Source organism: Azolla caroliniana, unplaced genomic scaffold (genome assembly GCF_043228905.1).
Source record: "Azolla caroliniana isolate FFs.n. ecotype wild unplaced genomic scaffold, voAzoCaro1.0.p SCAF_2, whole genome shotgun sequence".
Lineage (NCBI taxonomy): Eukaryota > Viridiplantae > Streptophyta > Polypodiopsida > Salviniales > Salviniaceae > Azolla > Azolla caroliniana.
In genome coordinates this window covers 5,205,857-5,277,945 of record NW_028230437.1, presented here as the reverse complement: position 1 = coordinate 5,277,945, position 72,089 = coordinate 5,205,857, and the positions used below count along the sequence as shown (strand labels likewise).

At 38.0% G+C, this 72,089-nt stretch overlaps 2 protein-coding genes and 1 non-coding gene across 5 annotated transcripts; 2 read left to right on the top strand and 1 right to left on the bottom strand.

Annotated features, from left to right (window-relative positions):
- The first annotated feature begins 16,533 nt into the window (after nucleotides 1-16,533).
- Nucleotides 16,534-26,642, top strand: LOC147867197 (protein ANTHESIS PROMOTING FACTOR 1-like). Its single transcript, XM_087314985.1, has 11 exons — nucleotides 16,534-16,641; nucleotides 16,678-16,770; nucleotides 19,184-19,287; nucleotides 19,379-19,479; nucleotides 19,553-19,619; nucleotides 19,699-19,798; nucleotides 20,108-20,224; nucleotides 20,293-20,430; nucleotides 21,761-21,845; nucleotides 21,939-21,988; nucleotides 25,954-26,642. Exons 1-11 carry the CDS (start codon nucleotides 16,609-16,611, stop codon nucleotides 26,119-26,121), a joined length of 1,056 nt encoding a protein of 351 aa, XP_087171111.1. The 5' UTR covers nucleotides 16,534-16,608; the 3' UTR covers nucleotides 26,122-26,642.
- Nucleotides 26,643-56,577: 29,935 nt separating this feature from the next.
- LOC147867196 (U6 spliceosomal RNA) lies at nucleotides 56,578-56,678 on the bottom strand. The gene has a single exon (XR_015529418.1). It is a non-coding gene; the product is annotated as a U6 spliceosomal RNA (small nuclear RNA).
- A 4,035-nt stretch (nucleotides 56,679-60,713) lies between these two features.
- LOC147867195 (putative arabinosyltransferase ARAD1) lies at nucleotides 60,714-65,964 on the top strand. Of its 3 annotated transcripts, none has more exons than XM_087314981.1 (6): nucleotides 60,714-60,846; nucleotides 62,347-62,512; nucleotides 62,606-63,232; nucleotides 63,353-63,727; nucleotides 64,211-64,306; nucleotides 65,033-65,964. In XM_087314981.1, exons 3-6 carry the CDS (start codon nucleotides 62,672-62,674, stop codon nucleotides 65,450-65,452), a joined length of 1,452 nt encoding a protein of 483 aa, XP_087171107.1. In that variant the 5' UTR covers nucleotides 60,714-60,846; nucleotides 62,347-62,512; nucleotides 62,606-62,671; the 3' UTR covers nucleotides 65,453-65,964. The 3 variants fall into 3 exon arrangements, with proteins under 3 accessions (XP_087171107.1, XP_087171110.1, XP_087171109.1); XM_087314984.1 differs by having other exon boundaries at nucleotides 63,353-63,649; nucleotides 65,033-65,961; XM_087314983.1 differs by lacking the exon at nucleotides 60,714-60,846 and adding an exon at nucleotides 61,810-62,040.
- The last annotated feature ends 6,125 nt before the right edge of the window (nucleotides 65,965-72,089 follow it).

Genomic DNA, 72,089 nt, shown 5'->3' with positions numbered 1-72,089 from the left:
GAGACAATAACTGCCTAATAGTCTAAACTAATATACTAGGCCTCTAGTTACCGTATGGATCCGGCTAACCGGCTCCCTAGCTCACCAGCTATGTTGCTCACGGGCTTACCGATCCGTCTCGCTTGCCGGCTCAGGCTTACCCAGTCGATCCGGCTCCAGTTGAGCTTGCCGCTCAACATTTATCGAAAGAGGCGATCGAGTGGTAGCTCACGACCGTCGTGAAGGCCATATGTTTGTTCTTGAATCGAATGAGGTAAAATTGGCCATGTTTGCAAAGGGCCTCAAAGTCGAAACTAACCTAAACTTGTGGCACAAGAGAGTTGGTCACATCAATCTCCAGAAGGTTCAGAACATGCAATCGAAAGGAGTCGTAATCGGACTCCCGAACTTTACAGCAAAGTAGATTACGGGCGTATGCGAAGCGTGCCAGTTCGGAAAGCAACGCCGACATCCATTCCCAAAAGATCGGAATGTGAGCAAAGGGATCCTGGATGTCGTACATTCAGATGTATGGGGACCAACCCAGAAAACCACACTCGGCGGATGCCGATATTACGTCACATTCATTGACGACTTCTCCAAGCACATCTGGATCTACCTGATGAGACAGAAGAGCGAAGTGTTCGGACACTTCTAGAGGTTCAAAGCCAAAGTCGAAAAAACTACGGGTCGGCACATACGCTGCCTTCGATCAGATGGAGGTAAAGAATATTTCTTGGATGAGTTTACGGTGTATCTCCGAAAGGAAAGAATCCTACGAGAATTTCCATGCGGTCACACACCTCAGCAAAACGACGTAATCGAGCGGAAGAACCGGCACATAGTAGAGGTTTCACGGGCAATGATGAACGAGAAGAACCTGTCGAAATCATATTGGGCAGAAGCGGCGAACAAGGCCGTATACCTCATGAACAGGTGCACAACCTCAAGAGTACACGACGCAACCCCCCATGAGAAATTTCTTGGTAAGAAGTCGGACTTATCACATGTTCATATTTTCGGCTGAATCGCTTATGTGCATATTCCCGATGATACGCAACAAAAGCTCGACCCGAAGTCAGAGAAATGTATCCTCGTGGGGTACTCACTCGACTAGAAGGGGTACAAATGCTACAATCCATCTACCCTTAAAGTTCGAACAAGTCGAGATGTCGTTTTCAACGAGTCCGCATCTTGGTACGCACCAGAGACAACTTCGACTCCGACTCCGCTCGACCCGCAATACACCGAAATAGAGTTAGAAGCCGAAGATCGAGTTACGCGTATGTTCGACGAAAGTCCAATCACGATCCGAATAAGTCCCTCAATAGTGAGTTTGAAGGCCTTGGCATCCAGACAAATGGAACGAAGAAAGCCTTAGTATTCGCAAACGAGAAGCTCCGTTGATCCACCCGTGAAAAGAACCCCATAAGCTGATTCGGCTACAACGATTACATGGCATATCATTACGCCTTTATGATGAAGGTAGCGTCAGTACATGAGCTGGAAACCCTTTCTAAAGCCATAAAGGATCCGCGATGGGTCGACGCGATGAATGAAGAAATGCAAGCCCTATGCAAAAACGAGACATGGGATCTCATTCCTCACATTCCGCACAAGAAAGCGATTGGCTACCGATTGGCTACCGATGAATCCACGAAACTTTTATCTTGATTGGGCTAAGAGGGTACTTCGGTACGCCAATGGTACGATGGATTACAACATCAAATATGATAATTCGACTCAAAGGGTGCACAAATGCGGATTGGGCAGGTTATAAAGTGGATAGACGGTCAACATCAGGATTCTTCTTCTCCCTTGGCAGCGGAGCAATCTCATGGAGTAGCAAGAAGCAACCGACAGTCGCACTGTCAAGCACGGAGGCCAAATACAGGGGCGCGACGGACGCCACGTGCGAAGCCGTATGGCTCAAGCGTATACTGAAGGATCTATACTACGACAACATGGGCAGTATCTACCTGGCGCGGAACCCCATATTCCACGTGCGGACTAAGCATGTCGAAGTGCACTACCATTTCATCCGTGAACGCGTGCAGGCCGGAGATATAGACTTACACCACATCAGCACGAATCTATAGGTAGCTGACATTTTCACGAAAGCCCTGGGTATCGACAAGTTGCAGCAGTTCGTGTCGAACCTTGGCCTATCTATTCTCGACTAACCGAGCTTGAGGAGGAGTATAGAATAGTGAACCGATCGATTGATCGAAGCCGAACAAGGAGTACACAACCAAAAAGCCGAACAACCGAAGCGTTCCGAAGACCGATCCGAAACAATTTTTCGATCTCCGGAAGTTGTGTTCGAAGGGACGTGTTGAGAATCGAACTCAACTTCCCATAGAAATATGTTTCACACTAGCTCATGGACATACCAAACTAGTTTTGTAAATAGTAGAAAGGGCCCTTGCCCTAGTTTAGTTGGTATTTAAACCAACGTTTTGTAACTTTGTTACTGTTGGAAGTAATACATAGTTTTCTCATATTAAGACTCTCTCTCTCTCTCTCTCTCTCTCTCTCTCTCTGTTTCTCATAAGTGCGCGCGCACACACACACACAATCCTACCGTTGCATACAATCACTCTCCTTTCTTAACACTCACACTACATGAATAGTGGTTACAATGTGTATATAAGAGAGAGAGAGAGAGAGAGAGAGAGTAGTTACAAAACGTTTTTATAAAAAAAGTGATATTTTAGGAATTATTATTTATTACTTTATTTATCATAATATGTTTTATTTGTACTCCTAATATTATACTTTATTTTATAATCTAATATCATCCGGCTAGAATTTCTCTGTATACCAGAATCAATCATCTTGTCGATATCAATGGTCATGCCGAATTTTGTCCTCTGGCCGAAATCGGTCTTCTTCTGACTGCTTGTGTCCTATGGCTCAATTTACCAAACCGGCGTCGTTACTTTATTCAATAGGTTATACTCGCATTGATCAATTGTGTGAGCCTTGTAGTGACATAGTGCATAATGTGTCTGCATCGTGCATTCCAACATTGAATGTCCAAGATTTAAACATGTTGTACACCGGACCGCTTGCCAGAATCTAACTTCCTTCACTTTTGGTAGTGCTCTCTACAATCCTCCCATAGACATTGTAGCAAGTTGTTTTGCGCTTGGTCCATATCCAGTGCCTTGTCGACGACTTGCGCAATGGTGTCGGCTTTGAAGTCAAGCACCGCCAGGGTCATCCGCAACGACTCCCTAAGGGTTGTGAGGAAGATTTCTTTTAAATCCTCCTTTGGTGGCGGTCGTGTCAGCTGCTTCCACATATTTTGAAATAGGATGACAAATTGGGGAACCGTTTCATATGGCTCTTGATACTCAATGTAGAATTGTTGCATCAATTCTCTTTGTGCACCCGCCGGTGAAATAGCTTGACGAATTTTTCGTTCAATCGCGGAAAGGAGTCAAACTCTCCTTGATCATGTTAGGAATATGAGTTAGTGGCCTGACCCTCCAGCGACAAACCGAATTCAGCAAACTTTGACACATTGGCATCAGCACTAGCTAGTCTTTGCAAGACATGGTTTTCTTACCATGTCGTGTGGAACACGCAAATGTGTGCCTCGACATCTGACCCATCATTATACTTAGGGATATAGGTACCACACTATCTCCTCTTCATCGGTTTGTGAACTGCCATACTCACTCTTTGGGCTAATCGGCTCGCTCTATGGACCGTCTAGCAATGGTAGTGCCAGGGCCTCTATTTTGCTGGCGGTGTTTGTATGGGGGTCTCCAGTATGGTTAGTGGCGTCTAGATTGGGGTCACTGTTGAGGCCGGCAGTGTTCGTATCAGGGTCTCTACTACTCATTCCTCCGAAGTGTCGATAATAGGACAGTGGCTTGAGTAGACACTTCGATCATCGGACGTGTCTTCGTATGAACAGGAATTGCTAGTGTTGTCCTCCAAGCCGGAGAACGCGGTCGAATCCTTTTCTCGCGCCGCTAATGTTTGCAAGCTTGATTCGGTGTCTGCGAAGTCAATCATGTTGCTCTCACCTTCGTTGTTGCTGCATGAGTGAAATGCTTGTTCGGCTAGTCGTTGAATACTTGGGGAAAATGATTGATCCCTCTGGATCTCCTCTATCAGGCTTCGGTACTACTCCTATTTTCGCGCCCTTTTCTCCCATTCAATTAGTGTGTCGTCGATCTGTCTAGACGACATCCATCCTCCTTCATTCGTTGCCTCTCACAAACTAATCGTGGTCACCAAAATGTGTTCCTACTCGAATACCCAATCACCAGATACCCTTCATCAAAGATCGTGATTGGAGGGATGGATCTAACAGACCGCAATAAATAACTAGCCAGATCGGCTATGATAAAATCAGGCATTAATAATAATGGTTCGGCTACAACTGAATTGTTTAATACACACAGACATACCAAATTGGTTACACCACCGAATCGGCAACTACACTTAACACAACAATTAAGAACTTAATCACAATTCAATACAGATATAACAATAGAACACAATGACATTGTATACTCAAAATCTCTTTATATTAAACTTATGCACGCTATACAACTGCCTTGTAGTACAATGTACATGCTCCTTTTATAAGTAAGCATGCAAGGTTACATTACCGAATCGGATCGACACATCCTTTCAGATCACATCTCTAAATATCATATGCCATAACTATTTGGATCTAAAATCTATTAGATCGTTTCATCTCTAATTATATTTTGCGTAATCATAATATTCCGCACTTAATAATAATTTGTCTTTAGACTTCAACTCTAATCATGTATTCGATTCGGCTTCGACTTTCAGACTTTAGCCAGCTTCACTCTTTCGGCCTTTAGCTGTTTCGGCTAAACTTTGTCATCTTTCTTCTCCTAAAGGTAACAATTATGAAATGATTTAAAAGATGTGGAGTAAAATATCTATTGGAGTTCTTGTGTGATGATATGAAGTATGTGATCGTTTAGAGTATATTACTAAAGACACTAAGGATGATGTAGCAAGATACTAAAATGAAAATATTGGAATATTACATTGCAAACATTAACCCTCAATGTTGTCCCTAGCCATAACATATCTAACCACATTTTCCTACCCCCACAAGTCTTGGCTCACGAAGAGCCTTGACACTTATTCAAACTAACTCACACAAGTTAGGTGTTGAGGTAGTATCATGGCATCATCAACCAAATATGAAGATATGTTAGGTATGCAATGAAAACCTAGTGAAGGATGAACCTACATCACATGCTCAACGTATAAAGTGAATCACAATAAAATATGATGACTTGTTAGGCGGACATGATAATGTGTGTGATAAGCTCAAATCTCCACCAAGAAGGAGCATATACATGCCTGCATTATTTTCACGTCGAGAGTTTTTATTATAGAGTAGTAACGGGTCTCCTTGTTAGGAAGGAATCACATACAAGATGACATGTTGGTTTGGTCCCATAGGGCAAATTTGGTGTCATTATGGATGATAAAATATCTATTCTATTCTATTCTCTCTCTTTTTAAGGGGGGGTGTAAAAGCACATAATTATATTAATTGTATGTAAAACCCCATTGTTACAATTTCTTAGCCTTCCACTACCTAGTTATCTACGTATAGGGACATCTTACATAGCCATTAGAAAACTTGAATACACATTTAAGGAAATGATCCCCACATGCGCCAACATCCAAAAATTCTAATGAGAATGCTTTTCAACTTCTTAACATGGGCTTTCGCCCAATGTCTACCATTGAACATGAAAGCATTACGCATATATACAATTGTATTGCATTCCCTAGTATCGTAAATTTTGGAACATGAACTCTAGCTTGTCATTTGCACCATTTTGAACATACTAACCAAAAATGGGAAATTGTTAAATAACAATGGGATAAAATTGTGAAAACTTTGATTAGTACTTCTAGGCGATATGAGTATAGGGCATTTAAGGAACTTATGTGCAATGTCCTCCGATGGAATGGTGCAAAAGACGCATATAGTTGACCTTCGGCCTTGTCTCCTTAATGTTGAACCTAATGGAAGCCCGCCAATCATGACTCTCCACATGATTACCTTTGCACGAAATCACAAATGAGAATGCCAACCACATTGCAATATTTGCCACAACCTTGATTTGACTTACATACATTCCACACTTTGTAACAAGTGTGTACCATACTTTAACCGCAAATCCATTCAAGGAGCACCATTTTCTTTCATTGGCAATGATTCATGCAACAATAGTATATATATTGTTATTTGTCCTAAATAAATCCATAACTCGGGGTAATACATAACCATCGTTTATCATCTTCAAATTTTGGCAAGCTTTGAGATTCATTATCAACCACATCCTCCAATTCTACAACCCCCAATGAAATTAAGTGATTGAACTAAGATCTCATCTTCTCTTTTCCATGCCAATGCAACAATAGAGAACAACGAACAATTTGTTTTGTAATGATTACAAAGCTCTTGATTACTCGATGGTGCCCACTCAAAAAAATATTGGGCATCTTGACAATAGCTTACCAATTGTGAGCACATTCAAAATGTTAAATCTTTAGAGGAATACATACATGAAGCAATGTCCACCACGGTGCTTGAATCTTAGTTTTCCCAATCACCAATTGATCATGCTCAATAAAATATTGCATCATAGATATCTGCAGTTTATATTGTTGACACATATCTCGTAATAATGGAAATCTATGGGCCATCAAATGCATTTCCAAATTTAATATTGCAGCACCACCTAATTGTTTGGGAGTAGCCAAATGATCCTATGAAATCCGTGTAACTCCCATATTTTCTCTCTTAGGCCACAACATGAACACAAGAGGTTTCAATAATGTTTGTAATGCCTTCTTAGTCCAAAGGAGCAATGGTAAAAATATAATAATATGAGTATCATGATACATTGCACCACTTTGAGTTGCAAATGAAATGGCCACAATTGATACTTCCAATACATAAAATTGTGCTTCAATTGACTACCAATATAGTCAACAATTGAACATTTGCAACATAAACACCCAACGGATGCCCCAAATGCCGATTAATTTATCCCCATGTAGCCATTGACCCTTGCCATCCCAAACATTCCAAATCACTCTCCATACAAGTAATGAGGTTATACTTCCTCTCTCTCTCTCCATTGCGATTAATGCTAAGTTCTTTACCTCATGTTAAACACTTGTGCTAGCATGTGTAATTAATTAAACGAGAGGTGGTTGTTCTCTCCAATGTTTTCCTTTTTTCTGAAGTACTTTTAAATGTTTTGATTAAGTTCTTAGATAGATTACATTGTTTCTTAATTAGTTAATTATCGTAGTAGAGGACACAATGTGATCGTCGATAGCTTATAAATGATTTATAGTCATTCCTACCAAGTTGCTAACAATAGGATAGACAATGGCCCAGTAATGTACACAACCTTCATGAGCAAACATGACTCTTGTCAAGATTAACATGGGTACTCAATGTTATTTACCTTAAGACAACACACCTTATTGTTTTGTCTATACATTGCATCGGATTTTGGTGGAAGATAGCCCTCTTTTCAACCAAAATCCGTTGCACTGCATTGGATTTTGGTGGAAGGTAGTGCCCCTTTTGGTTTGGTGGAAGGTAGTGCCCCTCAACCAAAATCCGATGCATTGCACCGGAAGGCCTTCAACCACAATCCCATGCACTGCTAAGGATTGTGACATGACTTCTCCCTCCTTGATTAAACCACAATCCCTCCTTTCAACGAAAATCCGATGTAGTGCAACGGATTTTGGTTGAAAGGCCCTCCTTTCAACCAAAATCTGATGCACTGCATCGGATTTTCGTTGAAAAAATAGGGTTTTGTAGATAGAAAATTTATGTCCCTCATCACAGTTTTCTCATCATTTCGATACTATTTTTAGTGTTTTGCATTTAATTTTTCTTTATTTTACTGCATTCTCCATCGTTTTTGTTCAAATAGTATGGTCTTGTTCGTAATTTAATAACAGCTAAGTCAGACGGTAAAGGCAAATTGGAGCTTGGAAAAACATTTAACTATGGACATGTAACCAAGCTAGAATATGAAGATATTGATTCTTCGTGTATTATAATCGATGTCTCGAGCTCTGTTGGCTCTAGACGATTGCGTCTTGACGAGGGAAACCTAGTAGCAGAATGTTGCAACCCCAAGTCATTACGTAAAGACATTCAAACGAAGAACAACTTATTAGTTGCACTGCGGCCATATGTGACAGGAGAAATGATGAGCGGTGAAGCACAAACTCCACCAAAAAAGTCTAGAAAGACAAATCCGGTTCATAAGAAATACAACAAACGACCACGACCCGACGAAGATGATGAAGAGGTTTTAGAATTTGTGGAGGAAGAAGAAGAGCACCAAGTCGACGTCGTGGCTCCAGGAGGTCAACTATCTTCCGGTGTATTGACATCTGAACAAAATAAAATAAGAGAAAATATTGTTAAGACAAAACTTGTGCGTAAGGGGCAGTTGTTTCATTTGCCAATTACTTCAATCCAGAGGCCTCCAATTGATCCCTTGACTGGAAGACGTCCCCTAGAAATTAGAGAGTCACACGTTGTCCATGTGCAAAACTTGAAGAGCAAAATGAAAATTAATCCTCATGCTATTGTCATGCCATTTTTAGTAATGGTCGATCAAGATCAATGTCCAACAGTAGCAGACTTCAAGTATAGCTCTGTCGATGATTATACATATTATGTAATTGGAGGATCACATTCGGCCAAAGCTCATAGACAGCTTGTGAAAGAATACCCTCTCACCCCCTTCTTTAAGTACGCCGAATGTAAAGTATATGCAGGACTCACTCACGAGGAGGCGAAGCTACTGGCATGGGACCATAACAATGATAATGATTATAGGCAAAAGATGACATGCATTGAAAGGATCAAATTTTTTCATCATGAGTACCTAGATGCATTAAATCGTTTTGGCCCAAGGTTGTGGCTTGGTTTGCGTCGCCAGTGTTTACTAGAAGTGGGGATTGCAGTGGATGAGAGCACAAAATCAGAAGGGCTATGAAAATATGATTCCTGGTTTCAACTAGCCTTTCGGACCGGAGAGGTGTGGGATCTCCAGGAAAAAATATTTAGCATGTGGGAGCGGAAAGAGGTCAAAGGGCAAAGGTCAAAGAAGGGAAGGATTGATCCACAAGTTGAGATCAAATCGAAGTCAAAGGGCAAAAGTGACTTGGTAATTGAGGAGTTAGCAGAAGACATGAAACTTTTACCTTGGAGGTCATTACAGGGTATTAAAGATGATAGGCTATTAATATCGGTGCTATCTCGAGTTGTTGCCAAGGAATTTAGTTTGGATGAGATGGTTATTGAATTGCAAAAGTAAGGGTTTATAGTATACAATGTTTCAGGATATTCTTCTATTATTATTGATTTTTAATTTCATATTTATTGTATAGTCACAAGGTATACATGAAGATTCAGGAGTTGATGATGCAAAAATTGAGTTTACCGACATGGGAAGAAGTGGAGCAAGCCTGCCCGATAACTTCTTCCTACAAGGCATTGGAGGAATATTTTATTGTTTTTAGAGAATGGGTATGTGTCATTTGAATGTTAATACATTGAAAGCTAATGTTCTCTCCTAACAACATTGACGCTTGCAGAAACCATCGAAATAAAAAAAGACCAACAACAATAATGATGGTATTCCAACTGCCTTTATCACACACTTAGAACGTGCAAAGTATGAGAAGAGAATGACCAAAGGGAAAGAGATGGAACTGCCTGACGATTCGGAGACTGTGAAGAGTTTTTTGCATAGGCCTCATTCTTATAAACAGTTACATTATAGTGTATTTAATGGGGAAGTATCACAAATGCTCGATCTGTTATCGAGAAGGCACTACACTTTGCTAATAGCCGACATACCATATGGATTCCGAATTGCGGGATCAACATATGATGATGTGCCTTTCAAGTACCCCCAAATCGAGAAGATGGTAAAGGATTTCGCCGAACTGACATTGGCCCCCTTGTGGAGGATAATCATATTCCATAGCATGGGGCAATCACTGTCAGTCACAACAGCTCTGAAGTCACGTTGACATGCCACTGAACACATGCATTGGTGTGTTACAGTTTGTTTTTAATCATTTATGATACTTGTTATTATATGTTGACATTCATACCTCTAAAACATGATTTTATTTCTCTGTAGGATTAAAACAAATATTACACGTAGCCCTGGCGATCAAATGGTTAGTGCGGTCGAACATTTTTGTGTGGGTTACTATGATTCAATAACAAAGAAGAAGGCTAGAGCACATGTCAACGAGCGTAACGTGGTAAATTATATCATGTGCCCAGCTATCACAAAAAAATTAAGGCATGTTTCAGGTGATAAGAGTATGGTGAATCCTTATCAAAAACCTCAAAGATTGATCAACCGCCTCCTAAAGCTCTTCTCGAATCCAGATGATTGGGTCCTAGACTTGTTCTCTGGCACAGGTATATAAAATATACTTACTTTGATTTCTGTCGATCAAGTTTAAGACTTTAATTCTTATATATACTTGTGTGTGTTCATGCGGCCATTAGGTACTACAACAGCTTGTGCATTGAAGATGTTTCGAAACTGTGTTGCGTTGGAGAAGGACCTTGCACAAGTTAACTTCATCAAAATGAGGATCACAGGAATCTGGGACTGTCCAGATCAGGATCAAGAAGTCGGAGCTAAGCACATCAATGAGACAGAGATGTTCCAAATGACTTCACGAGAACCAATGGAACCTATTGATGAAGAAGCAGGGGAGCTTGTGGACCAAGAAGATGTAACACAATTTGAACATACATCAGATTCAGGAGAGCGTTGTCGTGAAGATCCGTCACTACGCGCGGATCGTGAGGCGGAACCGCCGGGGTTCTGGACCGGAAGGATTCAAAGTCGATACAAGCTTTGGCGAGAAAGTACTTAAGATAGATTGGGAAAGAGAGAAGTTGAGATTAATCGATTGAGAAAGATTGATTGAAGTTTTATCTTTGGATTTAAGAAACAAGTTACACCATCAATTTGATAACGAATTTCTTCCTCTTAATTTTTCATAAAAAAAAACCATGTTTTTTCTCCTCCCCCTTCCCTTCTTTTATAGATGCTCTCATGCATATGATGCATGTGAGGGTACAAGACATGCATAAGTTGCATGTTTGCCATTTGGCGCTTAAGTATTACATGTGGTGCATGATAACCATGTCACTCATTTTAGCTCTCATGTATGAGAATTTACATGTAAAAGTACAATGATAGAAATATAATTTCAACTAAATAGCATGACTTAATGGTAAGCCAATTGACTTCTAACTTGGAGGTGCAAGGTTCGAATCCTTACTTGCCCTCCTTGTATATGTAAATATGTATATATATTTATATATCTAGTCGCCGGATACCGGTTGTCGTCGCTGGATCACCGGCTCCATCGCCGGTCCAGTTTTGGTTGGCCAAAACCTTTTACGAGTAGCTAAGCCCACCTCCACTCTTAGTTCAAGTTACCTTGAACTCTCTATGCTCCACACATAGACACAAAGATAATATCTTTTGCTCCACCTTATATATGATGAGAGCTGTATTTGTCGTGCCTATGTGGGATATCTCACAATTTTCTCTTTTCCTTTCACAAACTTTATACCCTCATATCTTGACATTTAGTTGTTCGTTTCTCGTGTAATAAAGTGCATTCGAAACCTCCATCATTTGTACTTAGATATTAAATCTATTTAAAATGTTATCTTCACAATTATTGTACTATGTGATTCATACTCGATTTCGTACGTTTTATGGGATTTTCACACTATTGCCGAAAATCTTCACGACAACGTGGAGATGACACAAACGAGAATAGTCTAGAACAATCAGCGCCTAAAGAGCCTAGTGTGCCAGATTGGCTTATAGATTGATTTAGATGGCATAATGTATACTTTGAGGATTTTTGAGGCATAATGTATACCTTGAGTTGATATTGTTTTTGTATATGAGAACAAAAGTAATCGTTTACCATTTAATTTTATTCACCCGTTCATAATTTCACTTTTTAATCATTTTTTGAACTGTAATTTGTATATACATATGATTGGTCACCATGCTCTTCTCCAATTTGGGGTATTAACGTGATATTATACTTTCTCATTTCTCCTAGCATGATTATATACATGAACTTGTGAATGTTCTTGATAATAAAAGGTTTTCAGTTACCTACGTTCCAAGTCTGTTGGTTTCAAATAGTATAAATGAACGTGGTACATAATTGTTACTCTTACCAATTACATTGTGATGGATTATATGACATTATACAACGAAACTATCAATATACCCGTCCAACAAGTGGGGGACTACTTTTTTCCTCAACCCCAAACCACATATTAACATTTTTAGGGTTTATGTAGTTTTACTCTACAATTTGAATATGGATACCAAATAAAGATGTTTAATATTCAACCTAGTATTCAATTGTACTCCACGATATACAAATTAACACGAAAACAAGACGTATACAATTCACCAAATGCTTGGATTTTATTTGGTTCTATATTTCACCATCCATTCGCAAAATAGGTATGCATGCATTGTACATTTTCGAAATCATGCTAAATTAGGGTACTTTTCTGCATCTCACCAACTATGGCAAAAGAGAATATGACATATTACCTGTTTCAAATGACCCGGTGTTTATGGCCTTTGAGCTCAAAAGGGTAGGAGAAAGAAGAAGAGATTGACACGGTAGAGAAATAGATGGAGACAAGGTTCATCAAGCTAATTCCATTTTAGGGCACGAAAGCCACAATTTGATTAGAACCGCGACCATATAGGCCAGACTCAAGCACTACTAGAAAACCTAACCAGAAAAAGAAGAACTAAAACTTAATCAAGAGAAAGGGAAACGATATGAATGGGGAACCTAAACCGAAAACCCTAAAACGAAGTAGGGATGAGAATAACTAAAATGCTAACGGTCTACCTCCAAATGACGAAATGGCAACCCTCTCAATGGTGACCCCTCACCCCCTTTTATAGTAGAAATGGGTGAGGCTCATTACAAAAGGGGGGGGCAAATATTCCACTCTTTTCAAAGGGGAATATTTGCCTTGATCTTAGGAGGAGAGATTGATGGGGCCTTAACTCCCTCTCCTCTTATTTTCACACACACCACCATGCCCTCTACTTATTACACCCTTACTCCCACGCACTCCCCCTAGTCTACATGTGCATGTGCACCTAAATGCACATCACATTTACACATCATGAACTTTGTGGTGTACTTTAGCACCTTTACACTTTACATTTGTTTTCTTATTCTTATTTTACGAATCCCCTAAGTGTATGTGCAATGTTGTGCATCCCCATTTTATTCGTCCCACTCGGTTTTCTCACCATAGCCGAAAATCCTCATGACATCGGGTCCTCAGCAATGAAGTCAAACTTCGGTATGTTTGGACGAATCAACAAGTTGCCGACATTTTCACCAAGATGCTCGGAACTGACAAGTTGCAACACTTCTCTGAGATGCTTGGTATTCGACATCTCGACGTGCCACACTTGAGGGGGAGAAAGGAGGAGGAAACGAAAATGAAAACGAAAACCGGGAAGACAGGTAATGGCACCGGACAAGGAGCCGGAGAGAAGGAAACAACCAAAACAACAGGAGACAAGAAGAAAAAGGAAGCTAAGTCGATTGAAGAAGTAGGCACATCCAAACAAGTCGAAACAAACAACGACGGCGACAAAGTCAAGAAGGATAGAGCTGACCTGAAGAAGAAGGCCAAGACCTGGACATGGTCTGATGTGGTAAAGGGCATGAAGATTGAGGATGAATTGGAGACAACCAATTCAGACAAGAGCTGGAACGAATTGGAGGCAACCAATTCGGAAGAGGTGTTTGATTCAGAGGAGCCAGATCAACAAAAGACCAAACGGACTGGAAGGCAGCGGAAATCGACACCGACGAATCGAGAAGCATTAAAGTCAAAGCAACAAAGGAGTTGAGATGAACCTTTTGAGTAGACAAGCCGACCGAGAAGGTCGAGGTGCGCCGAACTAGACGGGTCGTGGAAACTAGGACTGGATAGGTCGAGGAGCGCGAGCAATGTGGGAAGATGCCATGAGGAGCCGGAGAAAAGGACTGGCAAACACTAACACCACAATCTGACCTCAAGTTGAACATGAGGGGGAGTGTTGAGTGGACAAGCTCAACCAGATCCGGATCGGTATCTGGAACCAAGAGCTAGATAAGAGAGCTGGATCGTAATCCGGATCAGTATTAACCGGTAGGCCTTTAGAGGCCTATGAAATCTAGCCTAGTATGTGGGCATATGGAAGTCTATGTTAGTCGCTCGTATGATCACTGAAGTACATGTCAATACATCTATTAGTCCTTTTATGGACTTGTATAAAAGTGCTCACTAAGCACATTGTATGTACAAAGTGTTATTATTTTGAATTGAGTTTATATTATTTTGCTCTCTCTATCTCTCCCGTGTACTCTCTCTGTGTGTCTAAGCTTTCCATTAAACCTATGCATATTCTCTGTTGCTATCCAATGAAGCCGTTTTCATCTACAAGCTTCCGCACATAATTCTTTTCATGTTACAATTGAGAGTGCACATTGTCACTACAAGAGAAATTTGTGCAAGGATTGGGACTAGTTAAAGATGTGGGGAAAACATAATTGAATGTGATTATAGGAAGAGCATTGTATCAAAGTGTGATACTCAAACTTCGGAACTTGTTTCGGAAAAAGTGTGCATAGTCAACTACTCTCATCACTTGTGCCCCAATGCCCCTTCTCACATCACAATGCATGTGAGGTAAGTCACGTGGAAATAATGGTTTAGATGGCAATTAATAGGATAGGCTCTAACATGTATCAATGTGTATGGTTTCCCCGTTCAATAAAGAAAATGATTTTGTAGTTAGGTGCAACATATGAAGTATAATGTGTGATGCATGAGCCTATACCACATTTTTCACCATGTCATGATACATTGGCATTGCAAAAATGTCTCATTTATAGAGGAATCTAGTGATACATCATGAAGCAAGTGTGTTGCATCCCATCCACCAAACGGTTCTTCCATATCTTGCATCTAACCAGACCAGAAAAAAAATCTTTAATGCATATGTTGGATATTTTTGCTCACTTCCTATGTGATTATAGGAAGTCAATGAGAGGGAACTTTTTTGAACTTCAAGCATGTGTTTGACAACCCTTTCCATGGGCATGATCTCAATGGGAAGTGGTCCATCTCAAGAAGTAGACTTTGTTTCTTGACTCAGAGAGACTTTGTGAGAAAATGGTCTCGTACATTTTCAAACTCTTTCCAAGCATATGTAGGGATGCAACCCTCACCCCCATAGATAGTTGTAAAGAATCAAGAGTGGTTTTGTGCAGCAGAAGGTGTGAGAGAGAGAGAGAGAGAGAGAGAGAGAGAGAGAGAGAGAGAGATACAAAAAAGCTGAAAATTTGTATTAACATGAACATTAACATTACAAAGAGGAGGAGAAAGGTGCTTATGTAGTAACCTTCTCTCTCTACAACCACCACTTACTAAAGAGAGATGGAGGCTTAACTACACTAAAAATGTGTCATAGAACTTTAAGGTTCTATGACACACTAGTTACTATATTAGGCGGTGAGGTGTTCATACACTTGAGTATACTAAGGTGTGTTCCCACACTAGGGAAGTTGAGTTTGATTCTCAACAAGAGCTATGGGTCCGATTCGGTTCAATTTCTTTGCCTCGAGACCACAACAAACAGAATCGAACCATTTATAGAAAACAAAAACCAAACCATTCGGGAAAAGGTAAACCAAACCGTTTAGGGGAAAGTTGAAACCAAACCGAACCATTTACTCACAAATTAAAACCTAGCCATTTAAGTCAAATTAATTAAAAATTTAAATAAAATAAAGTAAACATTTAAGTTAAATTAATTAAATCAATAGACAAAAAACTAATACATAGTTAAACCATTAATGAAAAAATTAAATAAAAAAGCATTTAAGTTAAATGAATTAAATCAATAGACAAAACTAATGATTAAACCATTACCATTAACCATTAAGGAAAGAGAAAAAAAGTTAATAAAAAACCAATAAACTACCATTTAAACCGAATTGCTTAAACCTACAAATCGGATAAACTTGAGTTTTAGAATCAAACCGAACTAAAGCCAAACCATTTAAATATATTTGAACCAACCAAATCAAAGTGTTTAATGATGTTGGAGCCGATAAACCGTGAAGCCGAGGCTTGATGGTTCGGTTCGGTTCGAGCCGAAACTAGGATTTGTCATGTTGGAGCCGATAAACCGTGAAACTGAGGCTTGATGGTTCGGTTCGGTTCGAGCCGAAACTAGGATTAATCGAGGATGAGAGTTTGATTAAGTTCTCCATTTGATCGCATGCGGTTCATTTCCATGATAATGAGATTTGAAGGGAACTTGGAGTGGACATGGAGGTCTCGAGTTCGAGCACTGCCTCCGCCTCTTGAAACCCCTTTCTTTCTGCTTCTTTCTTTCTCTCTGCCTTGCCTGCAAACGTGAGGAGCAGTCCTGGAGAGCTCAGCAGCTAACTACGCACATGATGGAAGGCGCGATGATCGACGAAGCTTCTGTGCAGGCTCAAGCTCAAGGTCAAGGCCTTGGCCAGGTTCAAGGTCAAGGTCACCAAGTTCAAGGCCTGAGATCCATCAGCGAGCCTCTGGTCAACAGCATGTCTGTTGGTGCAGTTTTTAATGATTACGTATGTCTCCTTTTCCCTTCCTTCTCAGCTTGCTGTTGATTTTTTCTTTTTACTTATCAATTCATTTTTGATTATTTTTTTTGATTTAAATTTTGTCACGAATGGAATATATGTAACGTAATGATTAACAATGGTAGCTCTTTGTTAAAACCTTCCCATGTTTAGAAAAAACCCGTATGGTCTGCTAATCCTTTTCTTTTTGAGAAACTATGATTTCCTTCGGTGGCACACACATATATGCATCTATGTATGTATTCTCGAGAAAGAAAAGTTATTTGGGTAAATATTAGGATTGTTGTCGGTCGTTTTTCAATCTCTATATATTGCTGTTTCTTATGCAGTATGTGAAACTTTATCTGTTGACATTATGCATTTCTTACAAACTTTTTTGCAAAAGACAAAGTTGATGCATGTAGCGGTTTTTCATGGGACTAGCAATATTTTTTCATGTTCTTAAATAAGGCATCGCACAATGGAAATTTGAATGATAGGAAACTGTTCCAAGAGTCAGGAGATGGTTGATGTTATGGTTTATGGTTTAAGATTTACGGTTTAGGGTTATGGAGCACATTTTTACTCATTGCAAGATTTTATAGTAGTCTGTACATTTCTAGCACAGAGAATAAGCACCATTCGAAAAATAAATGACTTCTTTGCATGTCTACTTATGGCTTTTCATGGGGAGATAAAGCATCTCATACGTTTCAAGGATGGTCAAAGATTTTATTACTATCAAGCCATTGCTCATAAAAGTTATTCACACTTCTGTTGAAAGGCGTCATATTGTGATGGAGCCTACTTTTTTTGGCATTTGGTGTGTTGATGGTGGAATGTAGCTATGTAATGGAACATCGAATGAGGAAATGCTTTAGAGAGGACATCAGGTTTCTCCCATTTATTGGGGAAAAGCAACTGTAAGTACTTTTGGAAGTATAGGTCTAGGATGTCTAAACATAATTATGATTTAGTATCAAGTGAATATAAAAAATATTTACTCAAGTAGAACAGCAAAGTCCTCCTATGGCAGAATAATAATGGAACTGATTGCATTCTTTCTAGGGAAAAATTAAAGTCTAGATTTAAATGACAAGAAAAACAACCTACCACTATCTGCTATCTCATGTCATTATTATCTTAAGATAAATTGACTTGAGTACATGCTTTTCAATATGTTTTTCTTGACTATTGTCTCACATATGAGCCAAGAAATTGTTTTGGGCATTCTTACTTCAGTGAAACAATGTTGAAACATCCATGCTGCATATATCACCTTCTGGTGTGAAGCTTGATGGTTCCAACTTGACCATTTAAAAGATGGAGATGAATTTTCATTGAATCTTTGGTTAGTTTTTTTAATGAGAACAACTCCAGGCTTTCCACATTCTTAAGCATGTTTTTAATCAGTTTTCCATTAGGCCCGCCCTTCCAATATTTCTTTGATCAATAGTCAATGAAGACACGATTGATCTTTGGGACAGAACAGACACAAGGTTTTTTGTGTTGCTCTATGTATGCAAGAATTTTATCTTCATTGAGGTTGATGGATATTTTCCACATCTTTATTGAGGTGATACTTCGAGGAGATTCACTTTGTAGAAGGCCTTGTTTAATCTTTACTTTCCTATCTCTAGCCACTTGATTGACACTGTCAAGATCTCAATGAAGAGCTTGCAATGGAAGTCTTGACTGTGAAGAAGACTTGAGGTTTAAACTTTATGCTAGAAGTGCATGCCATGTATCTAGATCAATAACCCTGGTTCTTATGTCCAAGTTACTGCTTGAAACCTACACAATCTTGATATATCTGTATTCCAAGACATGGAATCCTTAGTTCACACATTTTTGTAAAATGTGTTATTTCTTACCGATTTCAATATACAATCTCAGAAATTGAATATTTGACATTCCAACTTGGTTTCAATGTTGCACACAATTTGTATTGAGTTAGTGGTCAATACCTTCATGAATTCCAGAAAACAACAAAATAAGAGAGTGGCTTTGTGCCTTTGAGAGCATGAGTCATTCATCCAAGCACGAGCCTGCAATCAGCCTATCCATCTATTCTTTTGGTGACATTTTATTAGGTCATATATTGATTTTCCCTCACCATATACATGATAATTAGCTAGCTGATTTTCTGGTTCCTCACTTTATAGAGTAATTCTCTTGCCAATCTTTGACAATTGTTCAGTTGAGAATCAATCCGTTTTCTTGCAATGAGTCCATCCGTTTTAGCATTTTTGAGCAATATTATGACATTCTGAAGATAAACTTTAAGTTGTAAAACTTGACCTACAGATGTAAGTTCATCTTAGTTTGTTTTCTGCTTGTTTTATGCAAATGCATATCAGTAATGTTGTATCTTTGATTTATATCAATGCACTTGTTAATCCCTTTTCATTCTGATGTGCAGAATGGCAGGGTTATTAATTCAATGGATTTTCATCGTACAGAGGACCTTCTGGTGACTGCAAGTGATGATGAATCTATCCGTCTGTATAATACAGCTAAAGCATCGTAATGTCATGAACTTGATTGAGCTGTTATTTTCTTGAATTTGCATTATGTACATCCATTGTGAATCATGATTAGTGTTCATGTTATCTAGGGTTGTGAAGATGGTACATAGTAAAAAGTATGGTGTCAGTCAGATATGTTTCACTCATCACACAAGCGCTGTGCTTTATGCTTCAAAAAATGATTGGGATGGTATGTGAATTATATTCTGTAGATAATAAATAAATAATCTGTTTGAATTCATTAATAATACTTTTTCTCTCAGATTCTTTACGGTATCTCTCACTATATGATAATCGATACTTGCGGTATTTCAAAGGCCATATTGATAGGTAGGATGTCAACTACTTATATGGTATTGTCTGTTTTCGTTATCATTTATTCTAATATGAGAATTTTTCTGTGAAACAGGGTCGTGTCTCTCTGCATGTCACCAAAAAATGATTCTTTCATGTCAGGTTCACTGGATCACACAGTTCGTTTATGGGATCTACGAGACAGTACATGCCAGGTTGCTAAGACATAGTATACTTATGTTCAATGGCAAAACTCAAAAATACCTGTTACTTTTCCTTTATTCCCCAACTGCTCTTAAGTTTTCGTGATTTCTTCAAATGTCCTTGTGAGCAATTTATGATGAATTCATCCCCTTTTGCTCATGTGCTATCGAGCTATTATGTGATAAATTTATACCTTTTCTACGGCATCCAGGGTATTGGGAAAATAATGGAACTTATGGCATTTTGGAAATAAAGAAAACTCTAGGATATTCAATATGGAGATGGATTTGACATAGAATATTTCCCCTGTTTTTTTACAGGGGTTGCTTCGAGTCCGTGGTAGACCAGCGGTAGCATATGATCAACAAGGTCTTGTGTTTGCAGTAGCCATGGAAGGGGGAGCCATCAAATTATTTGATGCTCGATCCTATGACAAGGTATGTCTGAAGCACCATCTAGTTTCTTTACAATTTTAAACTCTGCTTACAAATGAATGCTTCTCTAGGGTCCATTTGATACATTCCTGGTAGGGGGTGATACTGCAGAAGTATCTGGGATGAAGTTCAGTAATGATGGTAAAATGATGCTTCTTTCAACCACAAGCAGCCATGTCTATGTCCTTGATGCTTATACGGGAAAAAAGGTCCTATTTACTATTCGTATTTCCTTTCCTTGCTTTAGCACATGATTATTTTGCTTTTGTGATTGGATCAAATGCACCTAATTTTACTATTTTTTGCAGTTGTTGCATTTTTGTTTCTTTACACATATCAAACATGTGTCTTTTATTGGCTTAATGTTGTTATTCAGTGTTGAAGGAGGATTTCCTTTCTATTTGTGTTACTAATGACCATTGAATGGGATAATGAATGAGAAAGAGAATATATAAGAAAGACAGTAGTGGAGAGATCAACCACAGCTTCTCAGATAGATGGGTTTTAAAATTGTCCACAGAGGTCAAATAGGACCTATGGGGTGGTAGTCAAATAGAGCAGGAATGAGAGGAAAGTAAGAATTGAGCCAAAATATGGCCTACAAGATCTAATGGGAGATTATATTTACTTATTTTGATTTGCTGTCTCTTATTGGAGAACAGCAAACCAAAATAAGTAAAAATACAACAAGGTCAGTAAAATTTTCTAACGTACAATATGTTCTAATTGGCTAAGCATTTAACGTTCTGAATGTAGATTGACTGAAACTTTGCAGATCCAAGATGGACATGTCTCCAAAGCAAGGCCCTGCATATTGTTATATCTTATTCTATTTTATCCCTTTCAAATGTTATGGCTGAGATTGTATTTGCGTAGCCCTTAATTGCCTTCTAGTTGGCCAGGTAATGGACAACATTGATTGTCTTCTAGTTGCTAGGTATCATGAGATCTCCACTCTTCAGATGTGTTCAACCTTCCTAGTAGGGAGATCATTGTAGATAGAGCTGTTAAAGAGCTTGTGCCTTTCCAAATTGTAAAGAGCTTCCTCTCAAAGTTGATATAGGAAGTTGTAAGAAATGCAAGGTAGTTGGTGGGAGCATAAATAATTCTTTATTATAGGAGCTGCTGGAACGAAAGCATTTATGAGCATTTTGAATGGCTTGCCTTATAGGGCTATAATACCTGCTGATTCCGTGTATTATTTTTGCTTCCAAGAATGTTAAATTGATTTTATGAAATTTGATCACATCTTGATTTGCGAATTCCACTGGATGCTTTCAAGACTCATGGAATTCCCTTAATTACCATTTCTCTTTGTCCATTCTATGTTTTTCAACACTTTCTTCCAGTGTACTAATGGAAGCTTCTTGATAACCATTTGTCATGCGTATGCATTTGTACCCAAATACCCATTTTTTTCAAGTATGTGAATTTGTGCATGCAGATTCTATTTCATTTGAACTCATGGATTATTTGTCAATGTGTTTCTATTCTGGTCTAAAACTCTTAATATTAGTCACTAATTCTATTAATTTGCAGTTGCATGGGTTTACTTTGGAGGCAAACCCTGAGGGAGGTACATTGGAGGCATCATTTAGTCCAGATGGACAATTTGTCATATCAGGTCTCTTTTAATATAAGTAACATTTTGTACCTGTTCTTCTCTGATAGAATCATTTGTAAAGGATTTCAAATCGAATGGTATGCTTTTTTGTAGGATCTGGAGATGGGAGTTTACGTGTTTGGAGCACAGTATCAGGAAATCAGGTTCTCCCTCTCTCACTCGTTTGTTGCTGCGTTTTGGCGTTTTTGTTGATTTCTTGTGCGTTTTAGGCTTTCATGCTGTGGTTTTAGGGTTTCATGCCGAGTTTTAGTGTTTCCATTTCTTGCATTGTAGAATTTTTACGGTTTGTTGCATTCGTAGGTTCTTTTTCTCGTCTCTCTAATGTACAAGTAATCATATCTCTCTTCCTCTCAAGGACCACCAACAAACACCACCGAACTCATGACAGATAGATAGATTTTATTAGTCTTCGGAGGGCAAACACGACAAGCCTCGAGAAGATGGCTGGACACTAAATAAATAAACCTTCAGAAAACAACACAGGATTTGATAAACTTGAACATGAAGAACTCTTATACAATAATTACAATGTTGATCCTCCATACTCAAAGAAGACATCAAATAACTTTTGAATTGAATACGAAACAATGGAGGTGAAGATTAGTGCCTTATAATGTTAGACTCCATACTTGAAGAAGCCAACAAATACCTTCAAATTGAATATGAAGCAATGAAGGTGAAGTTTGTTGAATATGAAGAGAGTGAAGTTAACCCGAAAATTGAGAACATCAAAGCCGAATTAAACAAAAAGCAGGGTGGAAATCGTAAAGAGGAGGCAAAAGGAGAACTTTCACTAGCCAATGAAGTGGAAGTGAACAACCTAGACAATATCAAAGGTGAACTATAAGAAGGTTGGCTCAAGTAGTCAAGCAAGAAATAAAAACAGAAATTGAAGCAAAAGAGTTGGGATTGGTGGAGTTAGTTATAAAACTGGTATAATGACCAAGAATCAAACTTGTGTACTTTACAATGAAGAAGAGCAGATGATGCTTGTAAGACGACTCAATGTTTGAGTCACAGGCATCCTGGAGTCACCAAATGGCACCCACAATGAAGGACACACTGTACCAAACTCGGGTATCACAGGGAAGAGCCAACCCCATTCACCAAGTATTGGAGAGTGGGAAAAGATGCCACTAAAGCTTGAGTTCTTATATTACTATTTTCAAATGAAGTAGGAAGAATTGCCTTCCACAAAAAAGTGAATCATATGGCTAGCCCCCTATTTTCCTTGATGACAGCCTGACAAAGATGCACCATAGAAAACAATGTATGCCAAACATCATTTAAGCACGCAAGGAAGACAAGAAAGCTGTCTACCAGGATGCCCATGTTGTTATCAATGGCAAGGCCATCAAATAGGAATTCAAGGCCTGTTAGGCAATAGAATTAGACAATAGTTTGGAACTGCAATGGAGCAGCACTTCAGACACACTTGAGAAGAATGTAAGAGGTCATGGCTGGACAAGATATGCTCCTCTTTATAGAAATGCACTAAAGCCTAGAGAAAGGTCTGCCCCAAGTGGAGTATTTTCAATGGGAGCCTGCTACAGGCAAACCATTAGACAAAGTACATCACAAGGGTGGGGTGGGATCGCAATTCTCGGCCTACAATTGTTAAAACCACTGCTACACATAGTGGAACGGGATGCTGAGGCTAGATACATGTGGATCCAACTCGAGCTCTCAGTGACACGAATCTTATTTATTGCGCTGTGCTACTTCCCTCCCAATGGATCAAAATATGCAGAAGTAAATGTTGACAATCAAGGAAGTTATAGAGAGAGAAATTGGATCACCCTAAAATATCTTATCTGAGAGCAGTATGCAATGCTCAAGTCTAGGTGAAGTATTCCACATTGGAATCTCAATGCCAGGACACAAAATAGACAATGTGATACCTATGAGTTGGAAGACTCAAAGTTTAGGCATTTGATACTTTGGAGGTCTTGGGAACATGCAGGAGCTCAACTGACTCAGGACCAAACAACTCGGGATACGGAAAACATCTATTAGAGCTAGGGTCTCGACACCAACTAGTTATCTACGATGACATGAACTCATGGCTGGATTCTAGTGGCCTTACATGTTTTGCACTAGGAGGATGACAAGGGACGCCACCCAAACCATCAAAACATTCACCATCCCACCCCAATTGGCAGTGACCATACTTACCTTTCCATAATTCTTGCGTCCAACACACCATCACAGCCAACGACTTCCTCATCACTAACCGTGCCCCCTATGCACAATCATTCACGTTACTTATGAACTATAAAAAGCTTAGACTTAGTCAACATGTACACCAAGGACTCTACCATCTGGATCCAACACACTTCAATGCACTCACCTCCCAACTCTCTACTATACTCCAAACCTTTGCCATCAACAGTTTTCCTTACCACATCTTCCAGACACCACTTTGCAAGGAATATAGCCCACAATTGTAGCTGTGATGTGAGGTTTGCTAAAAGATGTATCCACAACTTTGTACAAATGTAAGCCAGGATTACCGCTCCCCTCATGTATGGTGCATCCATATGCGCTCCGTGCCTCCCCTATACATGATGTGGACACACCTAGAGTGTCCACTAGTCATGATGTTGTCACGGATGATATGTGGCAAAGCATCCACCCCACACAAGATCATTGGTGCTGAATTGGCAGCACCTCCATGATGGTAGAAGCATTTTGCCAGACAGTAAACCTTGTCAGCCAGATTTGAATCTTTCCATCTATTACATGTAAGGCCTTTGCAGCATCAAAGCAAATGGCGACAATAGAACAAGCAGAAGGAACATGCCACACACAGATGATGATGTGTCTCAGCAACAATGGCCTCAACATTGAGAACTTGCCATCCTTTCGATATTGTACACCTCTCCCAAATGATGAAGGAAACAAGGTATTGCGGTGGCAATATCTATGATAGCTGTATACCCAAATGGCTTGGCTCACAAGGGAGCCACTTCCCAAAAATGGCCTACTATAAAGATCATTTCATGAACTTTTTTGGAGGATGAATTCATACAAAGGCTGAAGTACATGATCATCCTTTTGCCCCATAGTGCTAGCAAAGAGGAAAGATTGAGGCGCAATGAGCATTAATACCTATAGCTGAAAGATTCTAAAAATTATGTGAAGTAAGGAGAGAGTGAAAATGATGAACATTGTACGTTGGTCCCCAGCTTTCGACCACATCAAGAAGAAATATGCTACCCGCTATGTGGACTCCAATTTCACAAACGATGGAGAAGGCTGATTCACGACAATTTGGCCAAATGTTGCTCAAGCTTCAAAATCATTGGGAATCAAACCTCACATTAGCATGTGGGATGTAACTACAATTGCACATAAGTCTTTACCTCTACTAACTACATATCTGGGAGTCACCATAGAGCAAGCAGAGGAATGCCAGAGACAGAGGAGACCATGAGTACCAGGATACAAGGAACATGGCCCATATCAAATTATGGAGATAATTGCCTGCCATGTCCCATTTGCACGAGGAGACCCAGATGCACTTGTTAAACTTCCTCATAGCATCGTTTCACCGTACCTACCAATCTTGGATATGAAGTCGAGTGAATCACTTTATTTTCTTCTTTTGAAAATATGTCAATGACATATATCAAAGAGGAAATATGTAATCATTGTACTTGATTAGTCCCAGAGCTTGGGTTCACTTTCCATTGACGCAATAGAACTTTCCAGTGCTGTGGGGTACCCATTTTTTATTAAATTTTTTTCCTTTATTCTCCAAGATGAGGCAACGTTTTCAAATGAGATCTATCAATTCGTTCCATAGGGCCATTTAGAGATATGAAATAAATTCCTTACACTCCATTCAGAGAAGTCAACACTTACCAACATTGTCACCTTCATAATAATGGTGATCACCCATCTGGGGACTTTGATAACCCCATCCAAACTCCTGGAATATTTAATGCACTCAGTCCTGGAGTATTTTACATACTGTCCCACAGACCACATTTTGTCTCCTAGGAGGCTAATAGATCTATCATTCTATGTATCTCACTCATGGTGATCACATTTTATCTGCTAATCAAATTCATGTGCTAAATAGTACATTGTATTGCCCTTGCAGGTAGCATGTTGGTTAAATCATGCAGGAATTCCAGCTGTTGTGAAGTGGGCCCCACGCCGAGTCATGTTTGCGAGTGCATCTGCAGTTCTTGCATTCTGGTTACCAGATCTTAGCAAATTACCTAATGTAGGTGATGCTAATGACACAAATGTGATTGATGAAGGATAATATATATTACAAAGGCAATCTGATTTTCATACTACAGAGCATCGCATTTTTTATTGAATGTGGTGTTTATATAGCCTATAGAGTTACGTCACAGAGGGGTGATAAAATATCACACTCCACTTTGAATGCATTCTTCAGAACCAGGTGTAGGCTATATATCTTTTTCAAACGGCTCAAAAGTGGTAGCATATACAGTTTATCAGAATGTTGCAAATGAATTTTGAAGCTAACAGGAAATATCATTAGAATTTAGACACAAATAGCTATTCGATTCAAGAACTTTTGTACAATGGCATTTTTTTTTTCCTTGGATAAAGAAGAAATCAGCTTATTTTCTGCATATTTGTGAGTGGCTGATGACTTTGCTGACTAGAAAATGTGGTGGTTGGGAAAGTGTGTAAGCAGTCAGCTTGGATGGGTCCTGGAAGGCAGCAGTCTAAGTGTAAACATTTGTACTATCCATAAAGATGCTTGGAATACAACAATTATAGTTGTGCCAAGCATGTAATTGTTGTCGCTTCCATATTATTGAAGGTGATAGATATATATCATTGGTGGCTGCTTGGTAGTTTAAGCTTGCACACCATTAGCTTGATCAATGGTTTTAGCCTTGTGCAGGCGTTAAATTGACTATTTCCTGCCTAGAATTGTTTTGACTTAACATATTATTAAAGGTTATAGATATATTTACGGTGGGTGCTTGGTAGTTTAATCTAGCTATGACATTAGCTTGGTCAACGGTTACAAGATGCCTCTTTTTTTCCTTGTGTAGTGTTAAATTTACTCTTCCCATCAAATATCGTCATTGTGTAAAGGAATCAACTATAGCTAATAACTCCTTGTCATGTACCTCATAGTTGATCTTAGTATTGTCAAATTTGTGCCAATGGAAAGCCATTGGATGTAGCTTCCCATCAGGAAGGCTCTCCCCATTGATAGTTACAAGATGCCTCTTTTTTTCCTTGTGTAGTGTTAAACTTACTGTCCCCGTCAAATATTGTCATTATGCAAAGGAATTAACTATAGCTAATAACTCCTTGTCATGTACCTCATAGTTGATCTTGGTATTGTCAAATTTGTGCCAATGGAAAGCCATTGGATGTAGCTTCCCATTATTACCTTGTTGTGACAAAATACTACCAAGTGCAAATTCTAGTGCATCCTCATCATTATAATAAATGGTTTTTGTGGATCAACATGAGCTAGAATAGGAGCGGATGTAAAAATGCCTTTGCGAGATCCAAAAAAATATTTTTTGCTCAACACTCCAAACAAATGATGATCCATCTTTGTGAGTTGTGTGAGGCAAAATAAGTTTTTAGTAATCTTGAATAAAATTGCGATGGAAGTTTGTTAATCCTAGAAAATATTGCACATCTTGCGCATATCGTGGAGTCGGCCACTCCAACATTGTTTGGACTTAGTTGGATCCATAGAGATTCCTCTTAGGGAGTTGACATAGTCTAAGAATTCCACTTCTCTAGCTTTGCATAAAGGCCATATTCTCGTATTTGTTTTAGAACTTGATGAACAAGAGAATCATGCTCCTCTTATGTTTTTTAACAGATCAATAGATCATTCAAATAGATGATTAGAAAGATCTCGAAAAATGTATTTTCCATGTGCTAAAAAACTGTTGGTGCATTTTTTTGCTCGAATGACATAATTATATACTCAAAATGTCCACATCAAGTGCAAAAAATTGTCTTCCACTCGTCTCTTGGTCGAATCCATACAAGGTTATATGCACCTCGTAAATCGATCTTTGTATTTAATATTTTTCACCATTAACCCGTTCTAAAAGACTAGTGATCAAGGGAAGTGCATACCCATTCTCGATAGTAACTTTTTTCTTTACGCGATTTGACAAAGTGAGCCATCCATTTTCTTTACAAAAAAATCGGTGCACCAATTGAAGATTTTGAGTGTTGAATGAATCCATTTGCTCAGTTCTCCTTCATGTATGCTCAAAGAACCTCAAGCTTGGTTGGTGACAAATTGTAGATTAGTCCCCATGGCTCTTTTCTTGGTTGTAAATCAATGGGACAATCATATGGTTGATGTTGTGGAAATGTAGTAGCTTTATCCTTATCAAAAACATCAACAGAATCTTGATACTTCTTCGGAAGGTGATTCTTCATTTTTCCTCAACAATATCTATTGGAAGGCTTCATTGATACTGCAAATAAAAACATTTTGTCCTTCCGTATGTAATTTATTTAGTGAAATAGTTGAAATCAATTGAGTAAATACTTGTGGTTTCATATTATCTTGTTGATGATACTTGATTTTTCTCTTTCTCTAGTCGATTTTGGGGTTATGCAATTCAAACCACAACAACTCTAAGACAATTGAATGTTCAAGGTTGCTAATTATATTAAAAGATATTACACATGCCAAATTATCTAGTACAACATGAACTGGTTCCGACTCTTCTACGATATTTCCAAAAGCAATGGGGTGACCATCAATGACTAAGTTACAGAAGTTGGTTAAGTAAGTTTTCTTAGAGATATAAATTCAAGTAAAATCTCTATCCATGATGCAAGAATTTGTCCCGATATGTATGAGTGTTGGAACATGAACTGGATGGTTACTCTTTAGTACCAACTTCCACTTGAGCTAAGAATACCTTGATAACTTGCTTAAGAGAAACAGAACCACTAATGGGTTGCACAGATTCGAGACTGTCCAACCAAATGACTCCTATTTTGTGTTGGACTGAACCATTTAACTCTTCTTCAAGTTGACTTAGAACTCCCAATTTATTTGATAAACTTGGACTACTAAAATTGATTGATACTCCCAATGAAATAGATTCGGGTTTATCGATATCAGCAACTTGATTTACCTGACGTCTAGGCCTATGGGGACAATTTACTACAATATGCCCTACCCCAACACAATATAAACATAGGCGGTTTGCTCAATGTTGTTGCTTTTCTTCATCTGACAATAGTCCACGACAATGTGTTGCGTCGATTTCCATTTGTGTTAGAGCATTTGCAGATATTGTATTCTATGATTCCTTTGGGAAGGGTCTTGCTACAATTGATGCATATGTGGGTTTTGACCTTGTCCTTGCCATTTGTTGTTGTCGTTCTAAACGTCCCTTGAAAATCCGATTATCGCATCACACTACTTAACTAATTGCCTTTATTAGTGACTTTGGTTCTTTTGGAAATGTAAGAAGTAAATCTTTTACATCATTATGTAGCCCGAACCGAAATTTCTCTAGCAATGCTTGGTCGTCCCATGGAATATCAGATTGTGAGTAGACGAAAATCAACGACATAGGTTGAGGGCGGACGGTCCCCTTGACGTAGTCCTCAGATTTTATTGATTGTTGTTCTAACACTATGAATATCTCCAAAACATGCTTTGAACTTGGGACATTTGGTTTAAAGTGTCAGGATTGAGAGAGAGAGAGAGAGAGAGAGAGAGAGAGAAGTATGATAAAAGGAAGTATATTACATGAAAAGGAGTACAAGGATAGGAACACCTTACAGGTTGAAGACTAACGGTTAACCGAATTGGTTGTGAATCGTACAACATGCCTCTATTTATAGGGCCTTTAGGAGTATTCCTAATGATTATGGAATATTCCAGAGTATTCTAGAATATTCATGAATTTTCTAGATTATTCCAAAAAGTTCCTAATGGTAAGTCCTCAATCCATGTACCATAAGGTTACGGGTTCAATTCTTGTTTGAGGCTATATTATGACACCTAACACATAATATCTTTATGATTGCATGTGTCATAGTATGAAGCATACGTACAATTCGCATTCGCGAACATTCTTAGCATTCGAGTATGAAAAACACCCTTGAAGTATGGTAATTACCATACTTTTGCACTCATTATTTATTACAAGGTAAAAAAATTTAAGGTAAGAAAGTTCAAGTAAAAAGTATAAAAAAAAACACAAGAATGTTTTAATAACATACGCATTTGTTTTCAAACATATGGAAACGAATGTTTAGGCTAACGAACGTGAATATTACGTACTATGGCATGTGTTCCCAAATGCATAATATGCTCTCTTTCCTGCTTATAAGCGGTAGGTAACACAATCATTCAATCTATGATTTGAAGGAACTTCAAGGCCAAGATATTTGAAGCTTTCCACACATTGAAGTGGCTCATTATTGTATATAATGCATGGTTTATCTATTTTTTGGCTCTTCACAAGCATAATATTTGTTTTAAGAATTGTTGACACTTAGATTAGTATGCATGTTTTTTTTTCCAATGCCTTCATAAGCTTTTGTGCATATTCTAAAATATTTTCAAAAAGCACTACATCATCTGCATATAACAAAAGCATGATGACTACATTCCTAATGGCAACTTCTTCAATGCCTTCTTCCTTTACAACCATGGCAACCATTTATTCCAATTCATCAATGCATAGACCAAATAGAGTTGGTGAGAGTGGGCATCCTTGCTTAACCCCAATAGTGTTACTGAAAAAATCTAAAAGCCTATCGCTCATATGCACACAACATAGAACCTTCTCATAGATTTAGGAAATTGCAAGCATGTATTCACTTGGCACCTTGAGTTCTTCCATTCGCCTCCAAAGGTGTCCACAAGGTACCATATCAAAATCTTTCTTAAAGTCTACGAAGCAAGAATGTAAACTTTTACCTCTAAGGCGACTTTCCTCCATTAATACTCGACGGGTGACAAGGTGATCAATGGTGCTATGGTGTTTCCTTGTTAGATTTCCTCAAAATTTATCACATGCATGTGCTTTCTCTTGTGTTTGGAGAAATTGTTGAGTAACTTCCCATATTATTCTCTTTCTTTGAATAAGCATTTTGTACTCATGCAAATGCTTTTGGTAATTTTCATTATACTTGATTACATCCAAAATCATAAGGCACTTTCGAGCTTCATGACATTCTTTATCAAACCATTTCTCTTTAAACTACATTTATTGGTGCATTTCTAAGAAGCGTGCTTGATCAAAAACATTTGTTTGTGCATGAGAGAATAACTTTCTTAAAAACTTCTCATTTGAATTCTAGTGTGGCACCATGTTGTATCTTTGTCATTTGTAACATATCTGTCATAACTAGACTCGAACCCATAACCTTTTGTTACACGGGTCGAGACTTTACCATTAGGTTATGAGTTGTAATTTGAAGGATATTATTTTCATTTAGGTTTTATTAGGAAATTGATGTATATTCCAGATTTCTCTGGAACATTCTAGAAACTTCAGGAGTATTCCTGAAGACACTATAAAAGGAGGCGCAAGGCATTAGTTCGAACCAAATCGGTTCAACGCCAGTCTTAAGCCTTCTAACTACTGTTGTATATCTTCCGTCATATAATACATATATCTTTCGCATCATCATTCTCTCTCTCTCTCTCTCTCTCTCTCTCTCTCTCTCTCTCACTCACTCATTCCTTCTCTCAAAGTTCGACACCTCTCATAGTACTAATCCTTCTCTGTCTTAGTACTATTCCCCAACAATAGTACTAATCCTTCTTTTAGTACTAATTCCTTCTCTGCCTTAATAGAGTTCCTGACAGTTTGAACCGATTTTCCTCCTACTAGTCTCCCTCTTCCTTCTGTCTCTCTCCTTTCCTACTAGTCTCTTATTTCCCTTTTCCTTCATCCCATGGCCACCGTTAGCGCTGAAGAGTATCAATCCGTTTTCTCGGAATTTCAATGCTTGAAAGAGAAGTTTCATGCTTTGGAACAAGAAAATCAACGCTTGTTGGGGGATCTTCAGCAAATTTCCTTAGAAAAGCAGCAAACGCAACAACAGCATGGGGAACTTGCGTTACGCGTGCAACAACTCGAAGCAACCATCGTAGCAATGCAACAACAAGGGCACGGAGCACAAGGGATTCATAAAGAACCCAAGATTGGCCTTCCCACGAAGTTCGATGGAACGCGATCGCAGTTTAGAGGGTTTCTTAACCAGGTACGGTTAGTTATTCAAATGCATCCGTCCCGATATCCCACCGATGCATCACGAGTGGGTTTAGTAGGCACGTTGTTAACTGGCTCAGCATTAGCATGGTTCGCACCGCTACTAGAAAAGGAATCTCCAGTACTAAATAATTTTGAAGAATTCATAAGTGAGTTTAAAGCATGTTTTGGAGATACTGACAGCATAAGGACTGCAATCAACAAGATCCGGCGATTACGCCAAGGTGACCGTCCAGCCTCCGCATATGCTGCAGATTTCCGCCTACTCGCCGCCGATATCCCCTGGGATGATCAAGCATTGATGGAGCAGTTCCGCTATGGTCTACGCAACGATGTCAAGGATTTACTCTTGACTTTCCCTGAAGAGCCAAAATCATTAACAGAAGCAATCAGTCGAGCGGTCAGATGTGACAACCGCCTCTTCGAGCGACGTTCGGAACGACAATTTCAGATGCCGAGGGCAAGATCCGAGCCTACCTATGCCTCAATGGTAGCGAAACCTTTTCAAAGGGAGTCACATAATGCGCCTCCAGTAAGTACTCCAACTCCAATGGAAATTGACACTACACGTCGTCGTGGGCCGCTATCGGAGGAGGAAAAGCAACGACGCCGAACAAACCGATTATGCCTTTATTGCGGTGGACCAGGGCATATCGCGATAAACTGTCCCCATAGACCAAGAAGGCAGGTAAACCAAGTCATTGTTAGTTCTGACTATACTAAACCCGAGTCTATGTCAGTAGGAATCTCTGATAATCCTCATAGTCATAATAGTCCTAATAGTACTAATAGTCCGAATCTCGCAAACAAATTTGATGTCCTTAGCCAATTAGAAGAAGAGTTAAACGACTAAGTCCAGCCAAAATAGGAGGCGTTTGGTTGGACAGCCCTAGATCTGTGCAGCCCATTAGTGGTTCCATTCCCTCTAAGCAAGTTAGTGATGTGTTCGTAGTCCAAGTAGCAGTTAGTACTAAAAGTACCCCTCCAGTACATACCTTAGCCCTTCTAGATTCCGGAGCTAATTCTTGCTTCATGGATAGGAATTTTGCCCGAGCTCATCAGATATCTCTAAGAAAGCTCCCATGTCCAGCCTCAGTAGTAGTCATTGATGGTCGTCCCATTGCTTCTGGTAATATCATAGAAGAGTCGGAACCCGTTAATATTGTCCTAGATAACTTAACATGTGTAGTATCATTTAATATTATTAGTATTCCAGAACATCCTATAGTTTTAGGATTACCATGGTTCGAGTTACATGACCCAGACATAGATTGGAGGACAAGGGAAATCCGGTTGCGACAAACCCAAGGATCTACCCAGAAGGTTGCAACCATTTCGCTACGTCAATTGCGTGAGGAAGGGCGCAAGGAGGAAATGTTTCTCTTTGCAATATCAGTACAACCCTCCAGCACCACCAAAGAGGAGTCCACCGTTCAACTTCCCGAGAAGTATCGTCAGTATGCTGATGTGTTCGATAAAGTACAAGCCAACACACTTCCTCATCATCGGCCGTACGACTGCGCCATCGACTTACAACCGGGAAAAGAGCCGCCATGGGGGCCGATCTACAATTTGTCACCAACCGAGCTAGAAGTCCTTCGAGCCTATATAGAGGAGAATTTGGAGAACGGCTTCATTCGGCATTCGAAATCTCCAGCCGGCGCACCCATTTTCTTCGTCAAGAAAAAAGATGGCTCGCTTCGACTCGTTGTAGATTACCGTGGCTTGAATAAGGTCACAGTAAGAAATAGGTATGCTCTTCCCCTTATCTCAAGTCTTTTAGAACGGATCAACGGTGCCAGGTTCTTCACGAAGATCGACTTACGAGGAGCCTATAATCTCGTACGGATCCGACCAGGAGATGAATGGAAGACCGCGTTTCGCACCAGATATGGGCACTTCGAGTATACGGTCATGCCGTTCGGACTCACTAATGCGCCGGCAGTCTTCCAGCACATGGCGAATGATATATTTCGAGACCTCTTGGATGATTTTTTGATCATCTATTTGGATGATCTACTGGTTTATTCAAAGACCCAAGAAGAACATGATTCTCATGTACTATTAGTACTAAAACGACTTCGAGAACATGGTCTGTATGCAAAGTTAGAGAAATGTAGTTTCGGGTGCAACCAAGTGGAGTTTCTCGGCTATGTCATCTCCTCAGAAGGCATATCTATGGACCCAGCCAAGGTCAAAACGGTGATAGAATGGCACACTCCGCGTTCGGTGCGGGATGTGCAATGCTTCCTAGGCTTTGCAAATTTCTACCGGAAGTTCATACAAAATTACTCAAAAATTGTGCTGCCTCTCACACAGCTCACCAGGAAGGGACAATCATTCATTTGGTCTAAAGAGACGGACATGGCTTTCGAGAGTCTTAAGAAGGCGTTTACATCAGCTCCAATTTTAGGTCATGTGGATCCGGAAAAACCATTCATTATCGAAGCTGATGCATCGGATTTCGCATTGGGGAGCATTCTGTCACAACAGGGTAACGACGAGAAGCTACATCCTGTGGCTTTCCACTCCCGTAAGTTTGACGCCGCCGAAATCAACTACGAAATTCATGATAAAGAGCTATTAGCAATAGTTGATTCTTTTATGCAATGGAGGCATTTCCTGGAGGGATCTCCTCATCAGGTCACTGTATTCAGTGACCACAAGAACCTTGCCTACTTTCAAGATGCTCGTGTACTGAATCGACGTCAAGCTCGGTGGGCCCATTTCCTCACACGCTTCGACTTCAAAATTACATATCGTCCGGGGAAGCACCAAGGGAAGGCAGATGCATTATCACGGCGTTCGTATCTAACACCACGTCCCGGTGAGCCAGCTTTCGATAACCAGAAGCAAGTAATCTTGGGTCCAGCACGACTGCAAGCAGCACAGATCTTTGACATGCCCGTGGATTCCGACATTACCAATACTATACGTGAGGACTTGAAGACTGACGCTTTCGCCCAAGCTATACTAGCACAAATTGACCCCTCTCGAGCGTCATGTTCACAATCACAATCACCAGGTACGGATTATCGGCAATTCAAATACTGTGATGGATTACTCTTCTTTAAAGAACTTTTGTATGTTCCTAATGGTTCTTGCCGCCTTCGAGTAGTACAAAACTGCCATGACACATATACAGCAGGACATTTTGGTAGTACTAAAACATTAGATTTAGTACAACGATCATTCTGGTGGCCCCGTATGCGACAATTTGTCGAAGATTTTGTTCGGACTTGCGATACATGCTGCAGAGCGAAAATGCCAAGACATCATCCATATGGTTTATTAGAACCATTACCAATTCCAAGCAAGCCATGGCAATCCATTGCTCTTGACTTCATTACAGATCTTCCAGTCTCTAAGGGATTCAGTGCGATTCTCACAGTGGTGGATCGATATACGAAGATGGCTCATTTCTTACCATGTACTAAAGAAATATCTAGTGAAGACACCGCCGAAATTGTCATGCGGGAAGTATGTCGGCATCATGGACTCCCTGATAATATCATCAGCGATCGTGGACCCCAGTTTGTGTCAAAATTCTGGAAGCATCTTTTTAAAATGCTGAAGGTCACTTGTAACCTCTCCTCCGGCTACCACCCACAAACCGACGGTCAAGCCGAACGAACAAATCAAACACTGGAGCAGTATCTGCGGTGCTTTCTCAACTATCATCAGAATGACTGGGCAGATATTCTTCCGTTCGCCGAATTTGCCTATAATAACGCTATCCACGCATCGACTAAAGTCACGCCATTCTACGCTTATACGGGATATCATCCCCGGTGGTGTGTCCTTGAAACCCCAGAAGTGTCCACAAATCCTTACGCGGAGGATCGTTTGGAGCGGTTACGCAAGATACAAGCGGATTTATCTACTCAACTCCAGCAAGCTCAACAATCACACAAGGACTACGCAGATCGTCATCGACTTCCATCCAGTTTTAACATTGGAGATCGGGTGTGGCTGCTACGACGACACATCAAGACTACTCGCCCATGTGAGAAGTTGGATTATCGACGATTAGGTCCTTTCCGTATTATCGGGAAGATTAATGATGTCGCTTTTCGTCTCGAGCTACCTCCGCAACTTCGGATACACCCGGTGTTTCATAGTTCTCTCCTCGAACCCTATCACGAGAGCACTATCCCAGGACGTACTATACAACCTCCACCTCCTATCGAGCTCGAAGATGGACCTGAGTATGAGGTCGCTGCCATCCTCGATTCCAAGATTGTTCGCAACAAGCTCTACTATCTAGTCGATTGGCTAGGATATAGTCCCAGCGAGCGTACTTGGGAACCGATCGAGAATGTGACCAATGCTCGTGCTCTTCTAGAAGACTTCCATCGACGATATCCCGAGAAACCGGGTCCTCAATCCAAAACGACTCGTGAAACTCGTCGTTTTAAAGGGGGGATAGTGTCATAACTAGACTCGAACCCATAACCTTTTGTTACATGGGTCGAGACTTTACCATTAGGTTATGAGTTGTAATTTGAAGGATATTATTTTCATTTAGGTTTTATTAGGAAATTGATGTATATTCCAGATTTCTCTGGAACATTCTAGAAACTTCAGGAGTATTCCTGAAGACACTATAAAAGGAGGCGCAAGGCATTAGTTCGAACCAAATCGGTTCAACGCCAGTCTTAAGCCTTCTAACTACTGTTGTATATCTTCCGTCATATAATACATATATCTTTCGCATCATCATTCTCTCTCTCTCTCTCTCTCTCTCTCTCTCTCTCTCTCTCTCTCTCACTCACTCATTCCTTCTCTCAAAGTTCGACACCTCTCATAGTACTAATCCTTCTCTGTCTTAGTACTATTCCCCAACAATAGTACTAATCCTTCTTTTAGTACTAATTCCTTCTCTGCCTTAATAGAGTTCCTGACAATATCCTCAACTATCTTGGAATACATGGGTGCTCGCTTAAGGTTCATGCTCAAGTGTGGTTGTTTATTATCTTTAATGGCCTTCTCACTATCAAACCTATGCATACATTTGTGGTCAATACATAAAGTTCAATGATCGGATTCTGGTGTCCATTCACCAAGTGAGAATTTATGTGTACAATCCAAAAATCCTTTGAAAAGTAGTACATAATCAATCACATTATTTCCATTGTGTTTTCTACATGTAAAACCATTAGTGTTGGGCCATTAGGATACACCATTTGCAATAAGCAATATGGTACTATTGCACATTTGTAGGAGTAACTTCCCAAATTGGTCCGGATCTTTTCCATCGTTAGAAGAGCAGTGATACATTTGCATATCCTCTTGCATCCTTGATATATGAGGCATGAGAGATTGTTATGCATGAGAGATTGTTGTGCATCAAGTTGGAAACTTCTTGTACGGGCATTCATGTCACCAAAGACAATAACTTCCCCTTTGAATTTGAAATAAGCAATATCATCTTCTAAATTGGCAAAAAGGTTGATCTTTATCCAAACAAGCATAAAAGTTAGAATCTTGATGAGGAATGTAACATCCAACAACAAAAGTGGGCAAATCATTTGGTATTTCTATTCTTAGCCATATGTAGCATTTATGCTCAACATTTTTTATGATCGACACATATTTCTTTATTTCCTTCTTAATCAAACATGCCACCCCTCTTTGTCCTCTTTGTTGGCTTGGATTTTTAGCCCACATCAAAGAGTGTAAGTTCTAGTTTCCAAAACCTTAAATCCGTTGATTATCATGCTCCCATGTTTCAACATGAAGTGTGATATCTGAGTCGTTGGTGAACTCCTTATGCCAAATCCTGCATTCCATGGGTATCCAATGCAACTCCAAAAGCATAGTTGCAGAAGACATGAATTAATCTCATAGGTCAAATCTCCCTATTTGCCTACATTTCCGTCTTTAGGCACATCCTTAACCTTATTTTTCAATTTCTCTTCTTATGCGTAGAGAGAGATTACACAAAGAAGTCGTGAGCAAGGTCTTAGGTTACTTAGGTGGGACCAACAATGAGCAATCATTAAGTGGGGACTTTGGTTTATATAAAACTTCTCTTGTTTATTCACCAAGCATAATAAACAACTTAATTGTGACAAGAGGGTGGGGAAATACAGTAAACATTCGGTTAAGTGTGCACTTTGAACGCAAGGTAAAGGTGCGCACTTAACCGAGCTGCGCATTTAGGGTTTTTTTAGTTAAAAAAAAAAGAATCCCAATTTTTTTTCTGTTGTAATTCTGAGAAAGCATAGCCCAAACAGCCATCGCTCAGACCCTCCTTACTGTTGTAATGTCTCAGATATGTACATATTTTCTTTTGTATGTCTATTTTTTGGTTTCTTTTCTGGTTTCTATGTTTGTTTTTTGATGTTTATGCCTATTGTTTGATGTCTATGGAGATTGTGTGAGATGTCTATGTTTGTTTTTTGGTGTCTATGGAGATTGTGCATGATGTCTATGTCTGATATGGTATGTGGTCTATGCGAAATGATCCACATACTTGGTTGAGGATAGTGTAAAAAAATGCCCAAAAGTAGGGATTTGAATCCACATACTGTTAATCGATCAATAGCTATTAATTGATTAATAACTTTTCCTCCACATAATAAGCCATTCATCGATTAATTGATTAATAGTTTTTCTTCACATAATAAGCCATTAATCGATTAATAGCTTTTCCTCCACATAATATGCCATTAATCGATTAATTGCTTTCCCTTCATGTAATAAGCCATTAATCGATTAACTCTACATAATAAGCCATTAATCGATTATTTGATTAATAGCTTTTCCTTCATGTAAGTCCACATAATAAGCTATTAATTGACTAATCAATTAATACATTTCCCATAATAGACCCAAGCTTGCACCCTATTTAGTTTTTTTGAATATGTATCTTGCTGCAAAGCAAAGTTTCCATGAAATTAGTTCAAGATTGTATTCACCATATCTTGCTCAACCTATTTAGTAGACAAATGGCCCACATCATTTTGGTATGAATTGCAAAAGAACCACAAATCTTGTTTTTATTGATCATTTTGTTGTTTTTTGAATGATTGGAGCATAGTTTCAAATTGGTTTGATATATTTTGTCATAAAACAATGTAAATTTTTTGAACAAGATTTTGACATCTATAGAAAGCGCACTTAATAGGGCACACACTTAACCGAATGGTTACTGTATCATGCAACATCTAACACAATCAAAATAGAGAATATATTCCTCTATGAAAAAAATGGACTTGCACATGTGTTCTCCAATGAATGCATTCACATGCAAGATGTGATCGAGCTTGAGTTCTCAACAAAAATTATAAGAAAGAACGGAAAAACCTGGGGATACAAACGTGCAAAAAAGAAACAATGTCCCAATTATAACAAGTGGGACATAGATAAAGACCAATAAAGGCTTATCAAAGAGTTTGTGAGCATCAAGAGAACATGGGAAGAAACCAACCATTGGGCATTTCATAATAATGCTTCTAATATAGACGGACAATGTTATACTTCTTTTTTTCTTTTTTTCTTTTCCAAAAAACACTTCTTCCATTAGTTATAAAATTTTACAAATGAGATTATTATGTACAAATCCCTGTAGGGACGCGATAGTTCCATCTTATGTGGATGCCCACTGACTCAAGAAAGAGAGAGGACGACCATTGTTGGATAAAGGCTATTTGTTATCTTTCAACTCCATCGAAGTTGCCCTTGAGGCCATCATATTGGCTCTTTAGAGTGGCTACAATTCCACTCCATATCTCTTGCAGTAACATTGTTAGATGCGCGGTTTGGTTGGAGAAGACCTGTCTACACCGTTGTTTCCATAGAATCCAAAGAGTTATTGGGCTGACCAATTCCAACACAACTTGAGATTTTTCATGGGAATAGTAGGTTTTTTCTAACTTAATGTTAAAATTTGAAACAATGGAGTAAGTCGAATAAATTCCTTGCAAAATTGATGAAACTCTTTAATAGAGCACCCATCCCCACAATAATAATACAACACCGAACTTTTGTTTAAACACACAAGATGGACCTGACTATTTATTTAGCCATGTTGCTACTTTCGAAATATAAATGCTTTCAAGAGGGATGACTTTGGTGATTAAAGCACAAGAGGTCTTTCTCTCCTCCAACGGCAATGTCCACTCCACCCCTCTTAATGACAAATCTCAAGAGGTGTTAGAATTGGTCAGCCCAATAACTCTTTGGATTCTATGGAAACAACGATGTAGGCGAGTCTTCTCCAACCAAACCCCACATCCAACAAGGTTATTGCAAGAGATATGGAGTGAAATTGTAGCCACTCTAAAGAGCCAATATGATGGCCTCAAGGGCAACTTCGATGGAGTTGAAAGATAACAAATAGCCTTTATCCAACAATGGTCGTCCTCTCTCTTTCTTGAGTCAGTGGGCATCCACATAAGATGGAACTATCGCGTCCCTACAGGGATTTGTACATAATAATCTCATTTGTAAAATTTTATAACTAATGGAAGAAGTGTTTTTTGGAAAAGAAAAAAAGAAAAAAAGAAGTATAACATTGTCCGTCTATATTAGTATAACATGGTCGTCCTCTCCCTTTATTGAGTTAGTGGGCATCCACATAAGATGGAACTATCGCGTCCCTACAGGGATTTTTACATAATCGTCTCATTTGTAAAATTTTATAACTAATGGAAGGAGTTTTTTTTTGGAAAAATAAAAATACTTTCAAGAATGATATTGAAACATAGACCAAACTTATGTGATATAAATTATTGATGCAATTTAACATATATTGTTGGGAAGAAGTACAATAATATGGAGAATTTTGTAATATTGAGAAACTTGAACTTTCAAATAAGTAGCCTGAAATCTAAACTTGTAATATACATGGAAAAAACTAATATACACAATAATGTTTTCAAAGGTTTGACATCTCCTATTCCACAATCTTTTTCTTTTTCTTTTTCCAATAAAGCCTCCTTCCATTAGTTATAAAATCTTACATATGAGATTAATATATACAAATCCTTGCCTATTCCACAATCTTGAGTCTAATGATTACTTTGATATGAAAATACATGCCCATTTCATATATCATCAAGAACTCAGTCCTTTCGCAGTCCATTCCAAGCATGTATATGTGTGGATGTATGTAATATGAAAAGGACATCTTACATAAACGTCACATAATGAAAGCAAGAAGGGGAAATGTGATCATCATTTGAATGCATCATGCAATCGAATTTAAGAATCTAGATTTGAGATCAAGCAAATATGTTTGACAAAGAGAATAGATATCATATTTGTGGTGTTACTTCGACCACCCCAAAGAGAAGAGAACATGTGCCAAACCTCGGCCACACAAAGTTAAAGTTCTAGGTTTGATGAAAGCATGCAACATGCTATATTATTCATGTCCAACAACATGGACACATATATGGTCTACTCTATGAGCTATAAAATCCTTGTGTGTCCATAAACCAACCCTTCACCAATTGGTGCAAGGTGTTGTAACTTGTGTTGCCCTGCAAATGTTTGGCAAAGGGAGAAGCAACACCGCATTGTGGATGTGACTAGGACATCATAAAAGAACAATCAAATGTGAAGGGGAGTTTTCAATGTCATTATTCTTATTGCTATTGGCAACATGTCTTTATCCTCTCAAGTAAAAAAATGAACACTTCACTCGCAAGATATGTGTGAAACAAAAGTATTGTTACATTCATTTTGTATGATTACAACTACCAATTTCAAGAAGCGGACTTTACCTCTTTAAGTAAAACTTTCAAACAAAAATGAACACATAATGTATTATTACTCTAGATCTTTACTTCAATTCTTACACTTCTATGTTTGTTCGAGATTACCTTTGAAATCAGATTCATCTGTTAAGCATTGTAGCAAATTTTATATATTTATAATATAAGCATGGGCACAAATGACAATGAGAATCATTAAAGCATTCACTAGTAATAAGTAATGTACGAAAAGTGAAAACAATTTTAAAAACACAAGTAACAATAGCTAAGAGTGTGAGAGATCCCCTCTTTTTCTCTTATTCATTTCTTTACAATAACAAACATTGAATCTTCAAAAACAAAAAGAGTATGTGTGGTATTATTATTATTATCATTGACACTCTAAAACCAAGTTTTGAGCTCTCTTTTCGGTTGTGCTCCTCTTCCTAGCACAAGAAGAGAATCGGGGGCCAAAGAATCTACTCTTACATTTTGATTTACAACTTAACATTTTTTACCTTGGATTTAGGTGCAAGACATGTTAGTCAAAAGTATGGCACCCAAGTATAGGTGCTCATACATGATGGACTTAAGGGGGATTAGCTAAGGGTCAAAGTCTAACTAAGGTTGAGGACATGGGATAGGCTTTTGCCAAGCGGCAGACATGGCTCATCCATGCATTGGATGATCCACACGTAGCAACAATGTAGAATTACAAGTCCTTGCATAAGACTCAACATTTTTCACAATCATCAATTTCGTTTTGCAACAAGTCTTATCATTTTGCAAATTTATACCATTAATATGCAATTATTTGAGTTCCTCATTCCATGTATGGTTATAAACACTATATATATTTACTTAAAGTGCCAAAAGTGTATGTGTGTATTTTTTGTCTCCATATATCTATTTATAATTTGCATGGTAGTTTCTTTGCCACGTTGGTAGCACAATGCCATGCAATCAAATCTATCAAGAAATGCTCTTATAAAGGAACAACCTCGAAAAACTTAAACCAAGAATGTTGGATTTGATACATATGTCACGACTCACAAAGTATTCCTAATGCCCTGTACGAGCAAGCAAACAAAAAGAATAACATTTTCTTAATACACAATTCTAAATTTTGGAGTTTCATTTCCCAATAAATAATGTTGGAAGTTGTGAAGCCTTGTTCACAAAAGACATATTGAATGTTACTTATCACGATGACTATAAGAGTACTCCTTTTGAACACTTTGGACGTATGGAGATAGAATAAGTACATTGAGTTTATCGCCGTGAGAAAAAATTAACACACAATGTTTCCTATGGGTTCTAATGATGAAATATATGTATTCAGACAAATCAAATTGTGATGTGTGTGTATATATGTGTTGACAAAGGAATACCTTGTAGTGTGTGTGTGCGTGTGAGTGAGAGTGAGAGAGTTGTAAGACAAATCTCTCATTCTCACTTACTCATTCACTCACAATTAAGGTTGCTCTGTTGGTAAGGTTGCCCAATGGAGGCCAAGAGGTCTTGGGTTCAACCCCTACATTCTACAATGGCATCTAGTGAATTAAGGGATGTATGAAATATATAATAGAGAGGCGAGTAAAATTTGGTTTCGAACCCAAGACATAGTGTCTTATAGTGCAAAAACTTACCAATAGGGTGAGCTAATTGTAATAAAAGAACTAAGATTTGTAACATAAAGATTGTAGGTATCTATTTTAGATTTCTCACCTTTTATAGTGAATTAAGAGATATGTATGAAATATATAATAGACAGTTGAGTAAATTTTGGCTTCAAACCCAAGACATAGTGCCTTGTAGTGTAAAAACTTACCAATAGGGTGAGCTAATAATTGCAATAAAAGAAATGAGATTTGTAACACAAAGATTGTAGGTACCTATTTTAGATTTCTCACCTTTTATAATTCTAACTTAGACTAGTTTGTGTTGATTTTTCAAATTGTACATTGTCTAAATGTTTTAACAATCTATTATGCATGTATGAATGCTTTCAGTCACATTTTGTCCAAGATGACCAATGCTTGTGATAGGTTTTATTTGGCGTTAGATTTCCCTTAACAAGTGAGGAATGTTGGTTTTTATGAAAGAAAAATATAGAGATTCATGACATGAAATATGTTATTTGGATTCATTATTCTATATGCACGAACAAATATATGATAAGCAAATCGATACCGATGATCATTATATAGTGTAAATGAGTTACAAGTGTGAAAACAACTTATTGTTTAATTGTCACTTCAAAATAAAGCTACAAGTAACAATCAGCAACGGTTCAGTTCAAAAGTGTCCAAACCGAACCGAACCATGAAATCGTTTAAACCGAACCGTTTGGTAAAAATCGAAACTGTTAAACCATTAGACCGTGGTTTCGTGGTTTGGTTTCAGTTTTCATCTTAAGTCAAGATTCAAATTTTAAATTTTAAATTTCAAAATTTTCATTATTTCAAAATTTTAAAGATTTTCCCTAAAATGTGAGAATTAGGCTTTAAAATGAAAAGGTTGTTTAAAAAAACCAAAATTTAATTTTAAAGATTTAAAAACCATCAAAACGTTTAACCGTTTAAACTACGACGTCAAACTGTTCACCCCAAACCGAACCGTTAAAAAAACTTGAACATGAACCAAACAAATCGTTTTAACCGTTAAGCTGGGGTTTCACAGTTCGGTTCAACTCAAACCGAACCATTGTCGATCATTAGCTGCAAGGTTAACTATACCTTGACTCCTAAAATTCTACTTTGCATAAAGTCTCAATAAACACCACAAGTTATGGGACATGGGTAATGCTTTGTGCAGAACTTTGAAATTAATGACGTCTCCAAATGACACAATATATACATCCCTTCGATATATGTAATCCACATGATATAAAGATATGCATTAGCTAAAGTTGTTGAGATTCTTTAGGATTGATCAATGCTCTCACTTTTCTTAAAAGATATGCACATTATAAAGGCCTTGTTGCCTTATTTCTATATAAATGTGAGTGAGCATCGGTAGCCTTTTCACATGGCATGTCATTACATATGACAATGTTTTAGGAAATATGGTGAACCTTGCAAAAAAGCAAAGATGAACTAAGAAGAGGATGACGTACAAAATAACAAACTTTTCCCTAGCACGTTATTGTCAAGGGGAAAAAGGGTCACATTCTTGTCACACCGAATTATTATGTAATCAAGATTAACTTTATTTGCGACAAATTGTTTTATACTATATTCTCTTTAAAATATGTATGAAACTTGTTTGTCGTGAGATACCTATTAAGTGCGGCATGCAATTGACAAAGGTAAAATGTGTAAAGAATTGGAACTTGTATGTAATCAATATGTCCTCTAAGCCATAGGACTCGTGCCCTAGGTCACCGCTAGCAAGGAATAAATAGTCAGCCTTTCCAGAGAAAATGTAAAAAGAACCAATTGCATTCCTTGTGAACTAACTAATAATGACCTTGTGTTTTTTTATTTGAAGAAAGTTTTGCATGTACACAATTGTACAAGCATGAAATGCATTCACCGTTATATAATTGAATGTCATGTCCTTTAATATGTAGCATATTAGTGAGGATGATACAATAATAGCATTATTCTTTTAGCTTTTAAATATGCTTGCATCACAAGGCATGATCATCATTTTCACCATGTTTTAAGGTTTCGTGCCACTCTTGTTGACACTTCCTACTATTGTTTTCATTTTAGTCATCAGAAGATTATCTTTTTAAAGTGGTTGGATGTCTCATATTGTGCTTTTGCTTTTAATCCACATACAAACAAACACGTATATATTCGCACACATAACATATCAGACATGTGAGGTGTTTTCATTTGCTCAAGACTTGAGCTCATAACTCTAATATTTAAGAGTGCAAGTCACAATCATTGCCACAATACACCATCACGCCCTAAGTAAATCTATCTATAATAATTCGAAAGGATGTCTAGACTCTATAGTCTCATATATGATGTATGAAGGCATTGCCTGACATTATAGTTTTGGCAAGCATTGTCTTGTTACAAAGAAAGATTTGAACTCTATTAGTGTTGCGATTTTAACATTTCTTTTATATTTATTTATTCCCAAGTACATCTAAGAGAAAAATAGATAACCTTTTACATTAGTAAGCAATACGATAATCTCTTCCACTTTTTATATATGTTGTAAAGGGGCTAGTATGGGCACACAAGACAAACATCAAGGTTCAACGGAGCTCATAATGAAATAGAAGACCTGAAAAACTTTAAAATGTTTTTTACTGCACCTATCATATATATAACTCACTACATTACAATTGTGCGATATCAAAACAAATAAGATTTTGACATGACGATTTCTCATGGTTGAGGAAAGCACTTGCAAAATTTACACCATACGTTTCCTGGATCATTAGTATCTTATTTCTGGCTTGTAAATAGTCTAAAGACACAATTATTTGTGTCTCGTCAATGCTAGTTGTGAGGAGATCTAGTTCTTCTCTTGTAATCTAGTCACTATCACACTTTGAGTATTGTAATACCTTGCGTCTTGTTTCCTCATTTAGGTATTTGTATTATCTTAACTTGAATGGGGATTTGTAGTAATCAAGATATTGTGGTAAATTAATTCTACATCCTAAATCTTGTCTCAACTCCATGAAATAGTTAATCTTGGACAATGCGATCGCAATCACAAATTGTTCAATAGCAAAATCCAAAGATTTGCCCATATCCAACGTGAACCATCGGGCCCTTTTTTCCAAAATGTGCGTGATGTAATAAAGAAAGACCCAAAAACTTAAGGAACCAAACCTTTTTATCCTTGAGATATCCAATGTAGCAAAAATAGATACAAGTTTTGAGAGTTTTTAGGACATTTCAAGTCCTTTCTTTGATGAAACAAGAACATTACCTTGATGGTAGTTTTAAATTAGTATATAGGTATTTCTATGGTCTCACTTTATTTTTACACCCCTAAAAGGTAGCAAACCCCATTTGTGATATCATTTTGAGGTTCCCATCAATGATTTTTCATCCACATTTTTCAAGGGAATCTAATAAACAAAAATTTCATGTCAAGGGAACTACGTCAAGCACCTCACCAATTTTAGTTGACACTTTTTGAGTTTCAACAACTCATTTGTGATTTGATGCGACACAATGTATTTGACAAGACAATTCCCTATAGGCTCGAGAAATAAAGTGAAAGATCTACCATTGGCTATGCTAAAGGTACATACTCTACGTGACTACATTTTGAACTACCATAAAATGTTGTAACAAATCAACCGTTTCAAAGAGCACGATGGATTATTTCAATGCCCCAAGAGCCAACACAACACTATACAATTTCATATCAATCTCAAAGACAAGATTGGTCTTGTTGAAGGCCCCATGAAAATGGTCGTTAATCCAATGCCAAATACAATATACAATTTCATATCAATCTCAAAGACAAGAATGGTCTTGTTGAAGGCCCCATGAAAATGGTTGTTAATCCAATGCCAAATACAATATACAACAATCGTGTCCAATGAGGTTAATCACATGATAATGACCCCTTGCTAATTTATGTTTCACAATTCTAACTACTCTCCATTCAAGGAAAAAGATAGCATGCTAACTATTTACGTGTATTTAACTCAGTTAGCGAAAATAAAAACCAAGGTAAAAGACATTGATGGCCATCAAGTTTAGAAAACATGGACATTTAGTCACAAAAGCTAAAGAAATTCTATATTTTCGAGTTCTCGGTTTCATAGAACAAATATTGTTAGAAACCCTCATGTTTTTAGTGTCATTTGCAAGCTACATCAAAAAAAGCAATAATGACATTGATGGAGTATTATGCTACATAGGGAAACTCTTGCCATCATTCATATCTAATACATATGGTGGTATTAGCTGGTAAAGATTAGGAAACATGGGTGTCCAATATCTAAAGCTTAAGGAACTAAAGTTAATAGTTATATGTCATAAAGTTATTCAAGACTCGATTTCTTCAACAACTAAAGAAATGTATAGTAAAATGGCATTACACATCAAAAGCATTATCAGGATGATGGCATCTGATCAAGAGGAAATCTTGCAAATTGCGACTAATTACTATAGAGGCCTTTTTAGCTCCAATGTTGACAAATGGCCCTCTGAGTAACCTGATGCATGATGTACTTGCATGCTTGAAGACCAGGATTGGAGAGGTAGCTAAAACGCAGTTGTCAAAAGCCATAGCGAAGGAAGAGATTGTAGTGGGGCTAGACAGGATACATAGTATGGCTTGTCCTACTATTGACGGCCTTCCCAAAGCCTTCTTCAAGGAGTTTTGGGAGCAAATTTTTCCAAGTTTGGAAGCTGGATTGCAGGACATGTGGAGAATGAGAAGGATGTTGAGCAGCTTCATTGAATGCTTGATATACCTGATTCCTAAATCAGAGACTACATTGTATGAGATTAGACAATGGAGGCCCATTACAATTTTAAATCTAATTTATAAAAAATTTGCTAACATACTAGTGTAGAGAATCAAGCCCTTTCTAGGAGATATCATCTAGACCAATCAAACTAGTTTCATGGAGCATCGATCTATTATGGACAACGTGATATTGTTTTGGGAGGTTGTTGCAATGGCGAGGGAGACCAATCAAAACTTAGCTTGTTTGATGCTCGACTTCGAGAAAGCCTATGATCGAGTGCAATGGTGTTTCCTTGAAGAAGTGATGAAGGTCATTGAGCTACCATGGGAATGGAGGTGTGTTGCCCAAGCCTTGTATATGAATGGCTCAAGTAAGGTGTTGATTTCAAGGAGGAAAGGAGCTCGAATCTCTCTAACTAGATCCATCAAACAGGGTTGTCCTCTTGCCCCTTTTTTGTTCCTCTTTATTACTGAAGCAATGTTTGCCTTTTTTAATAGTCAGGGGGCAAATCTACATGGTCTTTCGATCCTTAACTCAAGGAAGTCCCTGCTAGACTCGGAGTTCGCGGACGATACGATGTTGTAAAGAATCTAACTCTAGTAGAGTTTAGTATTCAGAAGCGTAGTGTGTGTGTGCGAGAGAGAGAGAGAGAGAGTGAGTGAATGTATAAGCAAGAGAAGGAATTACAAAGAATAACCAGAAAAAATAAGAAAACACACATTAGGGGGATGACAATGTATGCATTTAAGAGAGCTATATTAATTATCTAAAGATCATCAACTAAACTAAATGGCCAAAGGGGGTTTTATATACAAGTCCTCAAGGGACTGCCCTATTAAATGTGTTGGTGGAATCTCACCAAGATATCCACTTCAGTACGATTTTGTCATAAGAATATCTAATATTCTTTGACCACACTAACACTCGACAACTACACGGATTACAATAAAGTGTGCTCACACACTTTTTCACACATCGTCCTTTTCTTCATAAGCACATGTTCACACAAGTTGAGCTTGATTCTCAACAGATGTTGTACCTCCAAGGCAATGAAGTAAATCTTGAGAGGGCACAGAGTGCTATCAATCTCTTTTGCAAAAGCATCGGGAGCCTCCATCAATTGGAATAAGTCCAAGGGTTTTTGGATTATCTCATAGAGCTTTTATGCAAGCCAAATGTTGAATTCAGATGGATTGTAAAAGGGGAAGCCACTAAATATCTGGGAACGTGGATTGGTGTAGATATTGACAAAGGAATATAGTTGCAACAAATTCAAAGTAAAATTTGTGACAAAATACGCAACTGGTCAGGGATGAACTTATCATTGGGTGGGAGGATCATAGTAGCTAACCATGTGCTCTTGTCTACGTTATGGCATGCAGTCTCAGTGTGGATATTTGACAAGAAAGCTATTCATATGGTTAAAGCGTGTATTAGGGGATTCCTATGGGTTGGGATCAGGAAAGACAACACGACAGCCAAAGTATCATGGTCTACGTTGGTTCTTCCCAAGAGTAAGGGGGGTTTAGGATTGATTGACCCTGGATTGCAGAGTCAAGCATTGCTATGTAAGGTATTGGTAAGGAGCTTGCTTCCCGGTAATGAGTTATGGAAAACATTGATTCATAATAGGAGCGTCCTTTGGAGTCCACAACTTGGTGGGCAATGGAAGCCACATAAATCATGTTATTTTGTATGGACTTAAAGCTAAGGAAATCTAATCGGTTGGCTATTAAACATGTATGTTAGTGATGAAGGCGTGGAATATGCTCCGTGGGCATCTAAGTCGGATTGGTCAAAGTACTAATGTTGAATGGATGCACCAACCCCTATTGTGGAACGAGAACTTAAAATCGTCAGAGGGAAAGATGCTTGGACAGAGCAAGCATATGTTGTGGGCTATATTGTATTGTGTCGGGATTCATTCAACGGCAGATTGGATGCGGTTGTCCACCAATAATCGTGATAAATTATATGAAGACTTGGGAAAGTTCAGAAATGGCAGGCCGATGCTTGACCTAGTCAATACAATTGTCTATTTTGTTCCTTTCAATAATGGGGAAGAGGGTGAATGGTCTGGACAATGTGATGATCCGGGGAAAATTATCAATGCCAGGGGTCTAGGAAAGACTGGGAAGATCGTCCAGTTGGGATCAATAGATGAAAATGCAAGTTGGCGCCTGATTAGAGTTGTGGCACGAGACAACACGAAATGGAAGGTGAATCCACCAGTCGATGAGGTTGAGGAGGATTGGATCCTGTACGTGGTTGAAGGCAAGCCACTTGAGTGCTTAGAACGGGATCCTGTTGAATATAAGTGGAATGGAGAACAAGATAAATCAATAGGTTTTTTTGAATACTCGACGCGCTTGGGGAGAAAGTTATGTTGGCATCGTGAGAAGTGTGTCAAAAAATGGGCCCGTGTAGTTGTTGATTTGGTCTTTGTGGATAGAACCAGGAGTAGGATATGGAACTCATCCCTCCGTGAGAGGATCATAGTGTTTTTCTAGTTAATCACGCATCGGGTTGTTCCAACGGGAGAGTGGCTTGGGAAAAGAGGTGGCATGAGTAGTTGTAAGGCCTGCGGTGCGAGCTTGGAGGACATCACACATTGTTTGTGGAGCTGCCCACGAGCCCAAGAAGTTTGGACGAGGAGCTTAAGAATCTTGGCTCAATTTGGGGTTCATGTTCATGTATCGAGCGCAATAGTCACTTGGTTGGCCACTGAATCGGCTATGTGGTTTCAAGGTTGGAATGGAAATAGTCATTCTTTAAAGGCGATGCAAGGAACTATACAATCTTCAGCGCAAGGAGGTTCATTCTACATACAAGAACGGTACGTGGACATATGGTTATTAGTGGTCAGCCTTACAGTTTGGCAAGTGTGGGTATCTAGGTGCAAGGAGACTTTCTTAGGTAAGCGAACCCCACCGGTTGAGAGTTTAATGATGATCTGGTTTAATCTTATTACTACGTTACGAGGAGCATTTGAAAGCCTTCAAGGGCCCTCAGACACAAGTGAAGAATCTAGAGCTCGGTTCCTTCTTAAATGGAGAGGTTCTCCAATGTTGCAGATGGTGGATGGCAAAGAGAAGTGGAATTATCAACCACCACGGTGGTTGTTCCCTCTGAGTGTACCTAACATATAGATGGGTGTTGCCATGAGAAGAGATTGGAGGATGTCTATGCTAAATTCGGGTTGTATGAGGCTCACGTGAAGGGTATGCGATCGAGTAATGCTATGCTCATTGAATGATGTGGTGTTTTGGAGTTTTTTTGTTGTTTCCTTTACACATGTTGTTTTCTTTTGGACATGCAAGTTGGCATGTAAGATATGATTTGTATATTATCCTATGTACATTGCCTTAACTAATGGAAGTAGTTTTGTTTTTGGAAAAAAAAAGCACTATTTGGAACCATTGCTTATACATCGCATAAAATGTAGAAAGCTCCTTTCCAAGTAGCAAATTGTTGCATATAGACAGACTCATGGATTTGGCTTGTTGTTCCATTTGTCAATCCTGTAAATCAACAACCTCAAGGTTGTGGGATCAAATTAACAATCAACCAACGATTTTGTTTTGGTGATGTCAAACGAAACCATTTAAAAAATAAATTGAAAACTAAATTGAACCGAACCAAAGGACGAAACTATTGTTATGATCTCTTTAAGAGATCTACAAACCTAAATTAAACTATTTATATGACCTTAAACCTAAATTGTTTAACACTGAATTATATGCCTTTAACCCACAATTTCTTCAAACCAATCAATTGTCAATTGCTAGCTATAGTTTATAATTTATACATTTATTCAATATTATAAAAATATCCCGTAAACATTAAACCATTGAAACCTCATGTTCAAAGCTAGATAAACCACTAATTGTTAGTTCAATATAAATGCTAGCCCCTCAAAGCCAAACTTAACTTCTTCCCAACTTTGGAACCTAACCCAAACCAAACTTAATTGTTAACTTATGCTCAAACCAAGTTTTGTTAATTGATAGTTCAAATAATGAGCAATGAGTTTTAATTCTAAAACTTCTTCATATTTCATTTGTTTGAGACAATGCAACAAATATAAAGCCATCAAAGCATGGCTTTTACAAATAAGTTTTGACCACCAAGATTGAAACTTGAAATCGATATTATTGCCTTAAATCCTTTTGCATCCAATGTCATTCACAAAAAATATAATAGATATGTAATGACATCAGATATTTCAAATAATTGATGGAATAATATACTACAAAGGTCAATTCTATCATATCCATTACATATGTATTCAAGTGGGTCGAAATATATGACACATAATGGACTCGACAAAATAAACCCAAGGTTCCATCAAGGTTTGAATGTCAAATCGTAGAAGCTAAAACAATATGAAATATCTTAAAACCATAATACAATCCAAATATCAAATATTTGATGGAATATTATACCAAAAAACTCAATTGTACCATTTCTATCACATACATGTTTCAATGAGCCTAGGTCAATCGCACCGAATGTTATATGCCAAAAGCTATTAGCCAAGGTAAGAAGACGTTGCTCAATGTGAAAGCATTATGTGTTTGTGAACTTGTGTAGTGGTTAAGCTTTGCGCTTTACAATCAAAGGATGTGGCATATGTTCATCATAAAAACTCATGTATTTTGTGATCATGCCCACTCAAAAAAGTGGTTTTACAACATTTGACACTTCACCATTTTCTTCCCAACAAAATGGTAATCTTACCAACATTATTGTTGGCCCATCAAGGCTACAACCATAGAAATTCAATTTACATGCAATACAAAAGTAAAGAGTTTGGTTTTTCCCACAACTAAAGAATGTTATAATTAATGCCCCTTATGTTGTTGTTTTTTTTTTTTCCAAAAAAACACTACTTCGCATTAGTTAGCAAACAAAATTACATCATAGAACACCCAAAGTTCTTCTCACCAGCCCTCACTCTGGCCTTCCCACCAAAGTGGACATAGTCCCCACCTCATTTTCAACAAACGTATCCAAACAACTCCAATAACCTAATAATTTGTACCATATCTATACAGATTTACAGCACCTAGACGTTGTTGGAAACTGGAAACAACCATCGGGGTGCTTGGTAGTTCCATTGAGGCCCTTATGAGGATCTGCCCACCATAGGAGAATTACCCCATTTCAGCAAGAACTTTGATCGAGATCTTTCAGCTGCATCAGATTCCCCCTTGATTGAGTCGTATCGTCCCCGCAGCCAAGATACCAACTCAAACCAGCTATTTAATAATACCTCACCGCTAGGGATCTTTTGTTGTTGAAAAACAAATTTACAACGATTGGTCCAAATGTGCCAGACCGATAAACAAGACACCATCATCCATATCTCCTCAAAAAATTCTGAGTTAGTGCCATGTCGAACTCCAGCCCGTTGAAACACCTTGCCATCCTGCACTATAAAACCATGTCCGTGGGGATTTAACTGTTCAGCCCAGCCTTCCCCTGTTAACTTCAGCCCTTGTACGGACCCCCATACAACTCTCCCATTCACTCCGCATGCTGCCACTATCCTGAGACTTCTACCCCAAATGTTAATAGCCTCGCTGCAGTTCCAAAAACAATGAGGAATTGATTCCAAAGGGTGTCCACAACTTTTGCATCCAGCCTCACCACCACGACACCTAAGCCACTCCCCCACCGGCACCGCTTTGTGACTAAGAAGCCACAACCAAAGCTTTATTTTTTCTGGCATATCAAACGCCCATAGCCTCCTCCAAAACGACTTCAACCAGTCATCAGAAATGCCTTTATCCTTCCAACTATTGCGAGTTAGGCCAACACCCATCAATTTAGAGCCAATGATTTGCCTTCCTAGCTTGGTAGTGTACTCGAAAAACCGTTCAAGTTTGTCTGTACCCGGTTTCTGCCACCACACCTCTAGTGGATCCCAATCCAGATCACATATGGGCTTGTTGTCAACTATCCAGAGTTTACGATCAGATTCCAGCTTCCCTTATGTTGTTATTAGGGACCAATATTGGTGCCTCTACCTTCCAACTTTATAGTGGTGACTCTAACACAAGCACCTTCTTGACACCATGACATGCTTATTGGGAGAAAATCATGGAAATTTTATATAAGATTAGCCAAAGCAACAATAAGTATTTTTACCGATGTTGGTAATCTGTATCTTTCAACATTATATTGCTACTTCCTACAGGCTCAATTTCTCAAAGTCATGACATGCTTATGAGGAGAATATTGTAGAAAATTTATATAAGATCAACCAAGGGGACAAGGAATATTTGGACCAATATTGAGGATCTCTACTTTTCAATTTTGTAGTGTTTGTTCCTATGCATACAACTTCTCATTGAGTCTTTGAATGCTAAGTTTGTGCTTGAATAGCGATGATATATTGGCCAATGATCTAACATAGTTGAGATAGTCTAAGTTAATTAGGAAGTTCCTTCCTAGAGCATTATTCAATACCTATAATGTCACTAAAGTGGAAGCATGAGTTGACTGAGGATCACCTCATAAATTATTGTGTTCATTTGGCATACATGTCAAATAAAGAGGCCAATCCTACCTACTTAATGCATGACAGGAACATGCCTCATTAGTTCATTGGTATGGAGATCGGATTAGCTAACACTATTGTTGACAAGATAGGCAATGGAGAGGCTCAACCATTTTCGAGCATGCTACAAGGCGACATGTTTGCTTGATGAACCCTCTCACACTCACTCTAGCACCTTAAATAGCTATTTAAATATGTTAACCAAAAGACTTGATCTACATCCTCAAAACTAGTCACTTAGTTTAAAGTAAACATAAGAAAACTATATACATAACTCCACCACAATAAAAAACTAATTAAACCGACATTCTCAAAACTAATCATTTAGTTTAAAGAAAACACAAGAAAACTACATAACACCACCACAATAAGAATCTAGTTAAATATTTTAACCAAAATACGTAACCTACATTCTCAAAACTAATCACTTTACATAAAACAAAATACACTATGAATGTGCAATGCATTACTAGTTGTCAAGTTGTAGCTTAAGATGATACAATTTAACGATGTATGGACTACTAAAAAGAAAAGAGAACTTTGTCTAGGGCCCTCACATGAGTATCAGATTTTGGTCACATCATCCACTACCACGTGTCGGTTTGGGTATATTAACATGGGGTCGAGGTGCATCAAACTCCTTGAGACATGCAATGCCAATGCTTAGCACTTGTTGAACCCTATAGTTTTATCGTCTAAATTTTAAAGGTTTGTACATTATACATTGTTAAAAAGTAAAAGTAAACACTTCCTGAAGCCATGTGTATCATAAATCAATCTTCCTTCACAAAAATTGAAAATGATATTAGAGAAATTATCGATTAATTCACACACATCAAGAAAACTTGTGTACTTAGTCCCATGGGTCAATATTGGCCTCTCTCTCTCTCTCTCTCTCTCTCTCTCTCTCTCTCTCTCTCTCTCTACACACACACACACACACACACACACATATATATGACAATATGACATTTACATTCACTTGAAAAAGTGCTACTAAAAACCTTACAAACCCACAATTTGGATATTGACATGACTCTCAGTGCATAAATATATTAGGAAATGTGCCCTATATCTCAATCATTAAAGATTGTGCATTGCGAAAATAGAAGTTGATTCCATCCCAACTTTTTTTGTGTTTACACATTATGGTTTTGATTGCTTTTCTTGCAAGTTGCCGATGTTTATTGGCTTCCTTTTCATCATTTACTAACCCAATCTCCCTTTCTCTCCCCTTGTAAATTATCTCTTTTTTTTCACACATTTTATGTTGTGTCTAACATCATATTAATTCTATCAAGGCAAGACAATTGGGGTATTCCTTCAACCCCATTCCATCTTTAAAATTCATCCACCTCTCGACAATTTATCCATCACCCACCTATTGCTTCACTTTTGATGACTTCATATGGCCCTCCTTGCCACAACAACAATGTCATTCATTATGACATCATATTCAATATACAATGCATCAGTTGATTCGGAGATTAATGATATCTTTGCGAGCCTCTATGACATGACAAACAATACATTAAATTTATTATGATGTCATTTTTTTTTCTCATAAAAGGACATGCATCAAACCTCCTAATTGGACATATGTGGTTGTGGTTATGCTTTATATAATTCATGGATTTCGTGAACAAAGTAATTTTAAATCTTTTATTGTAATTGGTAGACGTATATTTTAAGTGTCCATGCCAAATTTTGAATATAAAACAAGAGCAACATGCATATTTATAAAGAGTTGCTTAGTTGAGAGAAAAGAAGGAAAGATATATTAACGTCTTCTAAGAGAGAGAGAGAGAGAGAGAGAGAGAGAGAGAGAGAGAGTTTAGACCATTTCTTGATTTATGCATGTCATCCTTGCGCAAGGCCACACTAATCTTCTCTGTATCATTCCAATTTTATCCAATGTCCCCGAAGGTCTTCATTTGGAGAGTTTTGATTGGGGGTTTGCCAATGGGATTAGCTCTAAAGTGTTGTGGATTAGCAACGGGCAATTGTTTATTTTGCACTGTTCAAATGGAAGATAGTACTCATCGTTTTATACAATGTCAATTTGCTTGTTAGATTTACAGTTACATTTCACAAATATGGCAAGTTTTTTCATGGTGTTATTTGATACCTAGACAGTGGGTGTTTGCACAATTTACACAGGTTGACCCAAAATTAGAGATGAAGATCATTTTCCTATTTCTTAGGTATTCGGGATATGTTCAATGCTTTTGTATTTGATGGTAGGCATGGAGTGAAAGCATATCTACGAAAGTTGAAGGGAGTACTAATGTGGCAAATTTCTTTAGTGGAGCAAATGGAAATTCTTTCCTCAATGGAATGTTCGTCTTGCCTTTTGGAGATTCAAGATCTTCCACTACCCATGTAGTTAGTGGGTGACCATACTCCATTGTGAAACCCATTGTAACTGTAAGTAGTGTTTTTCACACACATTTGTTAATATAATTGTCTGTTTTCACCAGAGAGAGAGAGAGAGAGAGAGAGAGAGAGAGAGAGAGAGAGAGAGAGAGAGAGAGAGAGAGAATGAGTGAGTGAGCGAGTGAAAGAGAAATAGAGTGTTTCAATCTTGTTTTTCCTAGCATAATAGCGAGAAAATAAAGAAGAATAAATAATGTCAAGTTCTAATGTAGAATATACAAGTTACCACTTCATGCATGTGGCAAGTGACTTGAAGCATCTTCTTAAGTTAAGAAGCATGCAATCTATTTTGTCAGAGATATCTCGAAATGTGAAGATGACCGCTTGTCCATGTTTAATAAATGAGTCTATTTTAGGCGTACACTTATTATACATTTACACAAGCTTGTGTTTTATGTATATGTTTAGTACACGTGCACTCAAAGACTAAGGTTTGCAAATGCTAACTGGCACACAATTATATTAACAAATGGTGTGTTTGCATAGAATCCTAGGAAAAAATGTTGTGGTCCAATGATAATAAACAATTGTCGACTAAGAAACATTTGATATGAAGTATAAATGTGTTGAAAGGAAAGACAAAGAGAGCGCATAAACTATGAAACATGTTAATGTAGAATGTTATGAAAGAAACCTAAACCCATATCTCCATTTTGATATAAGATGGAACATGAGGCATAGCCAAATAAGCACGAACGGAAGAGAGATAGGGAAACCTTGGTACAATTGGAGTATGAAAAATGGGTTCTTCTACGGCGGTCTTCATATAGTATTATAACATGCACGTAGGTTCTCACAATTGAGCTCTACGAGTGCCTTGTTCTCTAAGGAATTGTCTCTATGTAAGCCAATCTTAGCCATAGTCGTTGCATTGTCTTAAGATCCACACTTGTATCGATGTAGGGTAGGGCAAATTGTTTCTTTATATTGGTATGTAAATGTTAGTATATATATATATAACACTTTTTACGATCATTCTTGAGTTCGTTCTATCAAATCGATGTGGACGGTAAGGCCATTGATTACTAAAGATCACACGATATGACATGTGGATGTGCAATAGTAGAATTGTAGTATAAATGTACTATGTTGTGGGGTGGTAAGTTTCTATGGTAAATATCCGGGTGGGAAGTGGTTACAAAATGAAACGGAGGTGTGGGATGGTAGGAAGAAGAAATTTACCACAACAAAAGAAGAAATGGCATAGTGCTTCGAAAGAGGTGTGACATATGGCTTGATGGCCTATTGGTTTGACCACTATGACAAATGGGCCATGACATGAAGAAACAAAGATAAATACAAGAAAAAATCCTGCCAAATGTCTCTAAAACTTGAGGAAACTTGAGGCATATGGGTTGATGGCCTATTGGCTTGACCACTATGACAAATGGGCCATGACATGAAGAAACAGAGATAAATACAAGAAAAAATCATGCCAAAAGTCTCCAAAACTTGAGGAAACTTGAGGCCTATGGGTTGATAGCACTATTGGCTTGACCACTATGACAAATGGGCCATGACATGAAGAAACAGTGATGAATACAAGAAAAAATCGCGCCAAATGTCTACAAAACTTGAGGAAACACTGCTACAAGCTAAGAAAATGTACATCAATACCACCAAAAGCAAAATTTTTGTTTATGTTAATCGAAGTAGTTAACAAGCATAAACTTTGTGAAGAGAACAAGATGCCCATGTTTCTAAATGCATTACAATGTTAAACCCTTAGAACCAATAAGAGAAACACATTAGGCATGTTTTGAAAGCTAAGTTTAAATGTTGGTATCGAAACTCTTGATTTATATCACTATTGAAACTTTTACTTTTGCGTGAACAAACAAGTCACTGTTTCAGTTGTTACTTTTTTATTGGGGGTATGCGATGATATTGGTAAAACTGCATGAGGTAGATTTGATATTAGGGACATTCTTGATTTAATATCTTAAATTGAATAGAAAACAATACATTGTATTCATAGAGTAAAGCACACTTAAAAAGCATGAGAGAGTAAAGTGAACCCATGATTCTTCTATTTAGCATTTAGAAAAGCTTTCCATACCAAACTTTTCAAAACAAAAACATCTCTCAATGGTAATAATGTTATTGAAGCAAATACGTATCAAATGCAATTTGATCAACCCTAACCAACTATGCGACACTAAATACATATGTTTGTATGCTAATTACTTTTAATTATTTATTTATGAGCAAAACCAATAGCTGATTGAATTTATTGTTACTTGTTAAGAATCAACGTGATTAGCATTATAAATTCATATTTTATGACTTATCTACAATAAAATTAACTAAAATAATCAGATGATTAAGAAAACACATGGGTGTTCCTTTCATGTTGATTAGATTAACGGCGAATGCATAAGCATCAATGCATTACAATAACATATTCGAAAGACGAAACTATACTTTTCTACTAGGGCTATGCAATGATAATTCTTAAACAACGAGGGGTATGTTGGATAATACACTATATTGGTGACAAGTATTTTTCTATATTATCCCTACTTAGAAACAAGCCTCGAGATCCATTTTTGATGGATGCCCTTCAAATTTGAAGTGACTGGATTCAAAAGTAGTAACTATATAAGTAGATTTGGAAGCTATATATTTTAAAAGTGTGTTGAGTAGTTCGAAAGGTCACCATTATTTTACGAGTTTCTAGACAAATCTATGGTGGGCAAAACCAAGATTATGTTAAGGCGGAGTGCTTTTTTTTAGTGTTGTGTTACGATTGTTTTTTATGGGGGGAAGTGAGAGAGAGAAAGAGAGAGGGTGTTTCTCGTTAAAGATATTGTCACGCAATAAGAGTCTCGAGAATGAATCTGGGATGGAACAAGGAAAGAGATCATTGAAGCGCGAACAAGACCAAAGTATGTATGTAATGATCCAGGGTTCTTGTGTTTTTCTTTTTCTTTTTCTTTTGACCAAAGTGTCGTGAACAAACGTGAGAAAGCACACGAATCCGATAATTTTCGGGTGTGCCCACGGGCCAAACGGACGGAGATGGGGACGCGAAAGGCAGAGCGGTTTTTCACAGGTTTATTATTATTATTATCCGAGATCCAACGATATATGTATGTAGAATACAGATGAGTCGAAGGGAGTCGGGGTCTGAGACCCAACAAGCGACGGACAAAAGAAGCCTCCTTTTTGGTGGGCAATAATGTAAGTGTGTGTGAGAGAGAAAATACATACATAACATACATACATAGCTATACATACATACATACATAGCTATACATGCATACATAGGTATACATACATACATACATACATAGCTATACATACATAGCTATACATACATACATACATACATAGCTATACATACATAGCTATACATACATAGCTATACATACATACATACATACATACATACATACATACATACATACATACATACATACATGATTACATACACTCCCCCCCTTCTATTGCTGCTGATTTCACTCTCTACCAAAAAAGCAAAAAGCAGTAATGAAATCAAAGAAGCATTTTGATCCTTCCATCCTCATTCTCCTCCTTTTCTGTGGACAAACAACAGGCCTCCCCCCTTCTGTCAAAGCTTCTTCTTCTTCTTCTTCTTCTTCCAGATTTGTTTAAAGGGCCACAACATGGAGTGCTACATATATAGCTTCAATTCTAGGTACTCTTTTTTTTTTTTTTTGCATTCCTTTCCTTTTCTCTCAACAATTTCTTGCTTTTGCTGTAAGCGATCAATTTGTATTCGAAAGTGGAAATAATTACATAATAAATTTTAAATTTGTATATATTTCTCTCTTTCTCTCTCCACTGGGTCATCACCACCACCATCACCATCATCATCACCAGCACCATTTCCATTGAAGCATCTGTTCCTTTTGCGCTGCTCATTAGATTGAGCAATTAGGTTTATATGTTTGGCTGAAGAAAGAATATCTACTTATATATGTGTTTGTGTCTGCGTGTATATATCTATATATCTATATGTATGTATGTATGTATGTATGTATGTAATATATATATATATATATATATATATATATATATATATATATATATTATGTATCTAAAAATTATGTATGCATTTGTGAGCTGTAGAATTCTTGGGGTTACTTTATCATCATTGAACAATTTGTTCTGCTCTTCATCCATATGGTAAATTTAGGGTTAGCCTGCATGTAGGTGTGAATTTATATATAAATGAGATCTGTAGCATTCTCCAACAGAATCATTTGTTCTGCTGCTCATTGCTCATTTGGGTTAATCTGTATGGACGCTGATAAAAGAACCACTCATGTATGCACGTATGTATATAAATTTATGGCTAGTGAAAACACTACATATGTCTGTATATACGTTTGAAGGAAAGAACCATATAACCATATATATATGTATGTATGGCTGATAAAGAACAACTTATGTATGCATTTGTCTATATATATATATGCATGAATGAAATATATAAATGTGCCATAAGGAAAGAACCATATATATATGTATGTATGGCTGATAAAGAACAACTTATGTATGCATTTGTCTATATATATATATATATGTATGAATGAAATATATAAATGTATGGCACATGAAGGAACCAGTTATATGTCTGCACATTTATGATCCATAGCATCTAGGGATAGAATCATCACTAAGAATGAACAATCATGGTTATGCTCGCCCTATGGATTAACAAAAGAACTGTGTAAATTTCATGAGGAGGCTTGGGCATTTTCCTGCTAAAAATCCAACATTACGAATTGAGATCTGACAATATGAAATTCTGAGGATGAGGTTCCACATATAGTGTTGAACATTATAAGGATACGTGAGATTTGGAAAGCATTCAAAACTTCTTGTGGTATATATATTTATGTACATGTATGCATACATACATACATACATACATACATACATACATACATATCCATCATATGTATGCCTACATACACACATGCATGCTTACAGACATCTGTACATACACAGACATGCATGCATATATACTTATATACATATATACATATTTGAATATTGTGTGCCTACGCATATGGGTATGCATACTTATTTGTATACATCTACTCATACATAGTTGAATAGAAATATGCACATGCATCTATGCTCTACGAAGTAAAGTACACCATTTCGTTTTTGGGAGCTGTTTTTGCAGATTTTGGGTGGATGCTTCTATTATATCGATATCATATGGGCAAATATAGCACCTTATTTGGATATGATTTCCTGAAAGCCTAAAAAATCTCTAACCGGAAGGATTTATAACCCTCTGCTCATTTGGATGAGATTTTACATGTCAAACGTCCATATTCACTACTAAGGTATATGTTTAAAAAATGTAATCATACATATATATTTGTATACCTTTTCTAGTAGATTGTTCTTCATACAATTTATATATCTCTTTTTTGTAGAGATGCGTGGTGTTTACACTTATATCATTGGCCAAAATAACTCTACACCTGATTCTAAGCAACGAAATGGCTGTTACTTTTGCAAATTTACCCGGACAATTCAATGGAAAGACATTTATATGGTTGTTAGTTTTTCTCATCCTCAGTATTATCCTCATTCTTTCTACAACATGGGATTTAAAATCATCCTTTCGAACCCAACTCGTGGACTTTCACAACACATTTAAAGGATCAGTTAGTGGTGGATTGAAAGCTTTATCGTCATCAAGAAGCTTCACAAGGTGCCAAGGACCTTTGAGAGTTTATATGTATGAAATACCTCAAAAATTCAATATGGGCATGCTGAAGCAAGGATCTAATCAAGAATTACCTTGGAAAGAGGAAATCATTCCACCATGGCCGTCGGGATCAGGATTAAAAGTTCAGCATAGTGTGGAGTATTGGATGATGGCTTATCTCCTAGGTTCGGAATCGAGGAAAGATATAATCGAAGAAAGAGCGGCAATTAGAGTTTTGGATCCACTAAATGCTGATGTGTTTTTTGTGCCCTTCTTTTCTTCTTGGAGCTTTAATATCCATGGGGTGAATATGTTGGATCCTGAGACAGAGAAGGACCGTTTGTTACAAGTAAGCAACATATACATATAAAAAGAAAAGAAAAAAGAGAATGTATGGACTTCATATCCCCATGTTCGATCTTTTTTGTTTCTTTTATTGCATCAATGCTTCTTGTTTTCCAAATTTTAGGTTGAAATAGTAAGCTTGGTACGCAATTCTTCATGGTGGCAAAATTCGGGGGGTAGAGATCACATTTTTCCAATGCATCATCCCAATGCTTTGAGGTTTATGAAAGAGGAAATCAACTCATCTATCTTCATCGTCGCTGATTTCGGAAGGTTTGCTCCGAGTGTTGCCCGACTACAAAAGGATATCGTAGCTCCATATGCTCATGTTGTCCCCAGTTATGCAAATGATAATATATCTGACCCGTTCGAAGCCAGAACGACTCTTCTTTTCTTCAAAGGAAGAATTCGACGCAAGGATGTCTGTATATCTATCCTATCCTATTTTATCTTCTATCTTCATTCTCGTGTTGCACCAATATCAATATTGCTGAAAATGGTGTGCCCCTCATTTGGGAAAAAGTTGGTTGGAAATTTTTAATGTTAATAGAAATATGCATCTTCAATGCACAAACCATTGATTGAACAAATGATTTTTTTTGGTTGGAATTTTCTTTTTTTTAATTAAAGAAGCAAAGTTCGAATGGAAATATGTATTTTCTTGAAATTTATAATTCGAAGTTTTTGTTTGCATTTTTTCTTGAGCAAATGCTAATACAAATATGTGTATTACATACTATAAAAAAATTTCGTTAGATATTTGAAATTTGTTGATTGGATTTATTTTGAAAGAAAAAAACTTCGAATGATTTAGCATTCCTTGGAGATTCCACTATCCCTTAATTTTCTATTATTTCAGGTTTATAATAAAGGAAAATTTTAGCTTCCTGTTACAGTAATAAATTCCGCGAATATGTGTTGCCTATACAAGTGGGATCACTCAGTTGTTCTCAAAAGAGAAATTTTGCTCATTTCTTGGCAGGATGGCATTGTGAGGATAAAGTTGGCAAAGCTTTTACAGAAGCATCCCAATGTGATCTATGAAGAGAGTGAAGCAAAGAATGGAGGAGTTGAAATGGTAGGGTTTGTGTTATTTATTAAAGAAGTGCCCCTTTTTCTTTCTGTTTGTGCATGATGATGTTATATATGCATGCCTTATATTATACTTGACGAAACACCTGAAATAAATTCACTTGGCTCTCGGTAAAAGTTCCGAAAATGCCCCCCCAAAATTTTATTTCCTGAAATGTATTGCCTTTGTCTAGACACCCAAATGTATTTCAAGTTTTGTTTTTATTTCTAGAAATGCCCCCAAGATTTTTTGTTTTTGGAAATGTACCCAAGCTTCCTTTTTTTATTTCTAGAAATGCTCCCAAATCCTTTTTTAATTCCAGAAAGGCTTCTAAGTCCTTTTTTTTAAAGCAATGCCCTTAAGAGACCCCAAAACATTTAGGGGCATTTGAGGACAAAGTTACAGAACCCTAAATGTTTTTGTAGGAAAGAATGCCAAAATACCTCCAATCAAATTGAAGATAACTAGGATTAGTTTTCATTAGGTGAACATCATTAACAATATTTCGGTATGACATATATGTACGTTGTGAAGAATTAAAATTGTCATTAATTATGACAGTTGTAATCTAGTTCTTCCTTAACAAATGGCAATATTTCCTTAGATTAATCTGGTTCCTTTTTAATGGTATGTGAGCTTTGATTCATTCCTTCAACCAGTTGCTCTTAAAGAAAGCAAAATTTAATACTTTTGGCTTATTTCTTTCCTTGTATCCCCTCATTCTTTACGCAGGCACTACAGGGCATGCGTTCATCACGATTTTGTCTTCATCCGGCTGGTGATACACCCTCCTCTTGTAGACTGTTCGATGCAATAGTAAGCCATTGCGTGCCTGTGATAGTGAGTGATAGGCTAGAGCTCCCGTTTGAAGACGAGTTCAATTACGAGGAGTTTTCCTTGTTTATATCGGTTGAGGAGGCGTTGAGACCCGGATACCTCATAAAGACATTGGAGGACTTCCCAAAAGATAAGTGGTTGAGTATGTGGAATAAGTTAAAGCTTGTGTCTCACCATTTTGAGTATCAGTATCCGCCCCGCAAGGATGATGCGGTGAACATGTTGTGGAAAGAGGTGCAACGGAAGTTGCCATCCGTGAGATTGGCTATCCACAGGTCCAAAAGGTTAAAAGTGCCTGATTGGTGGCGCCGGTGACATAGTCCGGTTGAGATTGCATTGGTTTACGTTGTCACCCTTGGTACCCCATTCTTTAGTTTCTTGCCCTGACATAACAATTCTCCTATAAAAACCCCGTATCGCATTTGAGAAGGTGACACCTCACTTTGAGCATAATAGTGAATGGCCAACTAGTGTTGTCCTTGAGATGTCTCCCCCAGCAGTGCTAGCGGCTCTCGACCAGCCATATGTAAAACCATCAATGAAAATATCATCAATGTGATTAGGAATTCTTACACCCGTCGCATGTAGTTATTGGTCATTTTGAAGTGATTCTCGATGGTGAAGGAGTTCTTAAGGCAATCATGTCAATGATGATTGGAAGATTGGTTACGCACTTGGCCCAACACCCACTTATAAGTGTCCATCGCAATTTTTACTTAAAACCAATGTATGTTGTATGAGAAATCTAACCATATTCAATGGCTCATTACTCGCGGCAAGTAAAACAATGTATGAAACCTTGTATCTCTAGAAATGGATTGGTTTATGCTTCAATGTCGCCAACTGTCTACTTTCTAGTATCACGTCTCCTTGAAGTTATATAATAGTACTTCTAGATCTAGAATCCTTTTCTGTTAGGCTGGGTGCATGTTTAAGATTGTTTGACTCATGCGACAACTGATGATCAATGTCCACAAAAAACGTAGGCAAAGTTTGAATTTAAAAGGAGAAGAACAGTTAGCAAAGCAGAAAACAATGTAGTGTTTGTAGTGGAGGTAACAAACATTCGGTCACTAAAGTAGGAACTCAGAGATTTCAATTGTAATCCATGTAATATATTAAATGTGACAATCCATGTTAACTAATTCTAGACATGTAGTAGATCTCTTCACTTTTTTTGGTGAGACATGCAAGGTGTGGAGGAAATATGCAATCGGCAAATTATAGCAAATTGCCACTCTAGGGTCATCAAATGAGTAGTAATTTTGTAACAATTACTAATAATACCCTGAATTACCTTAAAAAACTTAACATAGAAGGTAATTTGTGAGAGCTCATAATTAACATTGATAACATTGCACTAATTAGAGTGAATATAAATATTGGTAATGTACATGCATAAGGATTAGGGCCATTTTGGTATTTATTTCATGATTTTTGGGTGCTATTTTTGCATTTTCATATCTTTTACTAATTTCTATATCACATGCACCACTAGAGGGACATGGGTTTGAACTAACATGAAATAATACAATGATACAATAAATATGTCATAACTTATAATTTGCAAAATTGGCTTACAATAATGGTGCCTTTTGAGAATCAAGGCATGAATTTGTTTTGTTCGATCTTGTGTGATCAAGATCAATAAAGGTGATGGAAATCTTCGACAAAATGAAAACTAAACTTAAACTTCATGCAAAACCTGTTCAAGTTGTAAGGTATCATTGTAAACCATTGTAATTGAAAGCCATAGATACCCATGAACATAAAATAAATGTAATGTTTTTGTATTAAACACATTATTTGAGTATTTGTCCTTGAGATTTTCTCTTCATTTTGGCCTTCTACACAAAAATACTATTATACCAAAATTTATCACCAAGACATCGTCAAATGAACCGAATTGATACAAGTGGTATGTAGAACTATGTTTTGAGACTATTTAACAAACCTCAATCATGATTGAGATAAGCCTAATGCTGTTGCATTGCAAAAGGCGAGATGTTTGTGAAGACAATAGGACATTCAAGATGATGATGTTCTATTTGTCGGGATGCCTAACTAAGGATCCTTATTGTGCTAACACTAGTCTTATGGCCTTTTGGCCATTTCACACTTGTTGGATGATCAACATGATAGGCACATTCTGTCGATGAACTCAACTTTGGATGGGTAAGCGACAATAGATGCAACAACTAGAATGAGTTCCTTTTCTACAATGTTGATTGGACTCGACAATCTTCATTATTGGGGGTGAGTTTGGTCACTTTGGGGTAGGCATGGTCACTTCACCATCTTTTTTACTTTGGCATTTGTGAATGGAGTAGCAATAATAGTCTCTTATAGGGGCATCCACATGGCCACTAGCAGAGGATCAATCGGCTCTTTTTCTAATGGGCCAATCATCCATAATTGCTAGATTGGGTGGGAAACATAATTCTTTAGGTACGAGAATACAGAGCCAAAGGAAATCAATATTTGAACTTCTTGTGGATTTTGGATCCAATATCTTTGTGCTAAGCTCAAAATCAGCCGTTTATGAAGGATGTTACAAATGGTGTGCATTAGTTGATTACCCTAAAGGTAAGGAGATACAAGCCATTGAACGATTTTACCTCAACTAAGTATTCATAGGTGAGAACCAAGCAAGAGGCTTGACATCCTTATTCTACAACGTGGGTCGAGGTACTTGAAGAAGCAAATAAACTAGCGGTTGGTTTCACAACCAAGAGTGACACTGCTATGATTGCCACTAATGAAGTCTTCATTAGAAAATCTATGGAAGAAGACAAAACAAGGCCATATACCACCTTCAAATACCATAGCCTACAAAGTTGCATTGAGGCTCTCATCATACGAACATGTAAAATAGATTTGTTGGATAATAGAGGATGACACACCTAGTTTTATCATGATAAGCAACCTAAGAAGCAACAACACAATGATCACAAGGGCATTATGGAACCACCTAACACTAGAGAAAAAAATACCCCATCCACATTTAGATCAAAACTTAGAGCGTCCCTATGGTAGAAGGAAGGAATTACACCACTAATTGAAGAAAGGACAACATACCCAAAGCACAAGTTCCAATAACATACACCACCAAGTGATCTTCCTCATGATGAGGTATGTACTCGGCCAAATCATTTCTCAACTCCACCACAATAGATGACAAGAGAAGCCATGCTAAACCATGAAGATGATTGAAGACATCCCTTGGTTGAGCTTCCCTTTGTTTGCACCACATAACCATCACCACCACTTTAAATAATAAGACTGACTTAACCCACTCCAAAACTTGGAAACTACCACAATAACTCTTATAGAAATTGATTCCTTACCTACCTTGGAACAAGTCAAGCTACAAATGGATTTCCATTGTGCATCAAATGCCAATACAAATATAGCTTGATTATGGAATCATGCTAATCTAGCTCAACGATGTATGCAAAGAATAATCTAAGGGGTGTTACAAGGAAAGGAAGATCATTATAGGCTGAATGGGGACATGGTTAAATGGAAAAATGATATAGGCTACAAAAGAACCACAATAATCCAATTGTAGGAAAAATTGGTCTTTGAAAACTTACGATATGACTAAACCTCAACCTCCCTCATTGCATCAACAAGCAATGCAAAAGTATTGGAGATAGTTGATAAGATGATTGGCTAACAAGTGGCCACTCGTCAACCCAAAGCTTAATGAAGGAAAGACAAGAGAAAAAACAAGGAAACAAGGCTACCATGGTCGCAACATGAACATTAGAGATAGTTGGTCTTGTTGCACCAAGAACACCAAATAAGATATACATCAGGTAGCCTTGTTACATTGACCTCATTGTTGCACCAAATAAGATATACATCATCCTAAACCAAATAAGATATACATCGGGTAGCCTTGTTACATTGACCTCATTGTTGCACCAAGGACACTAATAATTCATCCTAACCCAAACAAGATACACTTTACTTAGCTTTGCTATAGCCAAACATGTGTTCTCTACAAAAGGCATTTACTTAGTTGAAGAGTGTGAGAAGTTTGTGCATTCTACACCCAAGACAAATGATCAATTAATGCTTTCTATGTTTTACCCAAGTTATGTCGATGAAACTCAAGGTCTTTTGTGCAATACCAAAGTGAACCAATCAAATACACATCGATGGGTTCCAAAGAAGCAAGAGTATGAGTAGTTGAAACTAAGTCACCAATAGTTGAAGGCCACAACGATCACCCTATATGATGACAATCAAGATGGAGATACACAGAAACATCAACATCTTGAAGGTAAATTTGACCAATTACATCTACTAACATACGATCATGATATACCCCTTATTTCCTTAATAAAAGCATCGTCTTTTTCCACATCACCCATTCAATTGCTTCTCTTGACCAAACTCCATGCTAGTCCAAATTTGTGAGGAATGTTATCTTTAGGCTTAGTGAGTACCATCACCTTCATGTTTCCCTACTCCACACACACACACACACACACACACACACACACACACACACACACACACACACACACACACACAAATCATGATCACCTCACAACACTTAAAATGGAAGGGACTATGACTAGTAGAAGTTATACTTAGAGAAGCCCTCACATTTAATCACCCACTTGCACATATTCATTGCATCAACAATTGCCACTACTCATGACAATAGAAGATCCCACAACATAAGAGGTTCTACCCAACAAATGTTCATCATACTTGAACAACCAGTTCTACATATGCTTAGCTACATTTTTTGTTGCTAACCAACTTGATGTTGACCAAAATGATCATGTTTGAGAGGAATCGCTCTCGGCCACAACTGAGGTCCAATGGAAGAAACAAATAAAAACAGGAAATAAATCAACACAGTATATTAACGTGGAAACCCTAAACAGGAAAAACCACGGGAGTTTTCTAACTTCGAACAGGATCACTATAGAGAAGAGGTATTACAGTAAGAGTCATAGAGGCAACGACCACACACTCTGTATGTTCACCCAATCGGCGATACAACAAGAACGCCTTTTTGTATATATCTCTCTCTATATACAATAATAAGAATGATCACAACTCTATCTCAACAATATTATCCTAGTTATATTTATACTTATATAACTTTGGGGCTATTTACAAATATGGCCTCAAAGGCACATAGGAACATATTTACCAATATGTTCCTTCTCATAGTTCACCTCGGATTTGACCGGACCCCTTCCGGTCCATCCGGTCCACCTTCCGGATATCCTTATGGGTCCATCCAATCCGGCTTATTGCTTCGGCTTGTCCTACCCCATCTGGAGGGACCAGATTCCCAACGAAATCCCCCTTCACTCCGGCATGGGGTTCCTTGCCAATCCGATTCGTCTCCGACACTCGTCTAGTTTGTCAGCTGATAGCACCTTGGTCAACATATCCGATCCGTTCTCCTCCGTGTGGATCTTCACTAGAGTGAAGTCTTGATCTTCTACTCTCTCCCAATGCCAGTGGTATATGCGTTGGATGTGCTTTGTCATGGAGTGGTAGATTGCGTTCTTTGCAAGGTGGATGGCGCGTTGACTGTCCCGATAGAGCCGGTATTCCTCATGTCGGATTCCCAGCTCTCCAATGAGGTCCCTCATCTAGGTTGCTTCCTTGCTGGCTTCCATGCATGCCATGTACTCCGCTTTTGTTATCGATAGTGCAACAGACTTCTACGACCTTGATTGCCACGATACGGCTCCCCCTGCATATGACATGTCTGAATCGGTGAATCATTTAAGTTGGGCTTTATCTGAGCCAAATCGGAGGCACAAGCTCAAGGTGCCTTTTATGTACCGAAGTATCCACTTGACGACGGCCCAATGTTCTCTTCTCGGATTGCTCATGCACCGGATGACCACCCCGACTGCATATCCGATGTCTAGTCGTGTATACACCATTGTGTACATGAGGCTTCCAACTACAGAGGCATACAATATCTTCATCATTTCTGACTTCTCTACTTTTGTCTTCGGGCTCTGTTTTCTGGATAGTTTGCAATTTGTCGGAAGTGTCGACCCGACTGGCTTAACATCCGACATGTTGAACCTTTGAAGTACCTTTGTCACGTACTTCTCCTGTGACAGCCACAACTGTTTCTTCAACGCGTCCCAAATTATGTGCATCCCCAAAATCTGTCTCGCCGGATCCATATCTTTCATTGCGAATGACCGGCTGAAGGCCTTCTTCAGCATCTCGATGTTGATATGGTCCCGTTCGACAATCAGCATGTCGTCCACATACAACAATAGTATCAGGAAGTCTCCTCCGTCGAACTTCTTCACAAATACGCAGTGGTCGGCCTGCGTCTTGTGGTATCCTTGATCGGTCATGAAGGAGTCGAGCTTCCTGTACCATTGCCAGGGGGCTTGCTTCAGTCCATATAAGCTCTTGTTTAATTGGCACACCAGGTTCTCCTTCCCTTTCTTGACGAATCCCTTCGGCTACTTCATGTAGATCTCTTCCTCGAGGTCACAGTGTAGGAACGTCGTGTTGACGTCTAGTTGCTCAACCTCGAGGTTCATGCTTGCCACTATGCTCAACACTGTCCGGATGGATGTCATCTTGACTAACTGGACAAAAATCTCGTCGAAATCCACTCCTTTCTTCTACTGGAATCCTTTCACCATGATCTGGGCTTTGTATATTGGTGGATTTCCGACATCTGTCGGTTTTAACTTGTACACCCACTTGTTCCGGAGTGGTCTCTTTCCTTTCGGTAGCTCTGCCAATTCATATGTATGGTTCTCATGCATGGAATCCATTTCGTCTTGCATGGCACTCAACCATTTTCCTACATGGTCCCTTATTGATTCTTCAAAGCTTTCCGGCTCCCCTTGGTTTGTCAGTAGCACACTCTAGGCTACATGTACATAGGCGAGACAACCAAACACCTTCAAGTGCCGGCAAGTCACGTTTTTAT

What these genes read in the sequence shown, in the direction of transcription:
- LOC147867197 (XM_087314985.1), top strand. Translation starts at nt 16,609, where the DNA reads ATGATGGAAGGCGCGATGATCGACGAAGCTTCT. An exon ending in GTGCAGTTTTTAATGATTAC is followed by an intron (nt 16,771 to 19,183) that starts GTATGTCTCCTT and finishes TCTGATGTGCAG; the next exon opens with AATGGCAGGGTTATTAATTC. An exon ending in ATGCTCGATCCTATGACAAG is followed by an intron (nt 20,225 to 20,292) that starts GTATGTCTGAAG and finishes ATGCTTCTCTAG; the next exon opens with GGTCCATTTGATACATTCCT.
- LOC147867195 (XM_087314981.1), top strand. Translation starts at nt 62,672, where the DNA reads ATGGCTGTTACTTTTGCAAATTTACCCGGACAATTCAATGGAAAGACA. An exon ending in AGAAGGACCGTTTGTTACAA is followed by an intron (nt 63,233 to 63,352) that starts GTAAGCAACATA and finishes TCCAAATTTTAG; the next exon opens with GTTGAAATAGTAAGCTTGGT. An exon ending in TATCAATATTGCTGAAAATG is followed by an intron (nt 63,728 to 64,210) that starts GTGTGCCCCTCA and finishes ATTTCTTGGCAG; the next exon opens with GATGGCATTGTGAGGATAAA.